This window comes from Lepidochelys kempii, chromosome 24, assembly GCF_965140265.1.
Source record: "Lepidochelys kempii isolate rLepKem1 chromosome 24, rLepKem1.hap2, whole genome shotgun sequence".
NCBI classification, from domain to species: domain Eukaryota; kingdom Metazoa; phylum Chordata; order Testudines; family Cheloniidae; genus Lepidochelys; species Lepidochelys kempii.
In genome coordinates, this window is record NC_133279.1 from 18455920 (window position 1) to 18519340 (window position 63421).

Sequence of the window (63421 nt, forward strand, 5' to 3'; positions counted from 1 at the left end):
GGGGTCTATCCCCACTCGCCCCGGGGAGGTCCCCTAGGCCTCTCCGCTCCCCCACCGCCAGTTCATGCTGCTGCTGCTTCTGCAGCTCTTTCTCGGGCTCTCGCTGTCTCCCACGGTCCTCTTGCTCTCTCGGACTCAGCTCCAATCCCGTCCGTCTCCGATCCCCAGATGGGGAACCCGATCGTGAAGACCCCAGTCTGGTCGGGGACAGGAGTCTTGGGGATGCCTGGCTCCCACTCCAGCTGCTCCCAGATCCTGCTATAGCCCCATTTGGGTCAGGAATCTGTTCCTTAGAGCGGTCATCCTCCTCCAGCTGCACAATTAACTCTGCTTTGGTGAACTTTCCAACGCTCAACCCTCTCTTTTTGCACAGGGTTACAATGTCCTTCTTAAGGAGACGGGGACAGGCCATCACTCTGCTCTTCCCAAGTTGTTGTGGACTCACAGGCCTGTGTGCTCTCAGCTCCCCACGGTTTCCAGGGAGAACCCCTAGTGTGCCAGCCCTTCTCGAGGTCACCACCTCTTTGCTAGGGTCAAGCAGCAGACTCCTCCACCCCTGGGACTGCTCGCTGCAATCCCCCGGGGGACCCTGTTACTGCAAAAGTCCTTCTCTCTGGTCACACACTCCCAGGGGTTAACCGCCCCCTGAAACCATCTCTCTATGAATCTTCAGCACGCCTGGTCCCCGTCAATCCCCCTTCGTTTTACTGTTCCCCAGTCACTTACTGCAGGAAGCACCGTCCATGGGGTGCAGTATATCCCACTTCTGCCACCAGTTGTCACGGAGTCCCTGGGCGATGCTCTGGAACTGCTCCCTACGAAGCCAGTCAGGACTCTGGGGTAGTCGCCTTTCTGTGAGCAGCCTGTCTTCAGGACACACAGCTCACACAGCTTCCACCTTCCTGGGTCTGACCTCGGAGCATTCAGCATCCTCTGCCCCTCCGTGCGCTTCCCACAGCGAGTCCGCTCAGGCGGGGTCCTGGGGAAGCCAGAGGGTCCTGCCCCCCAACTTCACAGTCAGACGTGACTCTCAGCCAGCCAGTAAAACAGAGGTTTATTAGACGACAGGAACATGGTCTAACACAGAGCTTGTAGGTGCAGAGAGCAGGACCCCTCAGCTGGGTCCATTTTGGGGGGCAGTGAGCCAGACAACCCCGTCTGCACTTCACTCCTCGTCCCCGGCCAGCCCCAAACTGAAACTCCCTCCAGCCCCTCCTCCCCTGGGCTTTGTCCCTTTCCCGGGACAGGAGGTCACCAGATTCCTTTGTTCTCCAACCCTTTAGCTCTCACCTTGCAGGGGGGAAGGGCCCGGGCCATCAGTTGCCAGGAAACAGGGTGTTGGCCATTCTCTGTGTCCAGACCCCTGCACACACCTGCCCTCTAGGGCTCTGCAATGATCATACACCCTTACCCCACCCCCTAGATACTTAAGAACTGCCTAGGGGAAACTGAGGCACCCCCACACTATTCAGAGGAAACATTAAGAACAGTCCCGCTTCATCACAGGGGATCACTAGGGCAGGTGCTCACCCTGATTACACCTAACCACGGCCTTGTGTGGGCCAGGCTCCCCCCCGACCCCAGGCCCCACGTCCCCCCGGCTGGCCAGGAGCCCTGGGCTCACCCACATTCGCCCCCAGTCCGGCAGCTTGCGGCACTTGGATGGCTCCCCCCGACCGTGGCGCCCACCCCTAAGGCCAGCGCTTGATGACAACACGCGAACGAACTGGCCCCTAGTCCATTCTGCCGCAGCAGCCACGGGCCTCATGAACTGCTCTGGGGGTCCGTGTACAGCCCGCGGGCCCTAGCCTGGCCCCCCCGGACTAGGGGAACAAACTCCCGGGGGCCATGGCTCCATCTCGGACCCAGAGCGGGGCCCTTTCTGGAAGGGGCTTTCGCCAAATGCGGGTGATTGGGCTCAGTGCAGGGTCACTGGGTGAAACTCGCTGGCCTGCGAGGTACAAGGGGGTCAGATGAGATGAGTGAATTCCCCTCCCCGGCCTTAAAAACTGGGGATCCCCCCCACCCCCGCCGCCAGCCAGTCCCTGCCCTGAGGGCAGATCGGGGCCAGAGTCCCCTAGATGGGAAAGGCCCCGTACCGATTCCCTGCCCCCCTGAGCCAGCCAGTCCCTATGCTGGGGGCAGATCAGGGCCAGGGGCCCCCAGAGGGGAAAGGCCCCATGTCCTATTCCCTCCCTTCCCCCACCAGCCCCATCCCTGTTTGAGTGTCTGGGAGGCTCTCGGGAGGCACTTTGGCATGTGCTGAGAACAAAGAGTTGAACCCAACGCCAGGGGCTTAAATACCAGCCTGGGGAGGGTTTATGTGTGGGGAGCCCCAGAAGTGAGGGGCACCGGCAGAGCTAGGGGGGCAGGGCTGGGCTGGCAGGGGGCTGCGGGTCAGGAGTGAGGGGCACCAGCAGAGCTGGGGGGCGAGGCAGGGCTAGGATAACAGGGGGCTGCGGGTCGGGAGTGAGGGGCACCGGTAGAGCCGTGCGGGGGTGGGTGGGGGGCAGGACTCTCCCATGAGGCTCAGTCCTGGGCAGAATCATCCCATCTTGGTTTCTGGCGCACCCAGGTGGCTGCCCAGGCACCCTCAGCTCCGGCACCCTTCCCCGGCCTGGGGGTTCTTACCCCCCAAGAGACCTGGGGGGTGTTGGAACCGTGTGGAACTGGGGGGGGAAGGGGGAACGGGAGCATCTGCCCTCCCCCTCCCCCAGCCAACACCTCCTGACCTGGGGCTCTGGGCCCTGCTCCTGGGGGGGCCACCCCCAACTTCACTCACTCCACCCTGTCTCTGGGGTGTGATTGCCAGGCCCATACTCAGCCCCGGGCCCATATGTGGGGCAGCTCCCTCCCCCCTCCCCCGGGATTCAATCCCCCTGTGGGGGTACAGCACCAGGGGCCGGAGCTCAGAGCTTCATTTGTGCCAGGGCTGAGCCCCGGCACGTCTGGGCCTGGCAGTTCAGAGCCTCGGCACCTCCAGGCCATAGTAAACTGGTGACTAAGGCTGGTTCCCAGACCGAGCCGCCCGCCCGCCTGTAGCAACCTCCCTCCAGGCCAGTGAGTCCCCGCTCAGCACCTCCCGCGGCCCTCGCCCCGTGGCCAGCTCCCGACCCACCGCACGCAGCGTGGGTGGGCCCCAGCGTGACGCAGCGGGGAAGTCCCCACGGGGCTCCATGGCAGAGGCTTTCCTGGACGCCAGGCGTGTGAGCTCTGTGCCGCGTCCCTTCGCCGACCAGCCGGTGATTGGCCCCAAGCCGGAACCCTGGGGAGTCCGGGCGTCCACGTGTGTTACGGCCCCGTGCCCAGTTACGGCCAGGACCGTGATTCCTCTGCCGTGCGCTGCTGGGGGCAGCCCGGCCGCTCGGTACCGGCCAGAGCCCGTTTTCCCCGTTCTGCGCCGGGAGCATGTGTCCTGGGAGCTCCCACTCGGCCAGTACCCGGGGCCCAGCGCCAGCCTGGGCCGTGTCCACCCGGCTGGGACAGGAGTTGTGGGAGCGCGAATCGAGAGCCAGAGTCATGCCAAGGAGAGCCTGGTGCATGCTGGGAGGCCTCCCAAAAAACCCTGAACATGTGACCCAGGCCTGACCGACGCTGCCTGAGTCTGCCGAGAGCCGGAGCCGATCGCTCTGGGAGAGCCCACAGGAAATGGGGCAATCGGCCGGTGGAGCAATACCCGGTGGGAGGGGCTGAGGGTAACCAGCAGGAACGGGAGCGGGTGGGGGGGCTGTGAAGGAGCGTGAGACCCAGGGGACAGACACCCCCAGGAAGTGGCAGAGTCACCCCCCCCGACTGCACGCACACACCCTTCCCTAGCAGCCGAAGGGGAAGTGGGTGGGTGCAGCTCGGAGGGGACAGTCTCACCCAGGAAGGGCCCTGTGGGGCTGCCCTGCCTGTGGGTCCAGGCTCACAGCACAGACTGCCCCCCGGCACTGGATCGAGACGGGTCCTGCTGTGGGTGCTGGAACTTGGGGGGCTGCCGCACCCCTTGGCTGGACGTGGTTTGCAGGGTTTAATGGCTCTCAGCCCCCCACTGGGCATATGGCTCCAGCGCCCCTGGGTCCTGCTGCCGTGAAGGGGCAAAGCCCAGAGGGTCCAAGCCCAGGGACACAAATCAGGCCTGGCCCAGCGGGGCCGTCCCCCGGCTCGGGCCGAGAGCTCCCTGCCGGGGCAGCCCCTGTCCGGCTGAGCCTGCGGCGGCCTGGGCCTCCCTTCTCCAGCAGGAGGTGTGACGATGTGACCCAGCAGGGAGGGGGGAGTGTTGACCTGGGAATGTGCCCTGGGGAGGGGAGACCTGAGAGCCTGTCACCTGAGCCAGGAGGGGGAGGGGGAGGTAACACCTCTGCCCAGGAATGTGGACGGAGGCTGCAGCAGGGAACCGGCTGAGTGGGTTTAGTTTCAGTTTGGGGCTGGGTGGAGGAACACAGGGAACCCCAGGGCTGGGGTCTAAGCTCCCTGCTTCCCCAGAAGGACTTGACTGAGGGGTCCTGGTTGTACCCACAAGCTCTGTTGTGGACTGTGTTCCTGTTGTCCAATAAACCTTCTGTTTTACTGGCTGGCTGAGAGTCTCAGTGGATCCCAGGAAGAGGGGGGCAGGGCCTGGACTCCCCCACACTCCGTGACAGGAGGCAGCAGCGAGTGCCCGGCACGGCCAGGGTCCGGGCCAGACGCCTCCGGGTCCCCTTGGCCCTGCTGGGGCCGGCATCGCGCCGGGGGCTCCCGTGGCCTGGCGGCTTCGCGTGCGGGGCCTTTGCTCCCATGCTGCTCCCCCTGCACCCCTGGGCTGTGCCATGTGACACTTCCCGGGGTGCCGGGCTGGGAGGCCCCCCGCGGCCCCTTGCCCCGCTGTGAGGAGCCTTGTCTGGCCTTACTGGGGGTCAGAGCCCTGAAGCCCCCCACTCAGCCCTCCACAGGTCAGCGATCGGCGCCCTCCAGTCGCCCAGGATCCCCCTGGGGTGCCCAGCCCCTGGTGCTGCCCACTGGCCAAGTTCCCAGCTCCGCTGCCCCCACGGACTCGGACCCCCCAGCTGAGCAGTGACCCCCCCCCCCTCCCCAGTCAGCGCCCCACTCGGCCCCAGCACGGCCAGGCCTTACAGAGACAACCAGGCTGAGTTTATTGGCCGGAGCCCAGAGCTGGACAAGGAGCCGCTGGAGGCTCCTGTTATTTACTCCTCGTAACTAGGGATCGGGAAATGACAGGAACGGGCAGCAGGTTTAGAACAAACACAAGGAAGTCTTTCTTCCCGCAACGCACCGTCAACCTCTGGAACTCCCTGCCAGAGGATGTTGTGAAGGCCAAGACTATAACAGGGTTCAAAAAAGAACTCGATAAGTTCCTGGAGGATCGGTCCATCAATAGCTATTCGCTAAGATGGGCAGGGATGGTGTCCCTAGCCTCTGTTTGCCAGGAGCTGGGAATGGGCGACAGGGGATGATCACTGGGCGATTCCCGGGTCTGTTCATTCCCTCTGGGGCACCCGGCACTGGACACTGTTGGCAGACAGGACACTGGGCTGGTTGGACCTTGGGTCTGACCCACTCTGGCAGCTCTTATGTTCTCATGGAGTTAACGGGACAATGGGTAACATGGAGAACAAACTGGGGACGCGTTTCCCAGAGTCCCAACGTCCCGAACCTGCCCCTGGAAGCTCCTGCGGGATTCAGCTCCCGCCAGCATCCGGCTCCCAGCTGCCCGGGCTCCAACTCTCCCTGCAGGAGACAAACCCGCTGGCAGCTGCTCCCCACGGGGCAGGACCCTGGGTGCACCCCGCACCCAGCGATAGCTCCCACCAAGCCAGCGTCTGTCCTCAGAAACGCCTGCCCCCCGCACTGGGCCCTTTTCCCTGCCGGCTGCTTCCCTGGGGATGGGGCAGATGCTGCTGGGGCCTGGCTCCGGGTGGAACCAGCCGCCTGGCGAGCTTGGCACCACCCAGCTGCCCCGGAGCCGGGCACAGAGAGAACGGCCCGGTGCCTCCTGTCTGCCAGGGACGGGCCTGGCGCCTCCCGCTGCCCGGCTGGAACCAGCCCCTGAGACCCAGGCCAGACACACAGCCCCGGACGTGACCCCGGCACACGGCTCGCCATGGTCACTGCGCCCAGCGATGCCAGCTCTGGGCAGGGACCCCACGACCCCTTTGGGGGCTGGTCTGTAGACGTCAGAGCCGGGAGCCCCATGAGCCGGGTCCCGGGTCCCAGCCAGGCGGGTCGGCATCGCTGTTCACAGCTCTGCACGGGAGAACTGCCCCAGGGAGGGGTAGACGCAGGGCCGGGCACTGGAGGCAGGGTGGGGGGGGAAGCCCTGGGCGGGGACCCCTGGCCCTGGTTTGGGAACCTGTGGGGCACTGGGGTGACCCGGGTCCGAGTCCCTGCAGCCCCACAGACTCCCCGTGAGACCCAGGCTGGTCACTGAGCCGCATTGGCCCCTCTGTGCAGTGGGGAGCTCCCGCGGCCTGGGGTGGGACACAGCTCAGCGCGCCAGGCTCAGGTCAGGCGGGCAGAAAACAGGGCACGTGCCCCAGGCTGGGGGGTGTTTGGTCCTGAGACGTCCCCAAGCCGGTGGCAGAGGCGGGCTCCCAAATACTAGGGTCCCGGCCCAGAGACGCCTCCCCTGGGTCGGGGCAGAATGGAGCCAGAGCCACTCACAGGCGCTGAGTTTCTGATTTCTTTGGAGGGGCCCAGACGCTGCGGTGATGGGCACCAGGGAAGCAGCCTGGACGGACGGACCCCCCGGGCCGGGCGGTGGCTGTTTCTGCCCTTTAACGCTTCGTCGGCGGGACGTCCCCGGGCGGCGGGTCCCAGGCTTGGGGACGCGCCTTTCCCAGCATGCACCGGGCCCCTCCCAGCATGCACCGGGGGGCCGGAGGGGGCGTCACTTCTTCAGCTCCTCGTACACGTCTTGCTGTCGGGGCTGCAGCGTCTGGGGGAAACGGGGACGATTCAGCCAGAGACACCCCAGGGGAGGGCCCAGTCCCCTCCCCCCCATGGGGCCCCAACAGCCCCTCCCACACCAGGGGCCCATCCTTCCCCTCCCAGTGCTGGGCCCCCCATAGCGCCTCCCCTCAGCCCTGAGGCTCCCGGCTGGTCCCCTTCTGGCTCCGCCCGCTCTGGGATGTGTTAACCAGCCCCGTTCTCAGCCATAGGGCTTCTGGGGGGCAGCTCCCCCTCCCCCCACTGGGTCCGAACCCTCCTCAGAGGGAGGATACAGTGCAAGGGGCTGGTGCTCACCTGGTATGTGGGGCTGGTGTCAGGGGGGCTCCCGGGCTGGGCCTGGGGGAGACAGAGGCAAGAGGGGCTTTAGCACCGGACCACAGAGACCCCCCCTCCCCCGCCCCTCCAGCCGAGCTCGGGGTGGGGGGAGGGACCCTGGGAGAGTCAGTGGGACCCAGGGTTTGTGTAACCCTCCCCCACCCCTGCCCAAAGGGGACAGGGTAAACTGGCTGGGGGCTGCGGGTCGGGACTCAGGAGGGGGCGGGACTGGAATAAGGGGCGGGACTGGAGACTTGTCACTCACCACTGGCCCTTTCCCGGCTTTTGGGGGTAGGTTCTCGTACACCAAGACAGGTGCCCCGGTCTCCCTGGGGGTCTCGTTCCGGCTGCGAGAGTCTGGGAGGAATCATCAGAGATGCTGGAATTGGGGTCCTGGCTCCCAGCCCTCTGCTCTAACCACTAGACCCAAGTTCCCTCCCAGAGCTGGGAGAGAACCCAGGAGTCCTGGCTCTCCCGGGGGGGCCGGGTGTTACTCACAGAGGAAATAGGCCCCGACTCCGACCAGCGCCGCCCCCGCCAGCGACCCGATGACGATACCAGCGACGGCCCCGGCAGAGAGACCTGGACGAGGGGCGACTGGGGCTGGAGGAGAGATGGGAGGGTTGGATCAGTCGGTCAGTAACAATCCCCCCACGCCGCTCCCTGCAGCCTGGGCCCCTAGTGCCGCACTGGGGCGTTGGTGCCAGCGGTGGGATCCCTGTGTCTGCAGCACGTTGTTCCATCCCGGGGACTCACCCGTCCCTGTCACCCGCATGGCGACAGACGCCCGGGCAGTGCGGTTGGTAATTGGGTTGTGAGCCTGGCACTCGTACGTGCCCTGGTGAGCTAAGGTCGTGGGGTTAAAGGTCAAGCTGGTCCCGGTCTCGTTAGTGTCGGTGCCATTGAGGACCCAGCGACAGCTCGGGGCTGGGACGGAGTCGGCGACGCACGACAGGGTGAGAGGGGACCCGAGGGTCAGGTCGATGGGTCCTGGCGGGTCTATCCTGGCAGAGTCTGGCCCGTCTACACAGAGAGGGAGAGGATGAAGGGAAAGGACAGCGCCAGTGAGAGATCCCCGTATGAACAGCCCCGGTGCCCCACCCCAGAGATGGCTGCATCTCCGCGGCTGGGCGATGCCGGCAGGGCCGGGGGCAGCACGGCCGGGGGACGGGGCTGCAGTTACTCACAGGCCACCGTCACGGTGCTGGGCTCGCTGCGTTCGGTGCTGACGGGGTTCCTGACCTCGCACTGGTAGGCGCCGGCATCGCCCCGGGTGGCACCCGACACCGTGAGGGTCCGGTTGTCAGGGGACAGCCCCAGCCGGTCACTGGGCGCGAGGGACGCCCCGTCCCGGAGCCAGAGCAGGGTGTCGGCGTGGGGGGAGCTGTTACACGTGAGGGTGAAGGTCCCGTTCTCCAGCACCTGGGCTTGGTTTGGCGTCACCGTGGGCTTGGGCAGCATTTCTGGGAACAGAGAGAGCGTCCCTGGGGGAGCAGTTGGATTCACCCCGACCCCAGGGGAGCCCTCGCTCTACGGGGCTCCTGCCCCGCAGCCCTGTGGAGGATTCAGACCCAGCTCCCTGGCAGCAGTAGTGAGCTGTTATCCAGCCACAGACTTTATTGTAGGGCTACACGGCTACATGGGAAAGAGTGGGGCTCTGGGAGCCAGGACTCCTGGGTTCTCTCCCCAGCTCTGGGACGGGAGTGGGGGCTGGTGGGTTAGAGCAGCGGGGGCTGGGAGCCAGGACTCCTGGGTTCGATCCGGGCAGGGCAGGGGAGTGGGGTCTGCGTGGGGAGGTCTGTGGAGCCGGCAGAATGGGGTTAATGCAGATTATACCAACTGCGACAGCAGCAGCTGTTGGGGGGGGGTCCCTCCCCATCCATGTTCAGTCCTGGCTCCCAGCTCAGGGAGGGGGCGTTTGGGGGCCCAGAGCCCCACATCTCTGTGTATTGGGGGGTCATCATCTCTTGGGGGCAGGGGGGTGGGATGCCACATACAGGGCAGGGTCTGCGTTTGGGGGCAGGTCCCCCCCATGACCCAGCCAGGCTCATCCCGGGGGAGAGGCCCAGAGCCCATCGCTGGGGCGGGGATGGGGACGGGGCAGGGCCCGGGGGTGGCTCTTACCAGAGACGGGCAGATGCACCGTGGTGGTGACGGCAGGGCTAGTCGGGCTCTGAATATCCACCGTGTAGCTCCCGGTGTCATTGAGCCTTAACCCCGCGATGTGCAGGGCGCAGCCCGGCCCCGCTGTCTCCCGCCCCGTGTGGGCCGAGTCGTTGTTCTGGACGGGGGGTGGTCCTGGGAAGTAGGTGAGGATCCGGCTGCTTGGATCCGTGGTCGCTGATCGGTACCAGCTGCACGACACGAAGTCCTGTGGCGGATTCTGGGGGGCCAGGCTGACGCCCCCTCCCACCGCGGGGCTCGGCGGGGTGAGGACGATGGTCAGCGGGGTCTGGGCCGGCGCCGGCTGGAGGCAGGAGCCCAGGACGGAGGCTGCGGGGGGAGACCAGAGAGGCAGATACCAAGTGGTGCCCCTCACTCCCGACCTGCAGCCCCTCCGTTTGCATTTGCTCTGTCCCCTGGTACAGTCCTTGGTGTCTGGGACACCTGGGTCCCCCCCCACCCTCTCAGCTGCAAGGGACCCCTCGCCAGGTGCCGCCCCGCCGCCTTTTGCTGCAGCCGGACCTGCCTCGACCCAGGGGAGGCGTCTCTGGGCCGGGACCCTGGAGTCCGGACCCACAGGCAGGGCAGCCCCACGGGGCCCCTCCGGCCTCAGACTTCCCCTCCCAGCCTCCTCCGCTCACTTCCCCTTCGCTTTGGAGGAAGGAACCCGTGCCGGGGGTGTTGGCGGGGTAGGGAAAGGGTCTTCTCCCTTCTCCCCCCGCCCCCCCCACGGGGTGCCGGGTCCCTGGGTCTCTGCCTGGCTCTGGTTCCGCCTGCTAGACCTGGGGGGAGGGAATTCAGTGTGGGGGGGGGCTGGGTGTGTGTCCCCCAGTTCTCTAGCCTAGAGAGACACAAGCAAACAGCTGATCCCTGCTGCGGGACACAACGGGGCTTCTGTGCGTGTCCCCGTGGCTTGGGGGCTCAGCCTCGGGGGAGGGTGGGGTTGGAGCCAGCCTGGGAAAGGAAGCGTCAGAGCCCCCCTCCGACTACTCCAGCCCTGGGGTGCCCCTCGCCCAGCTCTGCCGGGGCCCCTGAGTCCCGACCCACGGCCCCTCCGCTTTCATTCACACTGGCTCCTATTGCAGCCCTTTCTGCCCCGGACACCTGGGTCCCACGTTCTCCCCCTCTGACCTGCCAGGAGAATCCCTGTCCAAGGGCCGCCCGGTCTGTGGGGGATTCGCCCCATCGCCCTTCGCTGCTGCGGGACCCGCCGGGACCCGCCGGGACGGCAGAGACGCCTGGTTCCCAGCTGCGGGCAAAGGGCAGAGACGGGGGAAGCGGGAGAGAGCGGAGCCGGCACGAAGCACCTCCCTTGCCCCTCCCAGCCCAGGTATGGGGCAGGGGGTGCGGCCCCTTTGGCACCGTGCCCCCCCTTTCGTGACAGCCCTGCCTGCCTCCCCTGCCCCCACCCAGACACGGGGGTGGGGGGGTGCAGCCATCCGGGCCCCTGCTGCTCCCTTGAGGGGGGGTCTGGCCCTGGCAGATGTGTGTGGGGGGGGTCACACAGCGCAGAAATCGGCCCCTGGGGGTCTGGTGCATGCAAGGGGGCAGGGCCCCCCAGCCTCCAGGGCTCCTACTCCCCTTGTTCCCCCCAGGTATTGCCCCCCAGTGGAGGCTGTGTGGAGGGGGGGCTCATCCCTGGAAGTCACCTGTGGGAAGTGGGAGACAAACCCCCCGTTAGGGAGTGGGGGGCACAGGGAGACCCCTGCGGAGGGGGGGGCAGAGCCCAGACTGACGGGAATCTGGGACATTTCTGGGAGCCAAAGCCCCCCCCGGCAGGATGGGCCGGGGCTCGGGGGGAACAGGACAGAGTGTGAGGCCCCTGGGCACAGACAGACACAGAGCTGGGCTGAGCAGCCTGATCCCGCCCCGCCTGTGGGCCCATGTGTGTCCACCCACCCCCACACAGACACCCCCCCACACACACACCTGCACACACCCATAGACACCCCCATGATACACACCTCCACGATAGACACCATACACGCGCACACCCCCCACGCACACCATGCACACACCGATAGACACCCCCACAATACACACTATACACCCCCATACACACCCGCACAGACACCCATAGACACCCCCAGGATACACCCCCACACCCCCACCCACACACCTGCACACACCCACACCTACACCCACAAACATGCCCCACTCCCCCACCCCCACCCCATACACACCCGCACAGACACCCCACACACACACACCACCCACCCACACACCCATACACCCCCCCACTATACACACACCCATAGACACCCCCACAATACACACTATACACCCCCATACACACCCGCACAGACACCATACACACACCCATAGACACCCCCAGGATACACACCCACACCCCCACCCACACACCTGCACACACCCACACCTACACCCACAAACATGCCCCACTCCCCCACCCCCACCCCATACACACCCGCACAGACACCCCACACACACACACCACCCACCCACACACCCATACACCCCCCCCACTATACACACACCCATAGACACCCCCACGATACACACCATACACACCCACACCCCCCACGCACACCATGCACACACCCATAGACACCCCCATGATACACACCTCCACGATAGACACCATACACGCCCACACCCCCCACGCACACCATGCACACACCGATAGACACCCCCACAATACACACCATACACACCCACACCCCCCACGCACACCATGCACACACCCATAGACACCCCCACGATACACACCATACACGCCCACACCCCCCACGCACACCATGCACACACCGATAGACACCCCCACAATACACACCATACACACCCACACCCCCCACGCACACCATGCACACACCCATAGACACCCCCACGATACACACCATACACACCCACACCCCCCACGCACACCATGCACACACCCATAGACACCCCCACGATACACACCATACACACCCACACCCCCCACGCACACCATGCACACACCCATAGACACCCCCACGATACACACCATACACACCCACACACACTCCCCTCCCCACACCCATAGACACATCCACTCACCCACCCACCCATCCTCCCACACACAAACACTCCCGAACACCCACACCCATACACACCACCACACTCATAGCGTCATACACCCCCCCCACCCCACCCCCACAGCAGGGCCCGTCCCGTCCAGCAGGGGGCGCAGGGGGGACACACACACGGGGCGGGGGGGTCAATCAGTGTCAGCCCGTCCGTCTCGCTGCGTCCTGCGGGTCCCAGCGTTGCGGAGCGTTACCCCGGGGTGTCGGGGAGCCGCCGGCCCATTGTCGCTGCCCCCAGGCCGGGGCTCTTGGGCCGAGCGGGGCTGGGGGGTGGCGCCGTCGGGTTCCACGTTCTGCCCAGGCAGCTGCAGGGCCAGGCCAACCCCCCCCCCCGCCCTTGTGGGGGTCGAGGGGGGGAGTCCGGGACAGGGGTTGGCTGGACATGGGCCCCAACCCTCCCTGTGCCAGAAAGGGTCACACGACCCCCCCGCGGCTCCCCCCACCGTGCGGTCAGACAGGGCAGGGCCAGGAGGAAAGTCTGACTCACTGACGAGAGAAGGAGCCCAGGGGAGAGACAGGGCCCGTGGGGAGCAGGAAGCAGCAGAAACAGGCAACAGCCAGACATAGACCCCCCCAGCCGGACCCAGACCCCCCCAGGCTGACACAGACCCCCCCAGCCGGACCCAGACCCCCCCAGGCAGACACAGACACCCCCAGCCAGACCCAGACACCCCCAGCCGGACACACCCCCAGCCGGACACAGACACCCCCAACGTGACACAGACACACCCAGGCTGACACACCCCCAGCATGACACAGACACCCCCATGCAGACACAGACATCCCCAGCGTGACACAGACACCCCCAATGTGACACAGACAACCCCAGGCAGACACACCCCCAGCCGGACACAGACACTCCCAGGTTCACACAAGACACCCCCAGCGTGACACAGACACCCCCAGCCGGACACACCCCCAGCCGGACACAGACACCCCCAGCGTGACACAGACACCCCCAGGTGGACACAAACACCCCCAACGTGACACAGACATCCCCAGCCGGACACAGACACCCCCAGGCTGACGGACAAGCTGGGGTCACAAAGTCCAAACCAGCGCTCCCCGTGGGATCCAAACACCCACTAAACCCGTCTCCGTAAGCTGACAGCTCCCTGGGCCCCACCACCCAGCCCGGCCCCGCCTGCAACGAAGGGGCAAAGCCCAGAGGGTCCCAGCCCAGGGACGCAAATCAGGCCTGGCCCAGCGGGGCCAACCGCTGGCTCCCCAGGAGCGGGGCAGAGAGCTCCCTGCCAGGGCAGCCCCTGTCCGGCTGATCCCTGCGGGGGGCTAGGCCGTGCTTCGCCAGCAGGGGGCAGCAACGGGCCAGACGCACCCGGGTCCCCTTGGCCCTGCTGGCGCCGGCATCGCGCCAGGGACCCCTGGACCCCGCCCGGAGCCCCCAGCCTGCAGGGACGGCCCGCGCCCGGGGCCTGGGGGGGCCCTGCCCAGAGCCCCCAGCCTGCAGGGACGGCCCGCGCCCGGGTCATGGGGGGTCCTGCCCGGAGCCCCCAGCCTGAAGGCCTGAAGAGGCCGCGTGTGGGGCCTTTGCTCTCTCTCTGCTCCCCCTGCACCCCTGGGCTGCGCCGTGTGACACTTCCCGGGGTGCAGTGCTGGGAGGCCCCCCGTGACCCCCTGCCCCGCTGTGAGGAGCCTTGTCTGGCCTTGCTGGGGGTCAGACCCCCGACCCCCCCTCCATGGACAGCACAACCCCCCTCCCCGCTCAGCCCTCGACAGGTCAGTGATCGGCGCCCCCTAATTGCCCAGGATCCCCCTGGGGTGCCCAGCCCCTGGCGCTGCCCATTGGCTGAGTTCCCAGCTCCGCTGCCCCCACGGACTCAGACCCCCCAGCTGAGCAGTGACCCCCTCGCAGCCAGCGCCCCACTCGGCCCCAGCACGGCCAGGCCTTACAGAGACAACCAGGCTGAGTTTATTGACCGGAGCCCAGAGCTGGAGAAGGAGCCGCTGGAGGCTCCTGTTATTTACTCCTCGAAACACAAGAACTAGGGGTCGGGAAATGACAGGAATGGGCGGCAGACTTAGAACAAACACCAGGAAGTGTGTGGGGGGTGCGGGGGGAAGCCCTGGGTAGGGACCCCAGGCCCTGGTTTGAGCACCAGTCGGGCACTGGGGAGACCCGGGTCTGAGTCCCTGCAGCCCCACAGACTCCCTGTGGGACCCAGGCTGGTCAGTGAGCTGCCCGGGCCCCTCTGTGCAGTGGGGAGAATGGCCCAGCCCCCCACAGGGGTGGGGGGACGAGGCCTTGGAGGGGCCCAGACGCTGCGGTGATGGGCACCAGGGAAGCAGCCTGGACGGACGGACCCCCCGGGCCGGGCAGTGGCTGTTCCTGCCCTTTAATGCTTCATTGGTGGGACGTCCCCGGGCGGCGGGACCCAGGCTCGGGGACGCGCCTTTCCCAGCATGCACCGGGCCCCTCCCAGCATGCACCGGGGGGCCGGAGGGGGCAGGAGGGGGCATCACTTCTTCAGCTCCTCGTACACGTCCTGCTGTCCGGGCTCCAGGGTCTGGGGGAAACGGGGACGATTCAGCCAGAGACGCCCCAGGGGAGCGCCCAGTCCCCTCCCCCCCGTGGGGCCCCAGCAGCCCCTCCCACACCAGGGGCCCATCCCTCACCGAGACCAGCAGCCCCTCCCACTACAGGGCGCCCATCCCTCCCCCACCCAGTGCTGGGCCCCCCAGAACCACTCCCCTCAGCTCTGGGGCTCCCGGCTCGTCCCCCTCTGGTTCACTCTGCGCCCCCCTGGGGGAATGTAATAACCAGCCCCATTCTCAGCCATAGGGCTTCTGGGGGGCAGCTCCCCCCTCTCCTCACTGGGTCTGAACCCCCTCAGGGGCTGGCGCTCACCTCGTATATGGGGCTGGGGTCAGGGGGCTTCCCGGGCTGGGCCTGGAGGAGACAGAGGCAAGAGGGACATTAGCACCAGACCCCAGAGACCCCCCAGCCGAGCTCGAGGGGGGGAAACCGGGAGAGTCAGTGGGACCCAGGGTTTGTGTAACCCTCCCCCACCCCTGCCCAAAGGGGACAGGGTAAACTGGCTGGGGGCTGTGGGTCTGGACTGAGGGGCATCCGCAGAGGAGGGGCTGGGCCTGGAATAGAGGGGGGTGGAGGTGGCCCTTGTCACTCACCACTGGCCATGCCCCGGCTGTAGGGGGCGGGTTCTCGTACACTGGGACAGGTGCCTCGTTCTCCCTGGGGGTCTCGTTCCGGCAGCGAGAGTCTGGGAGGAATCATCAGAGACGCTGGAATTGGGGCCTTGGCTCCCAGCCCCCCTGCTCTAACCATGAGACCCCACTCCCCCGCAGAGCCAGGGAGAGAACCCAGGAGTCCTGGCTCCCAGCCCCTCTCCTCACTCCCACTCTAACCCACTACACCCCACTCTCGTCCCGGTGCCAGGGAGAGAACCCAGGGGTCCTGGCTCTCCCGAAGGGTGGGGGCTGTTACTCACAGAGGAAATAGACCCCGACTCCGACCAGCGCCATCCCCACCAGTGACCCGATGACGATCCCGGCAATGGCCCCAGCAGAGAGACCTGAATGGGCACCTGGGGGAGGGGCATCAGGAGGAAAAACGTGTGTGAGGGGGGGCAGTGTTGGATCAGACGTTCAGCCACAATCCCCTCACCCCACCCCTTGCAGCCTGGGCCCCTAGCGCCGCGCTGGGGCGTTGGTGCCAGAAGTGGGATCCCTGTGTCTGCAGCACGTTCTTCCATCCCGGGGACTCACCCATGACCCGCACGGCGACAGACGCCCAGGCAGTGCGGCTGGTGACGGGGTTGTGGACCCGGCACTCGTACGTGCCGTGCTGAGCCCAGGCCGTGGGGCTAAAGCTCAAGTTGGTCCCGGTCTCCTTCATGTCTGTGCCGTTGAGAACCCAGCGATAGCTCGGGGCTGGGACGGAGTCGGTGACACATGTCAGGGTCAGAGGGGACCCGAAGGTCACGTTGATGGGTCCAGGCGGGTCTATCCTGGTGGAGTCTGGCCCATCTGCAGAGAGAGAGGAGATCAGGGGATGGACGGAGGTCCCAGTATAAACAGCCGCTGTGCCTCAACCCAGAAATGGCCGCATCTCAGCACCAGGCCAGAGAAGCCTGTAGAAACAGCCCGCGTGATCCACCCCAGAGGCAGCTGCATCTCAGTGGCCCGGAAGGGGCCCTCCATAAACTTCCCCTGTGCTCCATGCTGGGGGAGCTGCATCTCCGCGGCTGGGCGATGCCGGCAGGGCCGGGGGCAGCGCGGCCGGGGGACGGGGCTGCAGTTACTCACAGGCTACCGTCACAGTGCTGGGCTCGCTGCGTTCGGTGCTGACGGGGTTCCTGACCTCGCACTGGTAGGCGCCGGCATCGCCCCGGGTGGCACCCAACACCGTGAGGGTCCGGTTGTCAGGGGACAGCCCCAGCCGGTCACTGGGCGCGAGGGACGCCCCGTCCCGGAGCCAGAGCAGGGTGTCGGCGTGGGGGGAGCTGTTACACGTGAGGGTGAAGGTCCCGTTCTCCAGCACCTGGGCTTGGTTTGGCGTCACCGTGGGCTTGGACAGCATTTCTGGGAACAGAGAGAGCGTCACTGGGGTGAACAGCACCGTGGGAGTCCTGACCCACAGCCCTGTGGGGATTCCGACCCAGCTGCCTGGTAGCAGTAGTGAGCTGTTATCCAGCCATCATCTTTAGCGTAGGGCTACTTGAGAAAGAGTGGAATTCTGGGAGCCGGGACTCCTGGGTTCTATCTCAGCTCTGGGAGTGGGGTCTGGTGTGTTAGAGGAGTGTGTGCTCTGAGCCAGGACTCCTGGGTTCGATCCAGGCTCTGGGGGGTGGGGCGTGTGAGCTCTGCGTGGGAAGGTCTGTGAACCTGGCACAGGGGGGTCCTGGGGGCCCATGCGATGCAGATAATCAATCCCAACAGTGCCTGGGGGGCCAGGGTCACTCCCCGTCCATGTTCAGGTCCATGTAGGTTGGGGCAGGTTTTGGCTTCCAGTTCAGGGAGGGGCAAGGTGGGGCCTGGGGGTCCAGAGCCCCACAGTTTGGGGGGTCACCATCTCTCAGGTGTTGGGGTACCTAGGTTGCCCCACGGTGTCTGAGTTTGGGGGCAGGTTCCCCCCCATGATCTAGCCAGGTTCTTCCCAAGGGGGAGACACCCAGAGCCCCATCGCTGGGGCGGGGATGGGGAAGGAGCAGCTCTCGGGGGTGACACTTACCAGAGACGGGCAGATGCACCGTGGTGAGGACAGGGCTAGTCGGGCTCTGAATCTGCACCGTGTAGCTCCCGGTGTCGTTGAGCATTAACCCCGCGATGTGCAGGGAGCAGTCCAGCCCCGCTGTCTCCCGCCCCGTGTGGGCCAAGCCGTTGGTCTGGACGGGGGGTGGTCCTGGGTTGTAGGTGAGGATCTGGCTGTTTCCATCAGCGGTCGCTGATCGGTACCAGCTGCAGGACGTGAAGTCCTGTGGAGGATTTGGGGGGGCCAGGCTGACGCCCCCTCCCACCGCGGGGCTCGGCGGGGTGAGGACGATGGTCACTGGGGTCGGGGTCTGGGCCGGCGCCGGCTGGAGGTAGGAGCCCAGGATGGAGGCTGTGGGCGGGAGACCAGAGAGACAGGTACCAACTGGTGCCCCTCACTCCCGACCTGCAGCCCCTTTGCTTTGATTTGCACTGTCCCCTGTTACAGCCATGTGGGTCCCAAACACCATGGTCTCCGCCCCATCACGCGCGCCTCCCAGAGCTGCCTGGTCTGTCATGGATTTGCCCCATCACCCTTTGCTGCAATGGGACCCACCTGAGTCTCTGCATGGGGCTGGATTTGGGGGAAGGGAGTTTGTGGAGGGGGGCTGGATGTGTCCCCCGCAAATGCTCTGGGACAGAGAGACACAAACAGCTGATCCCTGCTAATCCCACCATGCAAAGCAGGATCTGTGGGGAACAATGTGGCATCTGACAGGTCCCACCCCAGGGCTGTGGGGCACAGCCTTGGGGGAGCCCAGGGAAGGAACCAGCCTGGGGAAGGAAGCATCGGAATCTGCTCGTACCAGCCCAGCCCTGGGGACCCCCCACCCAAGCTCTGCCCGTGCCCCTCAATCCTGACCCACAGACCCCTGCTAGCCCAGCTCCCCCCAGTTCTGCTGGTGCCCCTCACTCCTGACCCGCAGCCCCTCTTCTTTCATTTGCAATGGTGCCTATTAGAGGCCTTTGTGTCCCGGACACCTGGGTCCCACATTCTCCCCTCTCCCTGCCCCGCCCCATCCCTCTGACCTGCCAGGAAAATCCCTGTCCAAGGGCCGCCCGGTCTGTGGGGGATTCGACCCATCGCCCTTCGCTGCTGCGGGACCCGCCGGGACCTGCCGGGACAGCAGAGACGCCTGGTTCCCAGCTGGGGGCAAAGGGCAGAGACAGGGGAAGTGGGGGGAGGGAGCAGAGCCGGCACGAAGCACCTCCCTTGCCCCTCCCAGCCCAGGTATGGGGCAGGGGGTACAGCCCCTTTTGCACCGTGCCCCACCTTTCCTGACAGCCCTGCCTGCCTCCACTGCCGGGGGGGGGGCAGGGGATGTGACTCACCTGCCCCCACCTCACATGGGCGGGGTGGTAAATCTAGTCCCCACAGCGGGAGGCGAACCCAATATGAGCTCTCCAGGACAACTGCTCATGTCCCCAGAGATGGAGCTGGTCCTGATAGGTGTGTGGGGGGGTCACACTGGAGGGGGAATTGACCGCTGCTGAAAACAGGAGCCTCAGTTACGCCCCCCACACACCACCCGGCTCAGACCCACGGCCCCTGCGCATCACAGGGTTAATGCGCCCCAACCAGGACCCCAGCCCCGGACAGATCGGCCCGTCTAGGGTGGGTGCCTCCCCCGGGCCCGCTGTCCTCATTGTTCTCATGCTCACCCAGGGCCCCATTCTGCCAGGTGTCACGGGGGGGGGGGAGGTCAGGGCCCTGCACCCCCCACGGCCTGCGATTCACCGGGACTCTCAGCCAGCCGGGGAAACAGAAGGTTTATTAGACGACAGCAACACAGCCAAAAACAGAGCTTGTAGGTGCAGAGAACAGGATCCCTCAGCCGGGTCCGTCTTGGGGGGCAGGGAGCCCAGACTCAGGTCCTGGGCCTCCCCCTGTCTCCCCAGCCAGTTCCAAACTGAAACTCCCTCCAGCTGTCTCACCCCGCCTGCCCCCAGCTCCTCCTCCAGCCTTTGTCCAGTTTCCCCGGCAGAAGGTGCCACCTGGCCCCAGCCCCCTCCTAGCTCAGGTTATGTGCAGGCCATCAGGTATCGTACCTCAGTGAAGTCACCCCCTGATTTCCCACCCCATCTAGTATCAATGCAGACAGTAAACTAGGAAAACTTCCACGCAACATTCCCAGGTTAATACTCCATGCCAGGTGCTTCACACAGGACAGAGACAAGCCCACACCGAGGAGCTAAGGGTGTTGGGGAACGGGGCTGGGAATCCAGGACGCCAGGTCCCTTCCCACAAAAACATCGGTCAGTGCTGACTCCAATGCCCCAGTGTGACACTAGGGGGCGCTGGGCTGCAAGGAACGGGGGCGCAGAGTGAGACCCCAGGAGTCCTGGCTCCCAACCCTCCCCAGCTCTAACCCACTGGACTAGTTGTCTTCAAGTCACCAGGGCCTGATGAAATGCATCCTAGAATACTCAAGGAGCTGACTGAGGAGATACCTGAGCCATCAGCGATTACCTTTGAGAAGTCATGGAAGACGGGAGACATTCCAGACGACTGGAAAAGGGCAAATCTAGTGCCCATCTAAAAAAAGGAAATAAGGACAACCTGGGGAATTACAGACCAGTCAGCTTAACTTCTGTACCCGGAAAGGATAATGGAGCAAATAATTAAGCAATCAGTTTGCAAACATCTAGAAAATAATAAGTTGGTAAGTAACAGTCAGCATGGAGTTGTCAAGAACAAATCGTTTCAAACCAACCCGAGAGCTTTCTTTGACAGGGTAACAAGCCTTGTGGATAGGAGGGAAGCAGGAGACGTGGTCTATCTTGACTTTAGTAAGGCTTTTGATACTGTCTCGCATGACCTCCTCATAAAGAAACTAAGAAAATACAACCTAGATGGAGCTACTATAAGGTGGGTGCAAAACTGGTTGGAAAATAGTTCCCAGGGAGTAGTTATCAGTGGTTCACAATCATGCTGGAAGGGCGTATCAAGTGGGGTCCTGCAGGGATCAGTTCTGGGTCTGGTTCTGTTCACTGTCATCATACATTATTTAGATAATTGCATAGCGAGTACATTTATAAAGTTTGCGGACGATACCAAGCTGGGAGGGGTTGCAAGTGCTTTGGAGGATAGGATTAAAATTCAAAATGATCTGGACAAACCAGAGAAATGGTCTGAAGTAAATAGGATGAAATTCAATAAGAACAAATGCAAAGTTCTCCACTTAGGAAGGATCAATCAGTTGCACACACACTAAATGGGAAATGACGGCCTAGGAAGGAGTACTGCGGAAAGGGAGCTGGGGGTCATAGTGGATCACAAGCTAAATATGAGTCAACAGTGTAACGCTGTTGCAAAAAAAGCAGACATCATTCTGGGATGTGTTAGCAGGAGTGTTGTAAGCAAGACACAAGCAGTAATTCTTCCGCTCTACTCCACGCTGATTAGGCCTCAACTGGAGTATTGTGTCCAGGTCTGGGCACCACATTTCAGGAAGGATGTGGACAAATTGGAGAAAGTCCAGAGAAGAGCAACACGAATTATTAGAGGTCTAGAAAACGTGACCTATGAGGGAAGATTGAAAACACTGGGTTTGTTTAGTCTGGAGAAGAGAAGACCGAGAGGGGACATCGTAACAGTTTTCAAGTACATAAAAGGTTGTTACAAGGAGGAGGGACAGGAATTGTTCTTTTTTAACCTCAGAGGACAGGACAAGAAGCAATGGGCTTAAATTGCAGCCAGGGCGATTTAGGTTGGATATGAGGAAAAACTTCCTACCTGTCAGGGTGGTTAAGCACTGGAATAAATTGCCCAGGGCGGTTGTGGGATCTCCATCGTTGGGGATTTTTAAGAGCAGGTTAGACAAACACCTGTCCAGGAATGGTCTAGATAATACTTAGTCCTGCCACAAGTGCATGGGACTGGACTAGAGACCTCTTGAGGTCCCTTCCAGTTCTATGATTCTATGACCCCGCTCCCTGAGCTGGGGATGGAACCCAGGCCCCCGGGTGTGGGGCAGTATTTGGGGCTGGGTCCCCACAGCACTGTGTCTGTGGGACCCTGGCTCCTGGAGGTGTCACAAGGCCCCAGCTCCTTCCCCACCCCACAGCTCCCAGGGCAGGGTCCCCTGGCCACTGGGGGAAGTTTCCCAAGAGCCAGTGGGGGAGGGGCAGCAAGTTGGGTAAGAAACCCACTGAGCAACAGCCCCAGATTTGGGGGGAGGGGGGGCGGAGCCCTGAATCCAGGGGCGGCTGGAGGGAATAGAATAGAATATCAGGTTTGGAAGGGACCTTAGGAGATCATCTAGTCCAACCCCCTGCTCAAAGCAGGACCAATCCCCAATTTTTGACCCAGATCCCTACATGGCCCCCTCAAGGATTGCAAAAAGAAAAGGAGGACTTGTGGCACCTTAGAGACTAACCAATTTATTTGAGCATGAGCTTTCCTGAGCTACAGCTCACTTCCTCAGATGCATACTGTGGAAAGTGCAGAAGATCTTTTTATACACACAAACCATGAAAAAATGGGTGTTTACCACTACAAAAGGTTTTCTCTCCCCCCACCCCACTCTCCTGCTGGTAATAGCTTATCTAAAGTGATCACTCTCCTTACAATGTGTATGATAATCAAGGGGGGCCATTTCCAGCACAAATCCAGGGTTTAACAAGAACGTCTGGGGGGGGGGCGGGTAGGAAAAAACAAGGGGAAATAGGTTACCTTGCATAATGACTTAGGCACTCCCAGTCTCTATTCAAGCCTAAATTAATTGTATCCAATTTGCAAATGAATTCCAATTCAACAGTTTCTCGCTGGAGTCTGGATTTGAAGTTTTTCTGTTGTAATATCGCAACTTTCATGTCTGTAATCGCGTGACCAGAGAGATTGAAGTGTTCTCCGACTGGTTTATGAATGTTATAATTCTTGACATCTGATTTGTGTCCATTTATTCTTTTACGTAGAGACTGTCCAGTTTGACCAATGTACATGGCAGAGGGGCATTGCTGGCACATGATGGCATATATCACATTGGTGGATGTGCAGGTGAACAAGCCTCTGATAGTGTGGCTGATGTTATTAGGCCCTGTGATGGTGTCCCCTGAATAGATATGTGGGCACAGTTGGCAACGGGCTTTGTTGCAAGGATAGGTTCCTGGGTTAGTGGTTCTGTTGTGTGGTATGTGGTTGTTGGTGAGTATTTGCTTCAGGTTGGGGGGCTGTCTGTAGGCAAGGACTGGCCTGTCTCCCAAGATTTGTGAGAGTGTTGGGTCATCCTTTAGGACAGGTTGTAGATCCTTGACGATGCACTAGAGAGGTTTTAGTTGGGGGCTGAAGGTGACGGCTAGTGGCGTTCTGTTGTTTTCTTCGTTAGGCCTGTCCTGTAGTAGGTGATTGAAGGATTGAACTCACAACCCTGGGTTTAACAGGCCAATGCTCAAACCACTGAGCTATCCCTCCCCCAACCTGTCCCCTTTGCCATCACATTCCTGACCCCCCTTCCCCGCTGGGGGCAGGGGCCTGCGGGGCAGGGGTAGCAAGGAGTCTGGGCGTGTTTGCCATGGGGGCTGTGGGGAAGGGGGCGGGGTATAGAGAGTACTGGAGGGGGGCAGGACTCCCTTGCTCTGTGGGTTTCTTTCTTACCCAACATCCCCCTCCCCCACCCATCCCTGTGCTTCCCCTGCCCCGGGATTCACCAGCCAGGCACCCTCGCCCCAGCCCAGCCCTGTTAACCCCCGGCACAGACTGGACATGGGGCATCTCCCAGGCACCTCCCACGCCCACACCTGGGCCAGCTCCTGGACAGGCCCAATCCTGGCAGGTCTGGGGCGTGGGCAGCACGGGAATAGGAAGGGGCTGCAGGTCGGGAGTGAGGGGCACCAGCAGAGCTGGCGGGGTCCCATTTCTGACGTCCTCCCTCCGCTTGCTTCCCCCCGCTTTCTGTGTCCTGTCCTCCTGCCTCCCGCTGACCGGCGCCATTGATTTTGGGGTGGCAGTGGTGCCCCCCCCCACCGTGGGGCAGACGGTGACCCTGCTGGGGGGGGGGCGGGGAGTCGCCCAGAGCTGCAGCTGGTTCCGCAGAACCACCACAGCCGAGCCCGATCGGATCCTGTCTCCCCGGACACACGGAACCAGGGACCGGCGTCCACGGGCCGCGAGACCCTGGGGGTGACTGCTCCCTGCGCATCACGGGGTTAACGCCCCGGGACACCGGGAGCTTCACCCTCGTCATCCGCGCCAGGGGCCGGTCCCACGCACTCTTCGTGCGCCTGCGGCTCTTCCGTAAGAGCAAGAAGGGGCGCCGTGGGGCAGGGCAGGGGGCTCAGCAGGGGGTGCCATGGCACGAGGTGGGGGGCTCAGCAGGGGCCACTGTGGGGGGCTCAGCAGGGGCCACTGTTGGGGGCTTAGCCTGGGGTGCCGTGGAGCAGGGAGCGGGTTGGGGGCGCTCAGTAGGGGGTGCCATGGGGAAGGGGGTGGGGCAGCAGGTTGCTCCATGGGGTGGCTGGGGGCTGTCTCCCACTTATGCTCTCTTTGTTCGCAGGGTGACTGGGCGGTGTCCGGATTCACTGCCCCCCCGGGGGGTCCTGGGGGTGTTACCGGATCCCAGCCCGCCTCTGCCCCGATCCCTGGCCCAGCCACCGAGCAATGCCACCCCCAGCCTCCTCCCCCCAAATCCCCCTCCCCACCCTTCCCCCACCCCCCAACCCCTTTCGCCCCTCGCACCTTCCCCAGACTGCTCCCCCACATCCCCTAATCGCCCTCCCCCCCCGTGCCCCTTCCCCAGACCCCTCCCAAATCTCCCTTCCCCCCAGTAAACCTCAGTAAAAGCCTGAGAACTGAGCCACAGCCTGGAGTTTGGGTCCTGGGGGGCAGGTAAACGGGGGGGGTCAGGGGCAGTCCCCACCTGTAGAGGGGCCGAGTGCATGTGGGAGGCGGGAGGGGGCTGTGTGATTGGGGATCTCGGGTCTCCCTCCCCCTGCCGTCACCAGGTCATGCTTGGCCCCCAGCGGGGAGCAGGTGACCCCCCCCACTCCAGGGGCGCCGTGGGACCAGAGCAATGGAGCTGGGGGGGGCTGGAGCCCCCCCAAAAGGGGAACCTCCCTCATCACCACCTCCCACCCGCAGACAGGGTTGGAAGGGGCGGCTAGAAGGGGCCCCAGGTCCCAGCCTCGCACTTCTCCACAAACTCCAGCCTCTGGGGGGGGGGGGGGAGCAGCATTAACTCCTAGAACAAGTGCCACCCCCCGGCAGGCACCAGTCTGGCCCCCCTCGCCTGGCTACACATAGACCCCGCCCCGGGAGGGGGGCTCATTCTGCATCCCGGCTTTGGAATGGCACCAGCCCCAATCAATTCGGGGGGGGGGAGCTTTCTGCCCAGCCCCACACACCTCTGCTCCCCACTGCCCCTCCCCCCAGCTCACCTGCCAGTCCCTGTCTCTTCTACGAGCTGGCCTGCTGTGCCCCATTCCTGGGGGAGCATATGGGGGAGGGGTTTAAGTAAGGAACCCACAGATCAAGGGATTCCCAGAGGGAGTGGGGGGGATGGGAGGGGAGGGGCAGGCTAGGCTGCAGGGGTGGGGGGCAGGGTGCCCAGAGTGGGACAGGGTGAGGGGCAGCAGGAGGGAAGGGGACAGGATCTCTGGGGTGGAGGAGAGAAGAGGGAGCAGGGGGTTGGGGGGAAGAAGGGAGGCAGGGGGGCAGGGTTCCCAGGGCAGAGGGGGAAGGGCGGGGGGGGAGTCATAGGGTCTGGCCTATGCCCCAGCCTGCAACCAGCCTCCTGGGTGCGACCCCTTACCGGGCTGGGCCCCAGGGTTGGGCAGAGGCCCATGGGCTCCAGGACTGGGCTGCTGGCAACAGCCCCCCTTTTCCCCTGAGGGTCCCTGCCGGAGTCCGGCCCAGCCAGACTCTGCTGCGGGGGAGGGCTGGGCCCTGCGGGTGCGAGGCCCCCGGGGTGGTGACAGCAACCCCAGCCCCTGTGCAGAGCCAGGGGCCCCACTCAGCCCCCGGCTGCAGGCCCGGGGCCTGGGGGCAGCCCAGAGAGGTGGCCGTTAGCCATGGCCCAGCCTGGCCCACGCGGTGATAACCCAGCCCGGCCGTGACTGAGTCCATGGCTGGCTCGCTCACTGGCCCCTCTCTTGGGGATGTCCTGCTGCCGGGGCCAGGGGGGAGGCTTGGCCAGTCCTCAGGGGGGCGCTTTGTCTGCCTGGACACTCTGGCGCCTTGGGTCGGCTTCAGCCCAGCACATGTCCCATGCTGCTGGTGCCCCACAGACGTCCCACCTCCTGCGCGGCTCCAGCAGGGAGCTGAGCCCCTTTGCCACTGTAGAGGGAAACTGAGGCACAGGCAGGCTCCATAAAACTATTACAGAAAATTCTTACTTTTTGGGGGGGAGCAGGGAGCCGGTATCCCCGCCCTGGCTCCTTGCCCCGTGTGGCCCTGATGGGTGCATTCATATACCTAATACTGCCCCTCCCAGTGCTGAGGGGAGAAGCCAGGAGGTTTGGGCGGCACAGGGGCAGTTATGGGATGGGAGGCGGAAGGGCAGGGGCACCGCCTGGATGGGCCGAACCCTGGCAGTAAGGGTAGCAGGGAGCCCAGGATTTGGCTGGCACGGGGCTGCAGGTTGGGAGCGAGGGGCATGAGCAGAGCTTGCAGAGGGGCAGGGCTGGGCTGGCAGGGGGCTGCGGGTCAGGATTGAGGGACACCGGTAGAGCTGGGGGGGGCAAGGCTGGGCTAGCGTCACAGGCTCACTGGGCGATGCTCTGGACCTGCTCCCCACAAAGCCAGGCAGGACTCTGGGGGAGTCTCCTCTCGGGGAGCAGCCTGTCTGCAGGACACACAGACCTTCCTGGGTCTGACCCCAGAGCCTCCAGCCTCCTCTGCCCCTCCAGGCACTTCCCACAGCGAGTCCACCCAGACGGGGTCCTGGGGAAGCCAGAGGGTCCTGCCCCCCAACTCCGCCGTCAGACGGGTTTCAGAGTAACAGCCGTGTTAGTCTGTATTCGCAAAAAGAAAAGGAGGACTTGTGGCACCTTAGAGACTAACCAATTTATTTGAGCATGAGCTTTCGTGAGCTACAGCTCACTTCATCAGATGCATGCCGTGGAAACTGCAGAAGACATTATATACACACAGAGACCATGAAACAATACCTCCTCCCACCCCACTCTCCTGCTGGTAATAGCTTATCTAAAGTGATCATCAAGTTGGGCCATTTCCAGCACAAATCCAGGTTTTCTCACCCCCCTACCCCCATACACACAAACTCACTCTCCTGCTGGTAAAAGCTCATCCAAAGTGACCACTCTCCCTACAATGTGCATGATAATCAAGGTGGGCCTTTTCCAGTGAGTTTGTGTGTGTGGTTTTTGGAGGGGGGTGAGGGGGTGAGAGAACCTGGATTTGTGCAGGAAATGGCCCAACCTGATGATCACTTTAGATAAGCTATTACCAGCAGGACAGTGGGGTGGGAGGAGGTATTGTTTCATGATCTCTGTGTGTATATAAAGTCTGCTGCAGTTTCCACGATATGCATCCGATGAAGTGAGCTGTAGCTCACGAAAGCTCATGCTCAAATAATTTGGTTAGTCTCTAAGGTGCCACAAGTACTCCTTTTCTTTTTGCAGTCAGACGGGACTCTCAGCCAGCCAGTAAAACACAGGTTTATTAGACGACAGGAACATGGTCTAACACAGAGCTTGCAGGTGCAGAGAACGGGACCCCTCAGCTGGGTCCATTCTCGGGGGCAGTGAGCCAGACAACCACGTCTGCCCTTCACTCCATGTCCCAGCCAGCCCCAAACTGAAAACCCTCTCCAGCCCCTCCTCCTCCGGGCTTTGTTCCTTTCCCGGGCCAGGTGGTCACCTGATTCCTTTGTTCTCCAGCCCTTTAGCTCTCACCTGGCAGGGGGGAAGGGCCCAGGCCATCAGTGGCCAGGAAACAGGATGTCGGCCATTCTCTGTGTCCAGACCCCTGCCCTCTAGGGCTCTGCAACGACCCATACCCCCTTATCCCACAACCTAGATACTTAAGAACTGCCTAGGGGAAACTGAGGCACCCCCACACTATTCAGAGGAAACATTAAGAACAGTCCCACTTCGTCACATCCATATCTGCAGGTCTCTGTTAAGAGCAACAGGGGGCGCTGGGCTGCAGGGAGCAGGGGAAGATGCTCAGTAAGGGGGGCACCATGGGGTGGGGGGGCTCAGTTGGGGGCACCAGGCTGCAGGGGGGCTCAGTAGGGGGCTGAGCAGGGGGTGCCATGGGGCAGGGGGCTCAGTAGGGGAGTGGGGGTCTGTGACCCTTCCCGTGATGAAGTCTCATCTTTTCCAGGTTGAACGGATGGGGCCGGGATTCGCCCCCAACTGGGCCAGCAAGAATTGGGGTGGGAGTGACCAGTCTCCCCACCACATCCCAGCCACCAGCGACTCCAACCCCTCCCCCACCCCCACCGAACCTCAATAAAAGTCTTTAGCAGCTGAGCTCGGCCTGGCACGGGGGGAGGGGGGGTGTCTCTGTGTAATGGCAGTCCCCTAAATCTCTATCCCACCCCCGCATCTCCCCCTGCCCCACCCTGCAAGCCAGAGCAGAGAAGAAGGGAGACTCTTGCAGAGGAACAAGGTTTAATAGTGGGGATGGTGGGGGGGTGGCCCCCCGCATCTGCTCCGAACACCAGCCTCCAGCTCTCCCTCTGCAGTTTGATCCAGGCTCCAGCCTCGGAGGGACCCCAGAGCAAGCCCCGGGAGGCTGGGTTTGGGGGTGGGGGGGTTCCTTGGAGATGATGATGGGGGGCATCCCCAAGTGCAAGGTCTGGCATGGAGGCTGAGTTCTCCCGGGGGATTATTGCTGCTGGGGGCGGTTCCCCAGGGAGAATGTGGGGGTGTCTCTAGGGGTTTCCATGGATGCTGGGAGGGGGTCCCTTTGGGAGGGTCAAGGGTGCTGTGGGGGGTTCCCGGGGGTGCTCAGGCTCTGTGTGGGTGGAGCTGCCCATTGGGGTCCCTGGGAGAGTATCCCAGTTTTTCTGTGGGTGTTTCTGATGGTAGGGGGTTCCCCATTGGTGGGGTCCTTGGGGTCGGGGATCCCAATTATGGGCTCCCTGCAGGGGGGTTCCCCATGGTGGAGGGGGCTCTCCAGGGGGTTCCCCGTGGCAGGGGCTCCCTATTGTGGGGACCCTCGGAGGGTTCCCCATGGTAGGGGGGTGTCCCTGGGTGGCTCCTCGTTGGGGGATTCCCCACGGCAGGGGGTATCCCTGGGCGGTTCCCTGTTAGGGGGGTTCCCCCCTGTGGACTCTGCGGCTGGCGTCACCTCTGGATCTGGGCATACACGGACTCCGCTCGCTGCAGCAGCTCCTGCCAGGGGAGAGGGGCCATTAGGGACAGACAGACGTGGGGGAGGATCCCGGACACACGGACCCTCCCAGCCCCTCATACCCAACGCCGGGGAGCTGAACTGGGGGGACTCACCATGTAGTTGGGGTCTGGCTGGGGAGGCAAGGGCATGGCCTGCAAGACAGATGGACATGGGGGAGGGGAGAGAGATTAGTTATAACCTGCCTTTGACACCCCCCGCAGCCCCCTCCAGGATTCCCCCTGCCCCCCAACCCACTGGCAGGGAACAGACCCCAGGGAGAGGCTCTGACCCAGGAGCTTGTGGGGAAGGGGGGCAGGCTCTGCGGGGCGATGGGGAGGGCAGTACTTGGCAGTGATGGGGGCAGCATGCCAAGGTTCATGTGGGGCAGTGCCCATGGGGTCCCCAGAGGGGCAGTGCCTGGCCCCACCTCACTCACCGGGGGAGCTCGGGGGTCAGTTTCGGGGTTTCTCCCCTCTGGCTGGGGCAACTCCAACGGAGACTCCATCACCTCATAAATCAGCTCTGTGTCATCTGGAGAGAGAATGGGAGATAGAACCCAGGCGTCCGGGCTCTTGGCCCCACCCCAAACCCAGCATCAGGGCTGTGACTCACCCCTGGGAGATCTTGGTGGTTTCTTCCCTTTGGGATCCAGTTTTCCTGTGGAGCTAAACAGAGCCGGGAGCTGACATGATAATCCTAAAGGAATCCCCACCCCACCTCACCAGGAGAAAAGAACCCAGGTGTCCTGGCTCCCAGCCCCCCCATCTCCTTTCCGCTCTAACCCACTACACCCCACTCCCCTTCCAGGGCCAGGGAGAGAACCCAGGCATCCTGGCTCCCAGCCCCACCTCAGCGCCCCCCCCAACTCTAACCACTAGACCCTGCTCCCCTCCCAGAGCCAAAGAGAGAACCCAGGCATCCTGGCTCCCAGCCCCACCTCAGCCCCCCCACTCTAACCACTAGACCCTGCTCCCCTCCCAGAGCCAAAGAGAGAACCCAGGCATCCTGGCTCCCAGCCCCACCTCAGCCCCCCCCCCAACCACTGGACCCTGCTCCCCTCCCAGAGCCAAAAAGAGAACCCAGGCATCCTGGCTCCCAGCCCCACCTCAGCCCCCCCACTCTAACCACTAGACTCTGCTCCCCTTCCAGAGCCAAAGAGAGAACCCAGGCATCCTCCCCTGCCACCCCACTTACCCTCCGGCCAGGTCCGACCTGCGCAGGACGAGGTGGTAGATGACCACGGCCCCCAGAGCTCCGGTCAGCAAAATCCCAACCACGACCCCTGCCACCACCCAGCCCAGGACCTGCGGGGTGCTGGGGGCCGCTGTGGCCGGGGGTGGCTCTGTGTCTGAGCCCGGGGGGGGCAGCATCCTTGGGCCCAGGGTGGTCGCTGGGGCTGCAAGGAAGAGAGTTGGGGAGAGGTTAGTGTTGGGGGCGGGGCTGGGGCTTGGGAGGGACCCCAGGGAGTCCCTGTGGACAGGGCAGAGTCCTGGGCTGGGGGAATGAGGGGAGCTAGTGGGGTTTTGGGAGGGATCGCCCTCTGGCTCCCCCTGGGGCTAAAGGGTTGGGGGTCCACGGGGCAGTCCATATGGGGGATGGGGGTCTCCAAGACTGTCCTGGGGAGGGGGGGAGTCTATGGGGGAGTCCCTGGAGGGATGGGGCCATGGGGGCGATGGAGAGGGGGATGGGGCAATGGGGGGGGGCTCTGAGGCAGTCCCTGGGGGTGTCTTTAACCAGCCTGCAGTCAACACCCTCCCATGGACCAGGCCTCTCGGCCGCTCTCCGGAGCAGGACGCTGGGGAATGACCAGCGCCCGGGCCAGGCCCCACCGCCCGTGCTGGCCCAACAGCCGAGTACCTTCCTCTTCGGTGTCTGTGCTTTGGGCCCGGACGCGGAGCAGACCCAGCGGCTGACGCTGCCCCCGTGCTCCGGCCCTGCCACCGGGTAAAGGCGTTCGAGCCGGTGCAGCTAGGGCTGAGGATCCGGAACCAGGAGCTGTTCCCAGCATTTGCCAACAGCCCCCTCAGCTTGAGACTCTGTCGCCGCCCAGGGAACCTGCCCGCAAGGGCCCACGGACAGCTCCGAGCGCGCCGCCTCCCTGCAGCCATGAGCGGCGCAGGGCCCATGGGGCTCTTGGCTGGCCGGGGGTTCTCTAGAGAGGGGCTCGCTCCTGTGAGGATCTCGGAGAAGCCCGACACCTGGTCTACACCCTACAAACCAACCCGCCCCAGCTCCGTGAATTTCACACCCTGAGCCCTGGAGTCAGGACAAGGGACCCCGGGGTGAACGCAGCTAAGGCCATGGAAGAATTTGTCCCCTGACCTCTCGGCCGCCGCTCCGGGGACTGGACTGAGCAGGCGGACAGGAGCATCTCTGCTGCGCACTGCAGGGCCTGGCTGCGAGCTGGAGTGCAGACAGGCCGAGGAGCCGGTGCCCAAGGCACGTAGCTCCGCTCTGTTTGTCACACCCAGCGCGAGCCAGCGGGCTGGTCCGGAGCCCCACGAAGCCACACCCCAGCCCTGGTACAGGCGCAGCGAGAGGGGGGTTGTGAACATGGACGGACCAGCCCCTTCTGGCGCTGCAGGACGTGTCCGCACAACGGTGCCAGATTGCACTGGCCGTGCGGCAGCAGGGCCGTGCCCGGGGCCGGGCAGGTGACCCAGCCGTGCGGCAGGAGTGGCGGCTGCCCGTGGAGACCCGCACGTACGACGTTCATCCTGGACGTCTCGCAGCAGGGCGGGGATAACCCAGCCTGGGAACGGAGCCCCGGGCCGCTGTCGGGCGCGAGTTCCTGCATCGCCGTCTCGGGCTGGCGACAGACCAAGCGAGCGAGTCGAACGGGTTTATATCACTGCAGTGCGACGAGCCACAGACCAAGGCCGGAGCCCTGCGCGCGGGGAAGGGACGGGCCAGAGAGCCTCTGCAGAGAGCATGGCCGGCTGGCGGGGCAAGCACGGGCCGGGCACAGCACGGGCCGTGGGAAGTCACTGCCCAAGCTGGTTGCGGCCTGGAACGGAGCCAGCAGGCGGCCAGCGCCTGGTCCCTCGTGCCCCACACAGAACGCGGTGGCTCATCGTGGTCATCCCAGCCAGGAGGTTTTGCACCGAAACTCTGGAGTTTCCCACTATCGCAAGATGCCGCAGAGGAGACAACTTGTTTCCTGTCTGGCTGAGGAGAGGGCACAGCTCACATCCTGGCTAGACGCTTCAAACCCGGCTTTCCAGCTGGCCACAGCCGCTGTGCTGGGCAGGGAGCAGGCCAGACTGCCGAGCAGGAGCAGCGCCTTTATAAAACACCCTGTGCCTCACTGCCCCACGGCAAAGCACCTCGCGGAGAGGCTGGCCCATGAGAACACCCCCGCACTGGGTCACAGCTAGCTCCTCCTCACTGACAGCACCAGTTAGCTCTGCCGGGCCGGGCCCTGGCTAGAGACAGCTGCGAACTCCAGAGAGACTAGAAAGGATCCAGCTCTTCCACAGACAGTGCCCTGAGCGAGTCACCCGGTGAACGCCCGTCTATCGCCCCGGCTCTCTCTGGTCACTGCAGGAGTGAGGGCAGAGCCCACCCATGCCACAACGGCACATGCTTAGCTCTGGAACGTGTGTAAGCTCCTCGCTCCCAGTGATCACACGAGGTTTACTCTGGTCCCGTCTCCCGCGAGGGCTGCCTGGGTTACACGTCTCCAGCCGGGTGCGCCTGAGCGAAACCCTGTGAAGGACTGAGCTCCACGCGTCCTGTTGGCATCGCGCCGGCGAGTTTAGTCGTCGTGGTGTCGATGCGACTCTGCGTCAGTCAGTACCCGAGAGTGCTGAGGCTGGACAAGCTCATCACACGGCCCAGGCCGAGTCCGACAGGCAAAGCCGCTGCAAGAACCCCAGCATCGAACAGAACCGAGCCTGGCACACGGACACAGATTCTGCGGCTCCCAGACCAAAAGGGGAAGAGGCTCCGAATCGGCTTGTGAGCTGCAGATTGCACCACCGAGCGCACAAGAGTCCCAGCCCTGGGGGCCTGCGGCCTCCCTCACTGCCTGTTTCATGGGGTTTGATGCGCAATAGCCCTGTTCACGCACAGCTGGCACCAGTGACTTGGCTCCATTTCCACATCTGCCTGGAGCACTGGCTGGTTGACTTCCCATAGGCAGCCCCGTGAGCCCCCTGGCAGACAAGCTGCTTTGGCTCAGGGGCTAGGTCGGTACCAAGTCACCAGCCCAGACCCGTGGAGTAGGAGAAGAACAGCTGCCTTTGAATGAAGGGAAGGGATTGATTGTCCCTCGATAACTGTCGCAGCTCTGCTGGGGCCCAATTCAGGCCGGCCCCAAGGGCCGCCCACCCAGCAGGGCTTCGCTCGCTGCCATGTCTCATTTGCTTTCAATGTTATTTTGCCACTAAACTCGTCCGTTTCTAGTAATTTTCTGGCCAAAGGACACGGAGCCAAAGAACAGCAGGAAAACTAGTTGAAGTCACCGGCTCATTCTGTTATTTAGCCCATGTGAGTTTTATAACCTAGCCTGCCCACAGGTTTGTGGAGGGCTGTGGTTCTGGGGTCCCTCGGGGATGTGTGGATCCCTGCAGAGGGTCCCAGAGGGTGGGGTGTCTCTGGGATGTGATTTACCACCCACCTGCAGCCCCACACTGTTCCTCTCACTCCCCAGAGGGATGGACATGTTGGGGGGGCCTATGGGAGATTGGAGGTGTCTGGGGGAAAGGGCAGGCCCTTGGGGGGCCACTCACCGCTCACCCGCAGCTCCACAGTGCCCTTCTCGCTGCCCTGCGGCACCAGCTGGAGAGCGACCCGGTAGGTGCCGCTGTCGTTGGCCTGGGCACCCCGGAGGAGCAGAGACCCGTTGGGAAAGCCAACCTCGCGGCCCGTGAACTGCACCCCATTGCGCTGGGGGCGGCCCTGCCCAGGGAAGTAGCTGAAGATGCGGGTGCTGCCATCAGCCAGCCGCCCCCGGTACCAGTCGAAGTGACGCAGGGGCTCCAAGCCACCTTCCACGGACAGAGTGACGTTCTGCCCCACGGACGGCGCCTCCGGGATCACGTGCACCACAAAAGTACAAACCACAGTGTGGGGACCCCAGCACAACAGGAGACAGCCTGACGGGTCAGGGGAGAGGGAGAGAGATGGTGAAAGTGCCCCTCAGGCCCGACACGCAGCCCCCTGCTAACCCAGCCCTGGGCTCCCCACCTCCAGCTCTGCCGGTGCCCCCCAATTCCTGCCCGTAGTCCCCTGCTAACCCAGCCCTGGGCTTCCCCCCACAGCTCTGCCGGTGCCCCTCACTCCCGACACGCAGCCCCCTGCTAACCCAGCCCTGGGCTTCCCCCCACAGCTCTGCCGGTGCCCCTCACGCAGCCCCCTGCTAACCCAGCCCTGGGCTCCCCACCTCCAGCTCTGCCGGTGCCCCCCAATTCCTGCCCGTAGTCCCCTGCTAACCCAGCCCTGGGCTTCCCCCCACAGCTCTGCCGGTGCCCCTCACTCCCGACACGCAGCCCCCTGCTAACCCAGCCCTGGGCTTCCCCCCACAGCTCTGCTGGTGCCCCTCACTCCCGACACGCAGCCCCCTGCTAGTTCAGCCCAGGGCTCCCCCTACTGCTGTCTCACCTGCAAACAGAACCCCCTTATATGGGGTGTCCCAGAAACAAGGCCCTCCCATCCTCCCTGGAGGCAGGAGCAGAGGGGAGGGTCCCAGTCTGTGGAGAGAGGAGAAGGAACCTGAGAGAGGGGCCCAGTCGGATGCCTGGGTCCCTTTGCTGGAGTGCCTTTGCCAAGGGTCCCAGGCTCAGCTCCTCTGATGGGCTTTGGACGCGGGATCTCCGCCAGCCTCCCACCGGGCTGCAGGGCTGTGGGGGCGGTGCACCACGCAAGAGCTGCTGAACCTGTCTGGCCCTGAGTCACCCAGCGGCTGGAACACGGGCTGGAGAGGCAGGTGCCCTGGTGCTGAGCCCAGGAGGCGGCCTGGGAAACAGACTGTAGTGGGGAGAGAGCCCCGCGCATCAAAAATAAGGGAAGAGAACCCAGGAGTCCTGGCTCCCAGCCCACAACTGTGAGAGAACCCAGGAGTGCTCGGCCCCGGCTCTAACCACTCTACTCCCATCCCAGAGCCAGGGATAGAACCCAGGAGTCCTGGCCCCCAGCCCCCCCCACCAGACCCCATCCCTTTCCCAGAGCCAGGGATAGAACCCAGGAGTCCTGGCCCCCAGCCCCCCCCACCAGACCCCATCCCTTTCCCAGAGCCGGGGATAGAACCCAGGAGTCCTGGCCCCCCCCCCCGACCCCATCCCTTTCCCAGAGCCGGGGATAGAACCCAGGCGTCCTGGTCCCCACATGTAGGTGTCTGTGTCTTACCAAGTGCTGATCCCGCCCCCTCGGGGGGCCGGTGGTGCGGTCGGTCCGTCGGTCGGTCCGTCTCCTGTCTGCCTCCTTCACGGCAGCCTCCTCCCGTCTCTGACTCCCTCCCCCGCAGGGCCCGGGGCTGGGGCGGGACCTGCCCCCTCTGCCTGTTCGCGGCGCCTCTGCGCTGCTCCGGGGGGGGGGGTGTCGGTGCTGTCAGACCCCTCCCCCAATAACACGGACCCCGCCCCCAGACTCCGGGCAACCCCCCCGGTTCCCGTTTCTGGCGGCTCACTGGGGAGCGGAGATCTCGGCGGCGGCGGGCTCCAGTCACACCCCCGGGCCCCGACCCCGCTGCCACGGCTGGGGCAACCCGGCCCCTCCGGGCACCGCCCTGAGAAACTGGGGGGCCCTCCCCCCCTCCATCCTCCTGGGTCAAGTCCCTCCCCACAGCACAGCGCCCCCTGCCGAGCCCCCTCCCCACAGCCCCCCGCCGATCCCCCTTCTCCGCAGCACAGCACCTCCCGCTGAACCCCAAAGCCCTCCCCACAGCGCCCCTCGCTGAGCCCCCTTCCCCCTGCCCACAGCGTCCCCCGCTGAGCCCTCAACCCCCCCTCCCCACAGCGCCCCCTGCGGAGCCCCAATCCCTGCAGCACAGCGCCCCCTGCCGAGCCCCCCAGCCCACAGCGCTGAACCCCCCTCCCCATAGGCAGCGCCCCCTGCCGAGCTCCCTCCCCGCAGCAGAGCGCCCCCTGCCGATCCCTAATACCTGCAGCACAGCGCCCCCTGCCGAGCCCCCAGCCTTCTCCCCACAGCACCCCCTGCCGAGCCCCCCAGCCCCCTCCCCACAGCGCCGCCTCCACGCAGCCCAGCGCCCCCCTTCTGAGCCCCCACCCCTCTCCCCACAGCACCCCCTGCCGAGCCCCCAGCCCCCTCCCCACAGCGCCGCCTCCACGCAGCACAACACCCCCTTCTGAGCCCCCACCCCTCTCCCCACAGCACCCCCTGCCGAGCCCCCAGCCCCCTCCCCACAGCGCCGCCTCCACGCAGCACAGCCCCCCTCGCCGAGCCTCCCCTCCCCACAGCGCCCCCCGAGCCCTGGACCCGCTCCCAGCTGCACAGCGCCCCGGACACTGCAGCCTGGCTCCGTGGGAGAGGCAGGCAGGAGCCCTCCTCTGGCAGCCCCCCCCGGCAGTGTCGGAGGGGGGGGGATTCAGGCTGCGCCTTGTCCCGCCTCCATCCAACCACCCACCCCGCCCGCTCCCACACGGGCCCTCGACCGACCCGGACCAATGCGCATTTCCGCATTTCGCCGCCAGGGGTCCTCACCGCTCCATGGAGGACCCCCCCCCCCCCCCCCCCGATAAAAGCTCTTCAGGTCCCTTGGGACGGGGCCGGCCGGAGTAGAGGGGGCCCTGAAGGACCCAGCAGTCAGGGCTCCTGGGCTCTATCCCAGCTCTAAGCAGCGAGTGGGCGGTACAGGGGGCTGGGAACCAGGACTCCTGGGTTCTCTCCCTGGCTCTAGGAGGGGAGTCAGGGTCTAGGGATTTTTCCGGGAGGACTGGGAATCAGGACACTCCCAGCTGCCCTTTTGCATTCTCACACCACAGCTTTTTTGCACACTCACCACCATTCTCCTGTGATCACACTCACCCTCCAGCACTCACCACCAATTTCTGTCAGCTGTCTGTCCTTGCACACACCCCCCTTTTGCCCTCAGCACTGATCTTTCTACACTCATGCAAGGATGCACTCTCTGACCCTTCTTGCACTCTCACATACCCTGGCACGTCCACCACCCAGTCCTTGCACACACACCCACAGCGGTGCACTCCCTGCCCAGCCGTGTGTGCTGTCACCCCCCTTTCACACTGGTGAATGCTCACTCTTGTGCTCCCCTGCAGAACAGAGCCTCTCGGGGGAAAGGGGGGGTTGCTGCTGGCCCAACCTGAACCCCCCCCCCGCTCCTTCCCTCCACCCCCCCCCACCTGTCCCCTGCCCAGTGGGGGATGCAGGATACGGAGCAGGGACTTTCCAAACCCATGCTTCTGGTAAATCGGATCCTGCTTCCAGGGGCGGAGCCAGGGAGAAGGGGGGGCTGTTGGAAGGAGTTACGGGGGGCGGGGGGAGGGTGGGGGGTGCATGGACAGGGGGGAAGCGGGGCAGAGGTGCACAGAGCGCTGAAAGCTTGGCGGTTGGGCCCTGTCCCTCTGGGCTGGGCCCAGGGCAGCTGGCTGAGCTCTTTGTTCGCAGGCCTTTGTGTGTTCTGCGACCCCAGTGCAGCTCCAGACACCATCCCGCAGCCAGCGTGGGCACCCCCACACCGGGCACTTCTCGCTCACAGGCACCCGTGGGACAGGGACCCAGCTGGGGGGGACAACAGCGTCACTGCAGGGGGAGCAGTGGGGATGCAGGGAGGGGTCACTGCAGGGGGAGCAGTGGGGACGCAGGGAGGGGTCACTGCAGGGGGAGCAGTGGGGCTGGGGCAGGGAGCACTGCAGGGGAGCAGTGGGGATGCAGGGAGGGGTCACTGCAGGGGGAGCAGTGGGGACGCAGGGAGGGGTCACTGCAGGGGGAGCAGTGGGGCTGGGGCAGGGAGCACTGCAGGGGAGCAGTGGGGATGCAGGGAGGGGTCACTGCAGGGGGAGCAGTGGGGACGCAGGGAGGGGTCACTGCGGGGGAGCAGTGGGGCTGGGGCAGGGAGCACTGCGGGGGAGCAGTGGAGATGCAGGGAGGGGTCACTGCAGAGGGAGCAGTGGGGCTGGGGCAGGGAGGGGTCACTGCAGGGGCAGCAGTGGGGACGCAGGGAGGGGTCACTGCAGGGGCAGCAGTGGGGACGCAGGGAGGGGTCACTGCAGGGGGAGCAGTGGGGCTGGGGCAGGGAGCACTGCAGGGGGAGCAGTGGGGACGCAGGGAGGGGTCACTGCAGGGGGAGCAGTGGGGACACAGGGAGGGAGCACTGCAGGGGGAGCAGTGGGGACGCAGGGAGGGAGCACTGCAGGGGGAGCAATGGGGATGCAGGGAGGGGTCACTGCAGGGGGAGCAGTGGGGACGCAGGGAGGGGTCACTGCAGGGGGAGCAGTGGGGCTGGGGCAGGGAGCACTGCAGGGGGAGCAGTGGGGACGCAGGGAGGGGTCACTGCAGGGGGAGCAGTGGGGACACAGGGAGGGGTCACTGCAGGGGGAGCAGTGGGGCTGGGGCAGGGAGCACTGCGGGGGAGCAGTGGAGATGCAGGGAGGGGTCACTGCAGGGGGAGCAGTGGGGCTGGGGCAGGGAGCACTGTGGGGGAGCAGTGGGGACGCAAGGAGGGGTCACTGCAGGGGGAGCAGTGGGGATGCAGGGAGGGAGCACTGCAGGGGGAGCAATGGGGATGCAGGGAGGGGTCACTGCAGGGGGAGCAGTGGGGACGCAGGGAGGGAGCACTGCAGGGGGAGCAGTGGGGACACAGGGAGGGGTCACTGCAGGGGGAGCAGTGGGGCTGGGGCAGGGAGCACTGCGGGGGAGCAGTGGAGATGCAGGGAGGGGTCACTGCAGGGGGAGCAGTGGGGCTGGGGCAGGGAGCACTGCGGGGGAGCAGTGGGGACGCAAGGAGGGGTCACTGCAGGGGGAGCAGTGGGGACGCAGGGAGGGGTCACTGCAGGGGGAGCAGTGGGGCTGGGGCAGGGAGCACTGCGGGGGAGCAGTGGGGACACAGGGAGGGGTCACTGCGGTGGAGCAGTGGGGCTGGGGCAGGGAGCACTGCAGGGGAGCAGTGGGGATGCAGGGAGGGGTCACTGTAGGGGGGAGCGGTGGAGCTGGGGGGCAGGTTAATTATCTACCTCCGCACCCCAGGAAACTCCCTACTAGATCAACAGGGCAAAGTCTCCCACAGGCCATCTCCCCTCCCTCCACCCCATTCCCAACTACTGCTCCTAGAGCCCCCTGCTCCCTCAAACCCCCCAGCAATGGGGTCCCCTTTTCTCTGTTCTCCCCCCTGGCCTCAGTGACTCAGCCCTTTGCAGTGGGCTCGGGACCCATCCCTGTCACCGGGGCACGAGCAACACGGATGTGACTGAGCACCTGGGGGGAGGGGTGGGGAGCCAGGACTCCTGGGTTCCATTCTCAACTGCGCTGGTGACTTGCTGTGACTCGTAGTGGAGTCACTCCCTCGGGTTCCCCAGCTGTATTTGGGGTCACAGTGGGTGGTGCTGGGAGCCTGGCTGGACCAAGGACACGGTCCCTCACATTTCTCAGGCGCTGTGGGGGAGAGAGGGGTGAGGGGGGGGCAGAGAGGGATGGATACATAGAGGGGGCTGGAAGAGTGTGGGGAGGTGGAGGGGGTTGAGCGGAGATGGGGGAGGGATGGACAGACAGAGGGATGGAAGGAGGGAGGGACGGAGGGGTGTGTGGGGAGGTGAAGGGGTTTGAGAGGAGATGGGGGAGGGATGGACAGACAGAGGGATGGAAGGAGGGAGGGACGGAGGGGTGTGTGGGGAGGTGGAGGGGGTTGAGCGGAGATGGGGGAGGGATGGAAGGAGAAGTGTGTTGGGAGAAGGTGGGGGGAGAGCGGACTGAGACGCATCCACCCACAGCTCCCTGGGGGTCCACACAGTGACTCTGGATTCACCCGGGGCTGACTCAGACCTGCCCCTGCCCCGGCATCTACCCTGGGAGCGCGTGTTCCCGGCCCTGCCGCCTCCCTGCCCCCTTGCCATGGCCCCAGGGGGAGACTCCTCCCCACAGCTTCCCAGGGAGCCGTGAGACCCCCTGGCTCCCGGCATTGCTGGGGCTGGTCCATTGGGGGCCCCACAAACTAATCAGTGGGGCCCCTTTGAGCAGCTGGGCCCTTATCCATTGTTTCGTCTGCTTACGCCTGGCGCGGGCTCTGGCTCCGGCTCCCGCTCCCTGCTGCCCTAAGCCGGACCCCCGGCCCCGACCACGCTGAGCTCTGCCCTCCCATGCGCCTAGGGGTTGGAGGGGCCGGGGCCGGGGCCGGAGGGCCGCGCTCTGCAGAGGTGCCAGGGAGCCCTGCACTGAGAGCTCCGGAGGGGCATGGGGCGGCCTGGTGCGCCCCGCAGTCCCCTTCACTGACAGCCCACATCTCTCCGTACCAGGGGCGAGGGTGGAAGGGGTTAACCGGTCGCCCCGCCCTGGGACCGCCCCACTCCCCGCCCCTCCCTCCTCCGCCGAGCCCGGGGCGTTCCCTGCCGCTCCCCCCCCCCTTTCCTGGGCGTTTCCGGTGGGGAGGGGAGAGTCCGGGAAAGCGGGCGGTGCGCCCAGGGCGCTGTGCCAAGTGTGCGCCCAGGGCGCACCGGGGCTCCCCTGCTGCCGCTCCTGGGGGCGGGCGCGGGGCGGGGGCCATAATTCTCCACCCCAAGCCTGGGGTAAGAGGCGGCTCTGAAAGTCCCTAGCGTTCAGCTGAGCGGCCGGGGAAGTCCCGGTGGCCCTTCCTCTACCCGGCTGCCTGCTGCAGCCGCCCTGGCTTCAGTCGGGGGCTGTGGGCACCCACGGGGCAGCCAGGCCGCCCCCTCCCTGCGCGCCCGCTCCCTGGAGGTGCCCCGGGCTGCAGGGGGCACCTGCGGAGGAAATGAGATTGCAAAAGGGCAGAGCCGGGTTTGGCTGGTGACCCCTCCCCCACTCGGGGGGCAAAGGACCCGGGAGACCGAGCCGGGTTTGGCTGGTGACCCCTCCCCCACCCTGGGGGCAAAGGACCTAGGAGACCGAGCGGGGTTTGCCTGGTAACCCCCCTGCACCCCCACCCCGGGGGCAAAGGACCCAGGAGACCGAGAGGGGTTTGTTTGGTGACCCCTTCCCCCTGGGGGGGGCAAAGAATCCAGGAGACCGAGTCGGGTTTGGTTAGCGCCCCTCCCCCACTCGGGGGGCAAAGGACCCCGGAGCCTGAGGAATGGCGGAGGAGATGCCCGTGGACCTGAGGACGTGGCGGAAGGGGGACACCCCCGGGTGCCAAGGGAGAGGGGTTCCCCGTCCCAAAGACCCCGGGGGGCAGCGGGCTCCTCAGGGCAGCGGGGCATTCCCTTCACCCTGGCACGGCGCGGCGGGGGGCCCAAGGACTCCTCCCCCGCACCCCGGGGCGCCGATCCCGGGGCCCCCCGACGAGGGAGGCAGGAAAGCGGAGACCTCGCTGCCCCTACGCAAACGCCGCTACGCAGTGCAGGAGCCGGGCTGGGAGCGGCCGGGGCCCCCAGCCGGGAAGGTGCCCAAGACGGAGAGCGATGGGGGGCAGGAGGGCGTCTCCGGGGCGCAGCGCTCCCCCTTCTGCAACGGCTACTGCCCTCCCTACGTGGCTGTGGACTACACCCGCCTGCCAGCTCCCTATCTCATAGGTGGGTGACCCCCTGCTCCCCATCGCCCCCGCGGGGGACCCCCGGTTCCTTCCTTTCCCCGCAGACACCCAGGGCCTCCCCAGATGCTGGTGGGTGGCCAGGAGAGGTGCCACGGGCTGGAGATCCTCCCCCGCCCGGACGGCCGGGGTCCCGGGAAATGGGAGTGGGGACGGCGAAGGAGAGTCTGTGCCCTTGGCCTCAGGGGCCGGGTGAGGATTTCAGTAAAGCGATTGCTTAAGAGTTGCTCGCACGTTGCACTGGCCCCAGACTCCTGGGTCCCTTGCGGGAGTGGTTATGTGGGAGACCCCAAGAAGTGCTGGGCCCGGATTCCTGGGTCCCTAGGGACGAGTTATTGGGGGACCCCAGGAAGTGCTGGCCCTGGACTTCTGCGTCCCTTGCGATGTATAAGGGGGATCCCTTATTTCGCTCACGCATCCCCATTCTTCTCCCCCCACCAGGTCTGACCGGACCCTTCCTGGTCCCGGAGCGGGCCCCCTTCTTCCACCCCGTGGCCCCCCACCCCCTGCTGCCGGCCCCCCTGCTGGGGCGCCCCGCCACTCCCTACCCCCTTCTCTGCCCCCTGCAGACCCAGCTGGCTGCTGACATTGCCACGGCGATCAAGCAGGACGAGGATGGAGACACGTAAGTGAGTGGGGGGGCGGGGTGAAATGGGTGGGGGGTTTAATAGCCCTGGGCCCCAAGCACGGACATGGCGGCAAGTGGCCCATCTGCGAGCCCAGACAGAGCGAGACAGCCCGGCTGGGAAGGGGAATCCCCGGCCCATCTGTGTAGCGCCCCCCCCCCCGTCCCACCCCCTGCCTACGTTTTCTTCCTGCGTAATGGTCCCGTGGCTCAAACTTCTTACTGGAAGGGGAGGGGGATAGATTTCCTCCCCGGCTTCCTCTTCCTCCACCCTACACGGCCCCTCCCTGCGCCTGGCTGGCACTGCTGTGGGGAAGCTTGCAGCACTGGGTTCCCAGCTGGGCAGTGACAGGGCACTGTCATGGGGGGAAGCTCGCAGCGCTGGGTTCCCAGCTGGGCAGTGACAGGGCACTGTCATGGGGGGGGAAGCTCGCAGCGCTGGGTTCCCAGCTGGGCAGTGACAGGGCACTGTCATGGGGGGAAGCTCGCAGCGCTGGGTTCCCTGTTGGGCTGTGACAGGGCACTGTCATGGGGGGAAGCTCACAGCGCTGGGTGCCCGGCTGGGCAGTGACAGGGCAGTGTTATGGGGGGAAGCTTGCAGCACTGGTTTCCCTGTTGGGCAGTGACAGGGCACTCTTGCAGGGGAAGCTCACAGCACTGGGTTCCCTGTTGGGCAGTGACAGGGCACTGTCATGGAGGGAAGCTCACAGCACTGGGTTCCCAGCTGGACAGTGACAGGACACTGACATGGGGGGAAGCTCACAGCACTGGGTTCCCGGCTGGGCAGTGACAGGGCACTGTCATGGGGGAAAGCTCGCAGCACTGGGTTCCCGGCTGGGCAGTGACAGGGCACTGTCATGGGGGAAAGCTCGCAGCACTGGGTTCCCAGCTGGGCAGTGACAGGACACTGACATGGGGGGAAGCTCGCAGCACTGGGTTCCCGATTGGTCAGTGACAGGGCACTGTCATGGGGGGAAGCTCGCAGCTCTGGGTTCCCTGTTGGTCAGTGACAGGGCACTGTCATGGGGGGAAGCTCGCAGCTCTGGGTTCCCAGCTGGGCAGTGACAGGGCACTGTCATGGGGGGAAGCTTGCAGCTCTGGGTTCCCGGTTGGGCAGTGACAGGGCACTGTCATGGGGGGAAGCTCGCAGCTCTGGGTTCCCGGTTGGGCAGTGACAGGGCACTGTCATGGGGGGAAGCTCGCAGCTCTGGGTTCCCGGTTGGGCAGTGACAGGGCACTGTCATGGGGGAAGCTCGCAGCGCTGGGTTCCCGGCTGGGCAGTGACAGGGCACTGTTATGGGGGGAAGCTCGCAGCGGTGCAGCCTCCCAAGCCTGAGCTGCCAGTGGATATCGAAAGCGGCCTGTTTGAGACAGGAAGTGGAGGTCAGCGGACGGCTGGGAGCTCTTACTGGAAGCCCGGAGTCGAGGACACCCCCCCCCCCCACCGGGTCCCGCTGATAAGAGGTTTCCTTTTATCGTAATTCAATGCTGGAGCGATTCTCTGAAATCACCTGTGACCTTGGGGGGGGGCAGGGGAGTGGGGACCCCAGAGCAGGGAGCAGAGGGAGGGGTGAGCTGGGGTGACAGGGCTCTCGGGGGCAGGACCTGGGAGGAAGGGGGAGAGCGGTGTGGCCAAATTCTGGGCCTTGTGGGGTGTACCCAAGGAGATGGGCTGAGGGAGCCAAGGGGCAGTGGGGAGGGTGGGGTGGAAGATGGGGGGGCCTCAGACCCAGTGAGGACAATGCGGGGAAGGAGGGGGACCTCGCTAACATTGCAACGCTTGTTGTAAGCAGCACCAGGGTCGCTACTAGATTTGAAGGGGCCAGCTTGTCTGCAGGGGAGTTGTGGCGCCACGGGGTGGGGCTGGGGACTCCAATGACATTGTTGCACCACTGTTCTAGCTGGCATCTGCCCAGGGGTTGCTAGGGAGCTTTTGGTGAAGAGGAGCTCTCTTGGGGTTTAAAGGGGGCCCTGCCCACAGTAGTGAGCACCGAGCTGGGATGAGGCTGGGGATTCCAGTGACACTGTTGCAACTGCTGTTCTAGCCAGAACCTACCTGGGGAATTTCTGTGGCTGGGGGAGGGGAGAGGAACTTTCTGTGGAGCAGGGGGACCCTGCAGAGGTTCTACCCCCACCCCAGTGATGGTCTCTCCTCCCCCTGCCCACAGGGCTCTGCACATCGCTGTGGCCCAGGGGAACCTGCCCGTGGCCCAGAGGCTGGTCAGCCTCTTCCTACAGGGTCAGCGGGACCTGGACATCTACAACCACCTGCGGCAGGTCAGTCCGGGGGGCCTGGGGGTCCCAGGGCAGGATGGGGGGGCTGGGCTGTGATGCCAGACTGGTCCCTGGCAGCTGGCTATCGGGGGAGGGGTGCGATGCCAACCTGCCCCTATCAGGTGGCGCCAGGCTGACGGGGGCGGCGGGGGGGGGAACCCGGGCAGGACGTTCCCAGAACCCACGTGCCCAGCCCCGCCCAGACGGGACTTTCCCCGACAACTTCCTCCCCGGTTGCCTGGGCGACGCCCCAGGGTCAGAGCCTGAGTCACGGGGGAGGGGACGCAGACAGACGGACGGACAAACATGCACCCCTGGAACCTGGAGCGCTGATGGGATGCCAAGCGGGACGCGGGCAAACCCGGCAGGGCTCGCCCCTCTCCCTCTGGCTCCCTGCAGCACCCGCATCCCCAGAGCCCTGGGGCACGCTGCATTGCACACTCACTGTGCACTGCTGAGACACACACTTGGACACTCACTCCCTGCAGCACCCGTATTCCCAGAGCCCGGCACACTCATGCACCAGGGCACGCTGCATGCCACACTCACCGTGCACTGGTGGGACACACATGCTGTGACCCATGCTCAGACACCCTCGCTCCCCGCAACAAGCGTGTTCAGACTTCCACGGGCATTGCACACTCCCACTGCGATGGCCCCATGCGCCGGTCACACTCACACACACTCGCTGCGGTGCACATGCCTGCTCTCATGACTTGCTGGGACGTGCTCGCTCACTCACGCACCATGGCACCTGTGCACACTCTTACACACTCAGCCCCCCCCACCTTCCCCGGTTCCCCAGAAGGAGCCACCAGCCCCACCCTATGGACAGGTGCCCCTCACTCCCAACCCACTGCCCCCAGCTCCCCCAGCCCTTGGCTCCTCCCAGCTCTGCTTGGGTCCTGGGGGAGTCTCTAAGCTGGGGGCAGCCTCCCCCAGTCCCGTGTTGTGCGCCCCATTTCCCGTAAACCAGCACCTGAACCAGCTCCAGCCCCTTCTCAGAAGCGTCTGCGTCAACGCGGCTGGTGCTGGGGGCTGCGGTTAGCACCGTCGAGACCGGGCAGCTTCCTCTGGTTACAGGGTGTGCACCAGCCGCTCACAACTGGCGTGTCTCGGTGCTGCGAGCTTTGCTGTGGCAATGCCCTGCCTGTGCCCCCAGCTGGGAACCCCCTGGTGCTGCGAGCTTCCTTGTGTGTGCCCCAGCTGGGACCCCCTGCCAGGCATTGCGAGCTTCCCTGCAGCAGTGCCTTGTGCCTCTCCCCCCTCAGACCCCCTTGCACCTGGCAGTGATCACCACCCAGCCGTCCCTAGTGAAGCTGCTGCTCTCGCACGGGGCTTCCCCGATGGCACTGGACCGGCACGGCCAGACGTCGGTGCACCTGGCCTGCGAGCACGGCAGCCCCCGGTGCCTGCGTGAGCTGCTGGAGTGGGGCAGCGACCGGCCGGAGCTGGAGGCCCGAAACTACGAGGGTGAGCAGGGCAGGAGGGGTGGGGGGACAGACTGGGGTCGGGAGGGGGTGCGCTAGGGAGCTTGTGGTTTTGAGAATTTTTCCAAACAGCTGAGAACTGGAACCAGGATCTCTGGAAAAGCCCAAAGGTTCCCCCGCAGCCAGGTCAGCACCCGCCTGTCCCTCCCCCTTGTGCTCTCTCACCACCCCCGTCCCGTTCTCTCCCCCAACCAGGCCAGCCCCCCGTCCCTCCCCCTTGTGCCTCTCTCACCCCCCACATCCCGTTCTCTCCCCCAGCCAGGCCAGCCCCCCGTCCCTCCCCCTTGTGCCTCTCTCTCACCCCCCCCGTCCCGTTCTCTCCCCCCAGGTCTCACCCCCCTGCATGTGTCTGTGGCCACCTCGAACCGGGACACCGTTCTGCTGCTTCTGGAGCATGGGGCGGACATCGACGCTGTGGTGAGTATGGGGGGTGCCTACCCCCACACAGACATGGCGCACGGGGGGGCTGGTTACGGGGGAGCCCATCCCCTCTAACCCTCCCCCCCACACACATGGGGGGCTGGGTATGGGGCAGCCCATGCCCTCCAACTGCCCCCCCCCACACACACACAAGCGGAGCTGGGTACAGCGGGGGGAAGGGGATGCAGAGCTGGGAGAGAACTGTGCAGACTGAGGGGGAATTTCCAGATGCAGGGGGTTGTGTGTATGTGTGGCGGGGGGGCCTGTCTGTACCCGAGGGGTCTGACCCTGCTGTGCACCCCACACAGGACATCAAGAGCGGCCGCTCCCCCTTGCTCCATGCGGTGGAGAACAACAGCCTGGACATGGTGGAGCTCTTGATACAAGTGAGGGCCCGGCCCCCTCCCACCCCACCTGCTCCCTCTCCCTCCCTTCAGCTCCCCCAAATGTCCCCTTGCCCCTGCCAGGTTCCTGTCACTGCCCCCCCAAACCCTGCTCCCTCCCAGCCTCCTCCCCCGGTGCCCTGCCCTCCCCTGGACAGGACGCTCTGGGCAGGGGGCCGTTGTCTGTCCCATCTCACCCCCCGTCTCTTCTCTTCCCTGCCCTGGCAGAATGGGGCAAGTGTGAACGCACAGTCGTACGCGGGGTGCACGGCGCTGCACGTGGCCAGTGGGCGGGGGCTGCTGGATGCCCTGCGGCTGCTGGTGCGGAACGGGGCCGACTGCGGGATCAAGAACTATCACAATGACACGGCGCTCATGGTGGCCAAGAACCGGCGGGTGAGTGGGGGGAGCTTGGGGGCAGCAGGGGGCTGGGGAAGGTTGGCAGGAGGATACGTGAGGGAGGCTGCACAAACGCCCCTGGGGGGTTATGGGGAAGGAGAGGCGGGGGGTATAGAGGCTTGGAGGGAGAGTGGGGACCATGGGAATGAGGAAGCAGGGATGGGGGAGGGGCCACTGCTGGCATGTGGGGATGGGGGGGTTAGGGGATCTGGGGTGGGTCTGGGGGGGCTCCCAGCAGGACAGTGTAACACCCTCCATCCCTCATTCCCAGGTGATCGACATCCTGAGGGGAAAGGCCTCCCGGCCTCCCCCAGCCCCCGATGGCACCCGGGATGGGGCCTCCCCGACACCCAGTTCAGCCAGCTCCCCGGGCGCCCGCCTGACCCCCAACGGTGAGTGCTGCCCCCCAGTGCCCCTGGCGCCCACCTGACTCCCAGCAGTAACACCCCACTGGACCCCCTAGCCCATGTGCCCACCCCCCAGAGCTCCCGGAGCCCCCTGGGGGAGTGCCCTGTCTGAAGGTCATGCTCTGGTCCACTTGCCCATGACCCCTGGTACCAGCCCCATGGGGAGATGCACCAACCCCCTTGCAGCTGCAGGCTCCTTGGGGAGGGCAGAGAGTTTCCCAGGGGGCAGTGGGAGGGTCCAGAGGTTCGGGGGGGGGGGTTGGGATCCTTGGGGGGGTAGATCCCAGGTTCCCCTTTGGGGGGGGTTCTGGGGCTGCTCCCTGATATCCCCTTTCTCTCCCCCCAGGTCTGCCCAGCGCCTCCCCTGGCTCCCCGCCTTCTGCCCTGAGCCCTCCCCACACCCCAGGAGCCTGCAGAACTGCCCCAACCAATCAGAGACCAGAAACTGCTGAGCCAGCCAATGGGGCATCAACCACTGGCCCTCTCCATGGGGTGAAGCTGGAGGGAAATATGACCCCGCCCACCCGCTCTGCCACTGCCCCCCAGCCCTTTCTGCGATTGGCCGAAAGCCTGCTGGAGCCTGCCCTCCATGGTGCCATCTACCCAATTGCGTCTCCCGGCCAGGACACCTCAACCAATCACCTCTCGCTGCTGCCGGGCGCCTTTCACCCGCCCATTGTCCCGCTTGCCCAGGGGCTGCCAGCCAATCGGATTCACCCGAGAGGTGCCGGGCTGGACCAATCACGGACTCCACGTGGGGCAGGGAGCCCCCCGGCCGGTGCAGCCGAGGGGCAGTGGCCCCGCAGCAGGGACAGTGGGGGCAGCTGACAGTGGAGTCCTGGGGGCTGCTGCCCCTCCCAACCCAGGGACCCCAGGGGCCTCTAGCCCTGGGGATGTAGCGTTGGGGTCACCATCTCCGAGAGAACCCTGCGTCTCCGTGCACGGACCCCGTCTGTTCCTGAGGGACCCAGGCATCCGGGCCTCCTAGTGGGACCCTCGCTGCCAGTGACAGCTGCCTACTCCCCTACAGGACCCAGGAGTCCGGGAGACTCCATGGAGGGGAACCCATATGCTCCTATGGGGCCCACGTCCCAGCCTGGGTGAAGCCCTGAAGAGAGGGCTGTCTGACAGTCCCCCTTGCATTCGCCTTCCCATGCCTGGGGTGCTGGGGGGCAGTGTGTCCTCTCTCTGCCTTCCCCTCCCCTGGGAGCCCTGCCAGGACCCCTGCCCCACAACTCAGGCAGCCCCTGGGGAGGTCGCTGCGAAAGCCCAGGGTGGAGTTGGCGGAACAAGCCTGGGGGGGGGGCACTGGGGGCGGGAATTGGCTGCACTGAGACTGGACTTGCAGGGGCCCTCTATGCCCCACCCCCCCAAAGGCTGCTGGGAGCCAGGCCAAGCCCTCACCCCCCCCCATTCACTAGCATTAACCCTTCTGCTCCCAGGCTGCCCCCTCGGTGCTCTCCTGGATGCAGAAGCAGGTGGGCAGTGGGAACCTGCTCACCCCACCTCAGAGTTGCTGCCAGTCACTGATACTTGAATCTCCTTTTGGGGGGGCGTTATGGGGGTAACTTATGGGGGGTCTTTTCTAAGCCGCTAATAAAATATTTTTTGTACTTTTTATGCTGAGACTGAAAGAGACTTGGGGGCACTATGCGGCTTGATGGGCCCGTGGGGCTGATGGGGGTGTGTGGGCTGTGAGGCTGGAGGGGCCCATGGGGCTATGAGGCTGGAGACAGCCAAAGACACATGCAGAGGAGTGAGACCTAAGGGGAGAGAACAGGACGGGGGGGGGGGGGTGAGAGAGAGGCACAAAGGGTAGGGCTGGGGGGGGATGCTGACCTGGCTGGGGGAGAAAACGGGACGGGGGGTGAGAGAGAGACACAAGTGGGAGGGATGGGGGGGCGCTATAGGGTTGGATGGGCCTGTGGGGCTGATGGAGGGGTGCTATGGGCCTGTGGGGTTCATGGGAGGGTGCTATGGGGCTGGATGGGCCTGTGGGCTGACGATGGGACGCTATGGGGCTGGATGGGGCTGTGGGGCTGGTGGGGGGCGCTATGGGGCTGGGGGGCTGATGGGGGGTGCTACGGGGCCGGATGGGCCTGGGGGGCTGGTGGGGGGCGCTATGGGCCTGTGGGGCTGGTGGGGGGTGCTATGGGGCTGGTGGGGGGCGCTGTGGGGCTGGATGGGCCTGTGGGGCTGGTGGGGGGCGCTATGGGGCGGGATGGGGCTGTGGGGCTGGTGGGGGGCGCTATGGGGCTGGGGGGCTGATGGGGGGTGCTACGGGGCCGGATGGGCCTGGGGGGCTGGTGGGGGGCGCTATGGGCCTGTGGGGCTGGTGGGGGGTGCTATGGGGCTGGTGGGGGACGCTATGGGGCTGGATGGGCCTGTGGGGCTGGTGGGGGGCGCTATGGGGCTGGGGGGCTGATGGGGGGTGCTATGGGGCCGGATGGGCCTGTGGGGCTGGTGGGGGGCGCTGTGGGGCTGGATGGGCCTGTGGGGCTGGTGGGGGGTGCTATGGGGCTGGTGGGGGGCGCTATGGGGCGGGATGGGCCTCTGGGGCTGGTGGGGGGCGCTATGGGGCTGTGGGGCTGGTGATGGGATGCTATGGGGCTGGATGGGGCTGTGGGGCTGGTGGGGGGCGCTATGGGCCTGTGGGGCTGGTGGGGGGGGCGTTATGGGGCGGGGTGGGGCTGATGGGGGGCGCTATGGGGCCGGATGGGCCTCTGGGGCTGTTACAATTGTTCCCTGGAGGATCATCCAGGCAGCGGCGCCACCTGGTGGCCGAAGGTGGAATTGCGGGTTCCAGCCGCGCCCCTGGGCAGGGGCAGGTGAGGCCACAGGTGAGTCAGCGGCACCTGGATTTACAGGTAGGTTCAGGCCCGGGGCGGGTTCCCGGCTGCTCCCGATCCCCCCTCCCCGGCCAGGAATCACCCAGAGAGCTGCAGAGGGTGCGACAGAACTGACAGCCGGTGCCCCTCACTCCCGACCCGCAGCCCCCTGGCCGCCCGGTGCCCCTCACTCCCGACCCGCAGCCCCCTGTTAGCCCAGCCCTGGGCTCCCCCCCCCAGCTCTGCTGGTGCCCCTCACTCCCGACCTGCAGCCCCCTGGCCGCCCAGTGCCCCTCACTCCTGACCCGCAGCCCCCTGTTAGCCCAGCCCTGGGCTCCCCCCCACAGCTCTGCCGGTGCCCCTCACTCCCGACCTGCAGCCCCCTGGCCGCCCAGTGCCCCTCGCTCCCGACCTGCAGCCCCCTGGCCACCGAGTCCTGGGCTCCCCCCCTCAGCTCTGCCGGTGCCCCTCACTCCCGACCCGCAGCCCCCTGTTAGCCCAGCCCTGGGCTCCCCCCTCAGCTCTGCCGGTGCCCCTCACTCCCGACCTGCAGCCCCCTGGCCGCCCGGTGCCCCTCACTCCCGACCCGCAGCCCCCTGTTAGCCCAGCCCTGGGCTCCCCCCCTCAGCTCTGCCGGTGACCCTCACTCCTGACCCACAGCCCCCTGGCCGCCCAGTGCTCCCCCCCCCCGCTTCCAACCTGCAGCCCCCGCTAGCCCAGGCCTGGGTTCCCTCCCCCCTCTCTCCCCCAGCTCTGCCGGTGCCCCTCACTCCTGACTCAAAGCCCCCGCTAGCCCAGCACTGGGTTCCCTCCCCTCCCCACCCCAGCTCTGCCGGTGCCCCTCACTCCTGGATCCAAAGACCCCAGAGCTGCAGGTTCGCACTTGCTCTGACAGGTGCGCAGTGTGTAAAAACGCCCCCACACTCCCTCCCCTCTCCTCAGCGGGGGGGAGGGGAGTGACCTGTCCGGATGTGGGGGCGGGGGGGGCTCAAGGCTTTGCCTGTGGCCCTCTTGTGAAGCTGCTTGTTTGTGTCGCTTCCTCTACGTTTTTCTCTCTCTCTCGCTCTGTCTTGTTCGTTTCTTCGTTCCCTCCTTCCCTCCCCCACGGTCGGACCCGCCCTGCCCAACCCTGGGTGCAGGAAGCACAAACTCTCCCCTCCGGCCTTCGCCAGCCGTCATGGCTGCTGCAGGGGGACCAGGTGCCCGTCGGAGCCCCTTCGCCCTGGGCACAGCCGCTCGGCGCTCGCTGGACAAGACCGTGCAGGGGCTGGAGAAGCTCCAGCGGCTGGTGGAGCAGCCGGGGCTGGGGCTGAGGAACAGCCCCCCCTGCCTGCCCCAGCTCCTGCCCCAGACACGCCAGCACCTGCTGCTGATCCGGGGCCAGCCTGGGGCCAGCCTAAGCTGCCTCTGGGAGGCCGGCTACTTCCCCGTCTACATCAACAACCTGCAGCGCAAGGTCAAGCAGGCCACCAAGCTCTTCAAGGGAGAGCCGGAGGGAATTTTCCAGGAGGGGTCGGCCTCCAGGTACTGGCCCCAAGGGGGCACCGTGGGGCAAGGAGGCAGGGAGAAGTGGGGAAGCCCAGGGCTGGGCTAGCAGGGGTCTGCAGGTCGGGAGTGAGGGGCACCGGCAGAGCTGAGGGAGGGACCCCAGGGCTGGGATAGCCGGGGGGTTCCAGGTCAGAATTGAGGGGTACCTGTCCACAGGGAGGGCTGGCCGCACCTATTGGACTCTGGTGAAAGGGCGCAGCCCCGAGTTACTGAGTAACCCGTTCCTATCGCAGGGGGGGCAGAAACAGAGCCAACAACAGAAAACGCCCAGATCCAGGAACCCTGGCTCCCCGCACTCCTGACCCGCAGCCCCCCCACCCCAGCTCTGCTGGCTCCCCGCACTCCTGACCCGCAGCCCCCCCACCCCAGCTCTGCTGGCTCCCCGCACTCCTGACCCACAGCCCCCCCACCCCAGCCTGGGTTCCCCCCACCCCAGCTCTGCTGGCTCCCCGCACTCCTGACCCATAGCCCCCCCACCCCAGCTCTGCTCGTGCCCCTCACTCCTGATCCGCAGCCCCCCCCAACCTGGGTACCCCCCTACCCCAGCTCTGCTGGTGCCCCTCACTCCCGACCCGCAGCCCCCCCCACCAGCCTGGGTTCCCCCCCACCCCAGCTCTGCTGGCTCCCCGCACTCCCAACCCGCAGCCCCCCCACCCCAGCTCTGCTGGTGCCCTGCACTCCCGACCCGCAGCCCCCCCCAACCTGGGTTCCCCCCCCCAGCTCTGCTCGTGCCCCTCACTCCCGACCCGCAGCCCGCCCCATCCCAGCCTGGGTTCCCCCCCAACCCCAGCTCTGCTCGTGCCCCTCACTCCCGATCCGCAGCCCCCCCACCCCAGCCTGGGTACCCCCATACCCCAGCTCTGCTGGTGCCCCTCACTCCCAACCCGCAGCCCCCCCCACCAGCCTGGGTTCCCCCCCACCCCAGCTCTGCTGGCTCCCCGCACTCCCAACCCGCAGCCCCCCCACCCCAGCTCTGCTCGTGCCCCTCACTCCCGACCCGCAGCCCCCCCCCACCTGGGCTCCCCTCCACCCCAGCTCTGTTGGTGCCCCTCACTCCCGACCCGCAGCCCACCCCACCCCAGCCTGGGTTCCCCCCCACCCCAGCTCTGCTCGTGCCCCTCACTCCTGATCCGCAGCCCCCCCCAGCCTGGGTCCCCCCCAACCCCAGCTCTGCTGGTGCCCTGCACTCCCGACCCGCAGCCCCCCCCACCCCAGCTCTGCTGGTGCCCCGCATTCCCGACCCCTTTCCCACATACACACCGTCTTCTTTCCTTCCCAGTGTCTGTTTCTGGGAGCCTGGAGCAGCGACTGTGGGGTGGGGCAGGTGTCTGTCTGTCTTTCCCCCCAGTCTGGGGTTGTCTGGCTCCAGCAGCGTCTCTGGGACTCTTCGATGCTGCAGAGAAACTGCCCCTCTCCCCTTCCCGGCCGCCCCCCCACCAAGTGTGTCCTGTTGACTGTGGTGGGGAGGGGAGAGTGGACCCCATTCTCACCCCCGCTCTCATCTCTCCCGCAGGAGGAAGCTGACCAAGCTGTCGCTGATCTTCAGCCACATGCTGGGGGAGCTCCGGGCCCTGATCCCCAGCGGGCAGGACCAGGGGCACCAGTACCGGCCCAGCCAGCTGCCCGCCGAGGCTTTCTGGAGAGGGACATGGGGGGCACGGTGAGACCCCGATACCTCCCCCTGCCACCCCTCCCAGCCCCCCACCGAGGCCTTCCAGGGAAAGACATGGGGGGCACAGTGAGATCCCTGATACCTCTGCCCTGCCTACCCCCTGCCACCCCTCCCAGTCCCCCACCTAGGCCTTCCAGGGAGAGACATGGGGGGCACAGTGAGACCGCCGATACCTCCCCCCTGCCACCCCTCCCAGCCCCCGCACCGAGGCCTTCCAGGGAGGGACATGGGGGGCACAGTGAGATCCCTGATACCTCCATCCCTCAGCTATCCCCCACTATTCCCCTCCCAGCCCCCTGCTGATACATGGACTCTCTGGTATCCCTGCCCACACTACCCTCCTCCCCCTGACTTGCCCCCCAGATATCCCCTTTCCCTCTCCCACCCTGATACCCCCCCCTTCTTCCCCAGGGCCTCCCAACCTGCTACTTCCAACCGTACATCAGCCCCACAGGCCCATCCCCCCTCACTGCCCCCTGCCCCCACAGGAGCCTGGTGCCTTGGAGCGAGTTCCAGGAGGGACTGCAGCGGGTTCACCCCGTGGTGCCCGGCCCCATGGCCGCAGCCCTGAGAGCCACCATGGACCTGACCTGCAGTGACCACGTGTCCATCTTTGAGTTCGACATCTTCACCCGCCTCTTCCAGGTACGGTTGGGGGGAGGCAGGGCTGGACATGGGGGGGGCCAAGCTGGGGAGATGAGGGCTAGGAGGGGCAGCCCTCCGCTGCGCACCTGCTCCCTCCATCCTCCCCTCCCTTCATCCTTCCCTTCCCCAGACCGTCCTCCATCCCCCCCGATCCGCCCCATGGGCCCATCCAGATTGCGGGGTTGGGCAGCTGCTGTGGCCAATCCCCCACAATGCCCCTCCAGCCGGCTTCGCTCTAGTCTCTTACCCCCCGCCCCTCCGAGCAGGGCCCAGGCGCTGGCCTTGAACCCCAGCAGGATGTGGCGTGTCTATCCCCGCTCAAGCTGAGCTGACCCGTGGGCGGTGTGGGGGGAGCACTGCCAGGGGCGGGCAGGCGGGAGGCCTGAGGGTTTCCGGCTCAGCAGCTGCAGAGCTGCAGCGGGGTGGGGGTGGGTGGAGAGATGCAGGGCAGATGGGGTGGGGGAGTCGCCCCTGGCGGCACAGAAAGGCAATGGGGGTCTTCGGGGGGGCTGCAAGACCTTGGTGTCCAGCGCGACCCTTGTGCCCTTCTAGCCCTGGCCCACACTGCTGAAGAACTGGACGCACCTGGCAGTGACACACCCGGGCTACGTGGCCTTCCTGACCTACGACGAAGTGAGGGCGCGGCTGCAAACCTATTCTAACAAGCCAGGCAGGTACGGACCCATGGGCAGGGGGTGGGGGGAGTGGGGAGCACCTCCTGCTGAGCCCCTGCCCCACTCCCTGTACGCATACCCCCGGCGCCCATTGGGGCCAGCACTGACTGCCAGGGGAGAGCACCCCCTACTGAGCCCCCATCCCACTCCCTGCAGCCTCTATCCCCTTGCGCTCCCCTCAGGCTTTGGGGTCACCCCCTGCCACTGACCCCGTTTTCCCCCCAGCTATGTGTTTCGGCTCAGCTGCACGCGGCTGGGGCAGTGGGCCATTGGCTACGTGAGCCGGGACGGCAGCATCCTTCAGACCATCCCCCAGGACAGACCCCTCTTCCTGGCGCTGATCGAGGGGCACAAGGAGGGCTTGTGAGTGGGGGGCCTGGCAGGGAGTGGGGCGGCTGAGGGTGTGACGGAGTGGGGCACAGCTGGGGCCCTGCTGGGCAGATCGGGACGGGGGCCTGGGGGGCAGAATCCTGTTACGTGCTGGGAGTCTGGTGTGATCTGGAACTTGGGCCAGGGTCGTCGTTTCTGCGTCGGGCAGGATGGGTCTGGATTCGGCGGGTCAGTTCTGGCCAGGCTGAGTTAGGTTGTTTCGAGTCGGCTCTGGGCAAGGTTGGTTCTGGTCTGAGCCAGAACTGACCCAGAATGAAACCCGCACGGCCCTGGAGACTCTAATTTGGGGAGCGTTGATGCCGACCCGCTGGGTCCTGGTGTGGATCCGTGGGGGGTTCTGGTCGGACCAGGCTGGTTCTGACAGTTTCCGCCCCCCAGTTACCTGTATCCAGACGGGAAGAACATGAATCCGGACCTGACGGAGCTGACAGAACCGACGCCTCAGAACCGGATCGAGGTCTCACTGGTTGGTACCGGGGCTGCTCCACGCCAGCCCTGCCCCCACCCTGAGCCCCCGTCCTGCCGCCCTCCCCGCCCCCCGGGCAGGCCCAGCGTCACCCTCCGTCTCCCCCAGGACCAAGCCCAGCTCTACTCCCAGATGGGATCCACTTTCCAGCTCTGTAAAATCTGCGCCGAGAACGACAAGGACGTTCGGATCCAGCCATGCGGGCACCTGTTGTGCGGGGACTGCCTGAACGCCTGGCAGGTCAGTCTGACCCCTGACCCCTGACCCCGGCTGGAACGCCTGGCAGGTCAGTCTGACCCCTGACCCCTGACCCCGGCTGGAACGCCTGGCAGGTCAGTCTGACCCCTGACCCCAGCTGGAACGCCTGGCAGGTCAGTCTGACCCCTGACCCCGGCTGGAACGCCTGGCAGGTCAGTCTGACCCCTGACCCCTGACCCCGGCTGGAACGCCTGGCAGGTCAGTCTGACCCCTGACCCCGGCTGGAACGCCTGGCAGGTCAGTCTGACCCCTGACCCCTGACCCCGGCTGGAACGCCTGGCAGGTCAGTCTGACCCTTGGCCTCTGACCTTGTTGTGACCCCTGACCCTGCAGTGTGGTGATTGCACGAGCACTGGCAAGGTCAGCCTGACCTCTGGCCCCTGACCCCACTCTTTGACCCCTGACCCCACTCTTTGACCCCTGACCCCCGTCTGCTCCCAGCAAACCCAGGCCCCGACCTGCCCCTTCTGCCGCCGGGAGATCCTGGGGCGCGAGGAGATTCGCATCGACCCCGTCGGCGGGCGCGGGGCGGGGGCGGCTCCGGACGAGGACGGGGACGACCTGGAGGACGTGGAGTCGGTGCTGCAGGAGCTGGCGGCCCTGAGGAAGGTGGGGGCTGGGGGGGCGAGGGGGGGAGGGGATGGGGGGTGAAGAGACAGGAGGAAGGTTGGGGGGCTGGGGGGCAGGGGATGGGGGGTGAAGAGACAGGAGGAAGGTTGGGGGGCTGGGGGAGCAAAGGGTGGTGGTGAGGGGGGTAGCGGGGGCAGGGTATGGGGGAATGAGACAGGAGGAAGGTGGGGGTCTGTGGGGGTGAGGGGGCAGTGAGGGGCAGGGGATGGGGGGATGAAGAGACAGGAGGAAGGTAGGGGGCTGGGGACGCTGGGGGGGTGAGGGGAGCACTGAGGGGCAGGGGATGGGGGATGAAGAGACAGGAGGAAGGTGGGGGTCTGTGGGGGTGAGGGGGCAGTGAGGGGCAGGGGATGGGGGGATGAAGAGACAGGAGGAAGGTGGGGGGCTGGAGACGCCGGAGGAGGGCAGTGGGCAGCAGGGGATGGGGGGTGGGAGGATGGGGGGCAGGGAGACAGGAGGGGTGGGGCAGGGGCAGGGAGACAGAAGGGGAATATAGGGGGTGGGGGAGGAGCTGGAGCGACCCTCACCTCTGTCTCCCACCCACAGGCAGGGCATCCTGCGTTCCCCCCCTGCCCGGACCCTGAGCTGCCTGGTCCCCCCGTTCCCCCCCGGCTGGACCTGCTTCAGCCCAGGGACCCGGACCCCACGCCCCAGGTGAGCGACGCTGTCTGTGGGGCAACCGGAGTGAGCGCACAAGGGGCATGGGCAAGCCAGTGCAACAGTGGGCAAATGTGCAAGGGAATGTGTATGAGTGTGCAAGAGCGAGTGTGCAAGTTGCATCCCCTCTAGTGTAACCGTGTCCTCCTCTCTCTCTCTCTCTCCAGCACCTCCCACTGCCCCCCTTGGGCCACCCCAGCCAGAACCCCAGTGACTGGATCCGGCATCGGCCCCTGCCCCCCCGTCCCAGACCCCGGCGGCCCCCTGCCCCTCCCCTCTCCCAGGGGCCTGAGGAGCCCAGCTGACGGGGGGCAGGTGGGGGGGGGGTTGACAGCGCCGGAGACACAGTGAGTGATGCGGGGGGCAGACAGACGGATGGCGAAGGGACAGACAGACTGACAGGCCTTGACCACTAGCTCACGGCCTCCTTTCTCCTTCCTCCAACCCCAGCTCTACCTTCAACCTCACGGACCCAGGTGACCAGAGAACCCAGGTGTCCGGGTGGCTCCAGCTCAGCTCCCCCCACAGTACAGCCAGGGTGAGTCTGTCCTACTGCCATGCAGCCCCCCCACTTGCTCCAGCCCCCCGGTTCCCCTACCGAGCCCCCTCACTGTCCCTCTGTCTGTCCCTGATGTGTGTCTCTCTCTTATTCTAGGTCACTGCCCCAGGACTCCCTTGCAGACACCCCCAGGACCCACGGCCAGCGAGGGGGGGCTGACCCTGTACTGACCCTGGGGCCTTGACCCATGGCCCCCTATGGAGGGCTGCGTCCCAGGCCCCCCGGTCAGTACCGCACAGAGACCCCCGACCGATGACCCAGAGACCAGCCAGAAAGACGTGACGCTTATGGGACCAGAGGCTGGGGGGATCCAGCAGCACTGGGGGGTGGGGCGGGGCGGGGCTGGGGAGTTGTTTAACTGAGGGGTCTGGACTCCTGTAACTCAAAGAGAAGCAATAAAACAGGGGAAAGGACCAGTTGGCCCATGCGTCTGCCCCTCTGGGTCTGGCTCTGTCTGCCCCCCCGCCCCACACCCCTCCCCAGGAGTGTGGGGGTGAAACGTCTGCGGGGGTGCGATGCCAGCTGCGGCCACCAGGTGTCACCAGCACCCCATGGCAGGCAGGCTGCAGGATGAGGGACAGACAGACAGCCCCTGCTGACCCCCCTCCTCCCCCCAGGGGGCTGGCTCAAGTTTGGGGGCTTCCAGCTGATACCCCCCCACCATGGCATTTCTAGGACTCTGACCCCTGACCCCTCTCTGCTCTCCATGGGCTGCCGTTTCAACCCTCCCCCTCCTTCCCCATGACTCCCCCACACCAACCTCTGCCCCCAGCTCCCCACGTGGCCTCCTCCTGCTGCCCCCCTGCAAGAGGGGGCTAACCTTGGGGCTCCACATCTGGGGGTGGCCCTAGAAAGGGGGAGGGGAGACAGGTGACACCCCCTCTTGTGGGGGAGCAGGGACTATGCAGAGCAGCTGGGGATAGGGAGGGGAAGCTGGGAAGGGGTATCGCTGTGCAAGGGGGGGTGTTGAGCAGCTGAGGAGGGGTGAAGGGGGGTGCAGCTGGGCCCATGGGGAGCTCCATGCTCCTCCCCCCACCCTGGGGAGCATGCCGCTGCTGGCCCCTCCTGAGCTCCCAGCCCTGCCCCCCCAGCAGGGATCGATTCCCTGCACACACACACCCCCGCCCCCCCAGATGTGAGCTCATCTCACTTCCAGGAACAGCTCAATCAATGAGCAGTGGAGCTGCAGGCTGGGGTGGGGGAGGGGACAGGGTGGGGGGTCCCTGTGGGGCACAGATGGAGCATTCTGGGGTGTAGGTGAGAGGTTTGGGGAGGCAGAGGTGGGGAGAACCCAAGAGCTGGAGGATGGGTCCCTGCAGGGCAAGGTGCGGGGGGGTGGTGGCATGGGACCCTAGGGCCAGAGCTATGGGGCTAAGACCCTCACTTTTCTTTCTGCCTCCCCCCCATGAGGGGGTCTTTGTAGGAGGCTCAGCCCCCCTCTGACTTGCTTGGGGGGACTGGTCCATGCTCTGCCCCTCCCCCCATTTCCCACAGCAGCCCCAGTGGTGCCCCTCAAGCCCCATTTATCAGTCAGCCTGGTCCCCAGCTCCCCCAGGGCAGCCTCAACTGGGTCTCCCCATCCTCCTCAGAGCAGATGGGGGGAAGCCGTGCCCTGAAAGGAACAACCCAGCCACTGCTGTGCCCCCCGCGCTGTTCCCCAGTATATTCCTCTCTTTCCCCTGCAGCATCTCCCCACTCCGCTCTCCCTCCCCCCTTCTCTCCTCCACCGGGAGCCCCAGATTTCATCAGCCTTTACAGCTGCAGCTGCTCTCCATTCCCCCACCCCACCTTCCCCCCCGGCTGGGGAGAGCGGAGCCAACAGAACTGGGGGGTAGGACTTTGGGAGCCATGGGGGGAGCAATCCCACCCCCTTGTGCCCCCCTTAGGGGCTGTGAGGTAGCCTCAGGGGGAAGGGGGAGGTTTATGCAGGGAGCCCAGATGGTTCATCCAGAGCAAGGACCCCCCCACTATTGCTATAATGGGGGGGTGGTCCCCAGGGCAGCAGGTGTCTGTTTCCCTGGGGTTGGCAGGGAGCAACTGGGCCAACCCATTGATTCTGGGGGAGGTGACATTGCTGGCGGGGGTGGGGGGGCGGAAGTGATGGGGAGTGACAGAGACATGGCCTGGGCTCCCCTCCTAGCCCAGCCCTGGGCTCCCCACCTCCAGCTCTGCCAGTGGCCCTCACTTCCAACCCGCAGCCCTCCCACTCCCTGCCCCAGCTCCTGTTTGTGGGGCTGGTGCCTGGCTGGGTTTATGAGCCTGTTAATGACTTTGCTCTGTTTGTTGCTGACGGCAGCTCCCTGGCAGCCCATTAAATCTGCCTGGCTCATTAGCCAGCCCTGCACCCACGCCCCCATCTCCCCCCCCTTCCCAGGGGTTGCTTTGGCTCTAGGCCAGGGGGCTGCAGCGTTGGGGTGTCTGTGCCATACATTGGTGAGGGGGCCATGCCAACTGGCGGGGCTGGGTGTACTTTACTGGGGGGCATGTGTCCTGTGCTGGGATTGGGGGCAATACTAGGTGGGCGCCCTGTGGGGGCGGGGAGCCATAACTGGGGATGTGGGGTGAGGGTTGCTGGGTGTCCCATGGATTTGTCAGCAGGATCTGGATGAGCTCTCCCTTTGCTGGGGGAGCAGGGTCAGGACCCACCTGTGTTTGCACTGACGCTGGCTCTACCTGGTGAGCATAGGCGTTGGCCAAAGGATCTCGCAGGTTACAAGTCATGCTAGGTTTCAGAGGGGACCCGTGTTAGTCTCTAAGGTGCCACAAGGATTCCTCGTTGTTTTTGCTGATACAGACTAACACGTTGATTTGGGCATAAGTTTTCATGGGCTAAAACCCACTTCATCAGATGCATGAAGTGGAAAATACAGTAGGGTGGTATAAATATAAAAGATGGGAGTTGCCTTACCAAGTGGGGGGTCAGTGCCAATTCAATCAAGGTGGATGTGGCCTATTCCCAACAATTAAGAACATAAGAATGACCAGACTGGGTCAGACGAAAGGTCCATCCAGCCCAGTATCCTGTCTACTGCCAATGGCCAATGCCAGGTGCCCCAGAGGGAGTGAACCTAACAGGTAATGATCTAGTGATCTCTCTCCTGCCATCCATCTCCACCCTCTGACAAACAGAGGCTAGGGACACCACTCCTTACCCGTCCTGGCTCATAGCCATTAATGGACTTAACCTCCATGAATTTATCCAGTTCCACTTCCCACGCAGGGTCATGGCGTGGTGTTGTCCTGATCGTACAGCACAGGGCAGCAGAACTGTGCTTAGCTTGCCCGATTGCGGGGGGGGAGGGGGGTGTCACCCTAGATCAATGGTCCCCAGACTGTGGGGCACGCCCACCTAGGTGGTGTGGAGGAACATTCAGGGGGCACAGCAGGGCCCGAGCCAGCCCGCACAGGGGTGCAGGGAGGGAGAGCCACCCAGCTCTTTTCAGGCCCCATCCCCAGCCGAGGCCTCAACCCCCAACCTTGGCTCCTGGGGGAGCATGGGCAGATTTCCTCACAGGTGTGGGGGTTGTGACGTAAAACGTTTGGGGACCACTGCCCTGGACTGAACCTCACTCGCTAACCAGGGGAAGGGGGGATGCTGGACTACCCAGAGCAGTCTAGATGCAGTTTGAGTTTCTCCTCGCTGGTGTCCCCAGGCCAGAGCTGGGTAGAGGCCATGGAGAGCTGTTGTTTCTGCCCAGCGATTGCTGGAGGTGAGTTGCTGGGGCTGACACGGTCTAGGGGTCGGACAGGCGGGGCTTAGCCCTGGTGCGGGGCCAGCGCTGACAGGAAGGCCGATGCCCAGGCTGTGCTGGCAGTGAGGTTCCTGCCGGCCGGTGCGGGCGCTGCGATCCCTGCAGACCTGGGTTGAGCGGCACACCCTCAGACCGTGGCATTGCAGAGGCCACGAGCATCCCCCAGCGGCAGGGAAAAGCAGCCGAGGGAGCCGCAAACAGATGGGTGCGGAGGTGCACAGCAACCAGAGACAGTGCTTGATACCCCCTGCTTTCTGGGGTCACAGGTGCACCCCTCCCCGACCTCTGGGTTTCTCTGCTAGCCAAGGACCGCAACGGTGAGTGTGTGTGTGTGGGGGGGTGATGTGTTAAATGGGCAATCGTTCACCGGACTTGCCCACCACCAGCTGGGAAACTGAGGCACACTGCCCAACACACTGCGGGCTGGGTTCGTGTAGTGGCGCCTGCTTTTTAAGGTGGGTAGGGAGTTTTCCCTAACGCTTCTCTGTTCTGCGCTGGCTCTGCGTGTGAGGAGTCATGCTGCCACGGAGCAGCCAGAGGGGTGCGTACGTGTCCCAGGTTACTGGCTGGGGGCTCGAGCCGGGTCTCTGCTGTATGGGTAAGAGGAGCCATAATTACTGACCCGGCACTTGTCGCTGCCAACTCCAGCTGGAGGCAGGTTACAGATTTTTGATGGGAAATTCCCGCCCACTGTGGGTTTGGGGGTGCCTGGGAGGCTGTTCCTGCCTCCTGCCCAGGGCTCTGGGGTCCCCTCTTCTGAGGCATAGGGGCTGTCCTGTCCCCCGTTCCCCCTGCTGGAGACTGGCTGGCACAGGTGACTATCCAGGCCCATTTGCGGCAGCTGCAGCCGGAGCCATCCATGGGTCAAAGGGAAAATCAGAGTCAGCACAAGGAAACGAGCAGCCTGTCCCCCCTCCTTCCACCCCCATGTGCCCCTCCAGCTGGGCACAGGGGGACCTGCCCCCCCACAAAACTACTTCACCCCACTCCCCTCCTAGGAGGGGGTGTTAAAACCCAGGAGTCCAGGCTCCCAGGCCCCTGCTCTAACCCACTAGCCCTCACTCCCCTCTTGAAGATGGGCTGGTAAAATAGAACCCAGGAGTCCTGATGCTCTTTTCCCAGTGCTGCTGCCCAGCTGCGCCCGCCCACCGCTCCAAGCCTGATGCGCTGATGCGGCGCTAACCGGCAGCTAACGCTTTAATTTCCTTCTCGGCCGTGGGAGGACGCGGCTGGCCGAAGCCTCCTCTGCATTCTCCCCCCACTCCCCTCAGGTCCACAGGCTCCCCACCTAACCCATGAAATTGGTGCCCCGAGGGGCCCAGGCTCCCAGCCTGGGCAGCAGCTGAGTGGGGCGAACTGGGCTGCATCAGAAATAACCCAGGCTCTCAGGTGCCTGGCTCCAGCCGGATGCCTGGCTCCCTGCCCCATGCACTTCGCCCCCTGGGCTGTCGGTGGGGACCAGTATCAGTGTCACACTCAGGAGCCCAATTATCGCAATCAGGGCCCTTGAGGTGCCAGGTGCTACATAGCCCAGGGCTGGGGTCAGGGCCAGCGCCTTGCATAGAGCGAGGGGCCAGGCGTGTGGGACACGAACTAAAGTGACCCAGCTGCCCCCTCAGCAGTTGGCAACCCCCCCCCACGCTGGTTCCCTGGGCCCCCCAAGA

General features: G+C 65.1%; 4 protein-coding genes across 11 annotated transcripts; 2 read left to right on the forward strand and 2 right to left on the reverse strand.

The window, feature by feature from the left end:
• Positions 1–6770: 6770 nt before the first annotated feature.
• LOC140902670 (cell adhesion molecule CEACAM5-like) lies at positions 6771–18844 on the reverse strand. Its single transcript, XM_073323002.1, has 17 exons — positions 18735–18844; positions 17686–18057; positions 16761–17036; positions 16221–16481; positions 15944–16039; positions 15624–15715; positions 15343–15384; positions 14958–15001; positions 12671–12812; positions 10540–10807; positions 9370–9738; positions 8433–8708; positions 8002–8268; positions 7744–7848; positions 7511–7602; positions 7225–7266; positions 6771–6916 (listed from the first exon to the last, which is right to left on the reverse strand). The coding sequence occupies exons 1-17, from the start codon at positions 18787–18789 to the stop codon at positions 6869–6871; spliced, it is 2847 nt and encodes a 948-aa protein (XP_073179103.1). The 5' UTR covers positions 18790–18844; the 3' UTR covers positions 6771–6868.
• A 9419-nt stretch (positions 18845–28263) lies between these two features.
• On the reverse strand, positions 28264–35747 carry LOC140902482 (cell adhesion molecule CEACAM19-like). 4 transcript variants are annotated; one of them, XM_073322598.1, is made up of 8 exons: positions 35356–35747; positions 34612–34977; positions 33741–34106; positions 30202–30403; positions 29620–29672; positions 29444–29538; positions 29121–29159; positions 28264–28994 (listed from the first exon to the last, which is right to left on the reverse strand). In XM_073322598.1, exons 2-8 carry the CDS (start codon positions 34661–34663, stop codon positions 28959–28961), a joined length of 843 nt encoding a protein of 280 aa, XP_073178699.1. In that variant the 5' UTR covers positions 34664–34977; positions 35356–35747; the 3' UTR covers positions 28264–28958. The 4 variants fall into 4 exon arrangements, with proteins under 4 accessions (XP_073178699.1, XP_073178698.1, XP_073178697.1 ...); XM_073322597.1 differs by having other exon boundaries at positions 28264–29006; positions 34612–34700; positions 35356–35745; XM_073322596.1 differs by having other exon boundaries at positions 28264–29006; positions 35356–35745.
• A 4828-nt stretch (positions 35748–40575) lies between these two features.
• Positions 40576–49267, forward strand: BCL3 (BCL3 transcription coactivator). Of its 2 annotated transcripts, XM_073322601.1 has the most exons (9): positions 40576–41663; positions 42122–42305; positions 44474–44582; positions 45851–46052; positions 46398–46486; positions 46798–46875; positions 47101–47268; positions 47543–47663; positions 48025–49267. In XM_073322601.1, exons 1-9 carry the CDS (start codon positions 41225–41227, stop codon positions 48504–48506), a joined length of 1872 nt encoding a protein of 623 aa, XP_073178702.1. In that variant the 5' UTR covers positions 40576–41224; the 3' UTR covers positions 48507–49267. The 2 variants fall into 2 exon arrangements, with proteins under 2 accessions (XP_073178702.1, XP_073178703.1); XM_073322602.1 differs by lacking the exon at positions 46798–46875.
• A 2076-nt stretch (positions 49268–51343) lies between these two features.
• Positions 51344–58324, forward strand: CBLC (Cbl proto-oncogene C). 4 transcript variants are annotated; one of them, XM_073322528.1, is made up of 11 exons: positions 51344–52030; positions 53568–53714; positions 54215–54371; positions 54924–55045; positions 55271–55408; positions 55814–55901; positions 56010–56141; positions 56601–56768; positions 57336–57443; positions 57614–57793; positions 57897–57985. In XM_073322528.1, the coding sequence occupies exons 1-10, from the start codon at positions 51684–51686 to the stop codon at positions 57749–57751; spliced, it is 1545 nt and encodes a 514-aa protein (XP_073178629.1). In that variant the 5' UTR covers positions 51344–51683; the 3' UTR covers positions 57752–57793; positions 57897–57985. The 4 variants fall into 4 exon arrangements, 3 of the variants coding, with proteins under 3 accessions (XP_073178629.1, XP_073178628.1, XP_073178630.1); XR_012156067.1 differs by lacking the exon at positions 57614–57793 and adding an exon at positions 58102–58324 and having other exon boundaries at positions 55814–56141; positions 57897–57984; XM_073322527.1 differs by having other exon boundaries at positions 55814–56141.
• The last annotated feature ends 5097 nt before the right edge of the window (positions 58325–63421 follow it).

Bases quoted from the DNA above. Each gene is read 5' to 3' on its own strand.
- LOC140902670 (XM_073323002.1), bottom strand. From the start codon at position 18,789: ATGGGTCGAATCCCCCACAGACCGGGCGGCCCTTGGACAGGGATTTTC. The intron at 15,002-15,342 runs GTGAGCGCCAGC...CGTTTCCCCCAG, and splicing joins ACCCCAGCCCCATATACGAG to ACCCTGGAGCCCGGACAGCA. The intron at 7,267-7,510 runs GTGAGTGACAAG...TGTCTCCCCCAG, and splicing joins AAGCCGGGAAAGGGCCAGTG to GCCCAGCCCGGGAGCCCCCC.
- LOC140902482 (XM_073322597.1), bottom strand. From the start codon at position 34,663: ATGGGAGGGCCTTGTTTCTGGGACACCCCATATAAGGGGGTTCTGTTT. The intron at 34,107-34,611 runs GTGAGACAGCAG...CTGACCCGTCAG, and splicing joins TAAGGGGGTTCTGTTTGCAG to GCTGTCTCCTGTTGTGCTGG. The intron at 29,160-29,443 runs GTGAGTGAGGTG...TCTGTCTTGCAG, and splicing joins CTGACCCCCGAGCTCCCCCG to GCCATGCCCTTGCCTCCCCA.
- BCL3 (XM_073322601.1), top strand. From the start codon at position 41,225: ATGGCGGAGGAGATGCCCGTGGACCTGAGGACGTGGCGGAAGGGGGAC. The intron at 41,664-42,121 runs GTGGGTGACCCC...TCCCCCCACCAG, and splicing joins GCCAGCTCCCTATCTCATAG to GTCTGACCGGACCCTTCCTG. The intron at 46,876-47,100 runs GTGAGGGCCCGG...CTGCCCTGGCAG, and splicing joins TGGTGGAGCTCTTGATACAA to AATGGGGCAAGTGTGAACGC.
- CBLC (XM_073322527.1), top strand. From the start codon at position 51,684: ATGGCTGCTGCAGGGGGACCAGGTGCCCGTCGGAGCCCCTTCGCCCTG. The intron at 53,715-54,214 runs GTGAGACCCCGA...CTGCCCCCACAG, and splicing joins AGAGGGACATGGGGGGCACG to GAGCCTGGTGCCTTGGAGCG. The intron at 55,046-55,270 runs GTACGGACCCAT...TTTTCCCCCCAG, and splicing joins TATTCTAACAAGCCAGGCAG to CTATGTGTTTCGGCTCAGCT.